Source organism: Labrus mixtus, chromosome 21, assembly GCF_963584025.1.
Source record: "Labrus mixtus chromosome 21, fLabMix1.1, whole genome shotgun sequence".
Classification (NCBI taxonomy): domain Eukaryota; kingdom Metazoa; phylum Chordata; class Actinopteri; order Labriformes; family Labridae; genus Labrus; species Labrus mixtus.
Genome location: NC_083632.1, coordinates 19,341,276 through 19,408,215, shown reverse-complemented (window position 1 = coordinate 19,408,215; position 66,940 = coordinate 19,341,276). Strand labels below are relative to the sequence as shown.

Below are 66,940 nucleotides of genomic sequence, written 5' to 3'. Positions count from 1 at the left end.
CTGACCCCTGCCCCACAGAATCTACACCATGGTGTTATGTGTTGTAGCATTATCAAACTGTTCAATGTATAGCAGGAGTTTAAAAAAAGTTGAATCAAATCTTTATGAATCAAATTTCCGATAATCCAGACACCAACGAAAGCTCTAAAAGTCAAAGAAATTGTATTGACAACTCTGTATGAAGAGTATTGACAATCTTTTGTCAAACTTCCTTTTGAGTTTGACATTATACCTAATTCTACTTTCTACTTACAGTTTTTATTCACTCACAGTGTTCCAGCTTTATCATTTAGGAGGTAGTTGCTATTTTTTCCGAATTTAAATTCTCGACAAATCAAAGAAGAAACATGACATTGGATGTTTGGTGGATTTTCCATTTCCAACTCTGCTTTGTTTCTTGGCAGCATTGAACACTTCGGAGGTGGAAACATTTCACTTGTTATCTTAATAACATTTTCACTGGGTAAAATACTTTTTTTTCTTCTCATTTATGGTTCCCATAGCAACCCCTGGAAAAGTGTCACGCTGGCTTGCTTTGTAACAAAACCCGGCATTAATTCTGCTGATCCCGTTTGGTTGTGTTGTGTACTGGATGTTAGTGAACCTACAGTAATCCTCTGCCATGATTTACAAAAAACTGGAGGTCATTCATGAGTCATCAGGATGTTTATGAAAGGAGTGTGTGTGTGTGCGTGTGTGTGCGTGTGTGTGTGTGTGTGTGTGTGTGTGTGTGTGTGTGTGTGTGTGTGCACTCTGTGGGATAAATACAGAGGATTGTTATGCAAAGCAGACTTTTGTCCAGAATAACAGAGGCCTTAACCAGAATAGATGAAGAAGTAAAATCCTCTCAGCACAGGGATAGTTGTCTGGACGGTGTGTACACGTGTGTGTTGGGGTGCATGTGTGTGTGTGTGCTCGTAGGGGCTAGTTATGGCGGCTTTAAAGCTAATCCATGGACTCCTGCTTTCACCAGACTCTCATCCACTTACCTAAAGCTCAACTGGAGCACACCTAAACCTCACCTAATGCTATGTTGTGTGTGTGTGTGTGTGTGTGTGTGTGTGTGTGTGTGTGTGTGTGTGTGTGTGTGTGTGTGTGTGTGTGTGTGTGTGTGTGTGTGTGTGCAGGACATGTAATACCTCCTACCGTAAACTGTAACTCTGAACCTAGTCACCCCATGGCCTGACCAACCACGTCACAGCACCAAGTGGGAGCATAGCCAATGACAGGTTACGAGACGTGGCAGGTGTCCAAGCTTTGTGTGGCGGGAAGGTGAGTGTGGGTGTGAGGGACAGGGACAGGTTAGAGGTCTGAGCGTTAATCTGAGACAACCTGTCTTCCTGTGGAAGACAAAGAGAAAATGTAATGGAGTTGGGATAGACGACCCTGACAGGACTGCTCTGTTGGTCTTTCCTGGATTTGTCAGCATGTCACATGCATCCACTTGACTGGACAGGATTATTAACACTGAGTCTGAAACCCAATTATAAGCACTTTATCCAGGAACAGTGCACTAACAAGACAGCCTCTCCCTCCCTAGACACAAACACACACACACTCACTTTCTTCTCTTGCAGGAGAGACATACAGTACTTGTTAAATCCAGCGGAGCCAAAGTAACAATCTCCTCATTTCCAGTCCCTTACCTGCAAGCAGTCAGGGGGCCCCCCAGCTGGTCTCTGGGCTTTTGCTGTACCAGACCGTGACTGAGAAGAATCTACCGGTCTTACAAGATATCAGACACTGATTTAGCTCTATCAAAGGCAGATTCTACCCCAGTGGGGGGAAAAGAAGGGAAGAAGAATTGGCCGAAGGTCAAAGAATTGACCAAAAACTGAAAGCATGCAGGCCTGAGTTCAAATTTAAATGCTTCTATTTTGGTCATTTAATAGTGAATATATGTTTTTCATGACACTAGGATTCTGACAGAGCTTTTGTACATTACAGCATACAGTGTACAGACTTTACATAATAAGTTGACATTGTCTCTTTTTGTAAAAAGTGAAGCTTATACAGATGCAATAGAAGTCAGAATACTGAATATGAAAGTCTACCAGACAGAAGTGGAGAGGAGTCACCTTAATGTAATACAAAGTCATAGAAGAGTCATGAATGGTGTGAGAAGAAGTCAAGTGTGATACATCTATATGAATATCAATAGTCCGTCCAGATTTGGGCATGTGGGGCTCCAAAACTTGAAGAAGGCAATGTGAAGGCATGCCAAACACAAAGATTCAACATGGTGGTCATACTCAAGTTGACTTCATCAACTTTTTATTTAGAACCAGCCAGTCACAAGATATCAATATTTTTTAAAATAAAACAAGCCTGGCATTTTCTTACCTAGAGTGGATTGCTAACCCCGTCCAATAAGTAAATAAGTAAATAAATAAATAAGTAAAAAGAATTAAACCTCTCTGCTTTAAAGCTACACTTTATTTATTTGATTTGACAGGAAGTCTCTCATTCCAGTGTGGTCGACATGCAGAGAACAGAAACATGCTGAAGAAAAGCAATCCATCATATTCAACATCAGATCTGGTTTTCCTTTTTTGTTTTTTAAACAGCTACAGTATAATTGAACGATATTACAGATGCAAGTATGGAAACAATCCCAGTGTGGTACATTTTTGTGCTTGGGGGGGGGGGGGGGGGGGGGGTTTGCAACTAGACTGAGACTCTGTTTGGCTTTAAAACAAGAATCTTTCAAATGTAAAAAAAGAACCAAACCATAACCCTGAGGATGTCAAATGTTTGTATCAGCTTTTTAAGAAAGTAAAGAAAAAAAAATCCACGGTGTGCTAATCACTGAAAATGAACTGTGTAAAAAGTCATTTAATTTAACTTTGATTTATTTGTTTATTTTCTACTTCCTCTCTTTTCTTTTCTTTAATACTTTGTTTGCTGTGCTCTCTTATTGTCTTATTGGTGGATTTTGTAATTCCAGTTCATAAAAGTGCCATATAAATAAGGCTTTTTATTGTTGTAGTGTAATGACATGGATAAAGTGTACTAAGTCAACCCGGCCTCCCTGTTGGTGAACCAGACAAAGATGACTACAGTCATTTTCTTCCTCATATGAATCACTTGCTTTTGACAGAAAAGGGGCAATTTCCTTCATTACCGCTGCACACACACACGCACACACACACACACACACACACAAATGCATAATTGCCGCTGGCCTACATAATGTGCTATCCAAACCGCATGACTTGTCAGGATAGTGGAAAAATGACAATTTATGTCACTAGCTTTTTTTTCCTATCAGGTTGCGCTGCTGTTTGTTTTCTCTCTGTGGTTGGTGATGACATCTGACATCTCTGAGGGGAAATTTGTGCTCATGAAGTTCAATTTACTTGGTTTCATGCTAAGTTATGATAGTTATACTAAAAGGGGAACGGTAAAATTGAGTTTGAGTGGGAATGCGTGCAGCGTTTGGTCATTGCCTGAGACTTTTCTAAATATTTAAATCAGGAGAGACGAGTGAATTAAGAAATATTATTTATTACAATGAATAACATTGAAATGTGTCTTGACAGAAATACTTTGGCGCTTGGACTCTATGGGGTGGGTGATGTGTTTGGAGAATTACAATTCTGAGCGTCAACAGAATAAATCCCCCCCACATGGAGTCCAGACCCTGGTGGTGGTGAAGCTGATGACATGATGAGACAGGATGGGTGAAGATTTGACTGATGATGATTCTGCGGTGTTGATGGGGAGGTGGAGGGGCGCACGAAACATCAGCATGAAGGAACAAAGGCAGAGAAAGAATCATATTTAAAAAGGGGAGCAGAAAAATAGGCTGACAATGAGGGAGGAACGCCATGATTGGTTAGATGAGTACCGCTGATGAGACAGCTGATTATCCAATGACAGCCCCAGAAAATGACAGCTCGAGAAAGTCAGCGGAAACCTGAGTGAGCGTGCAAAAAGGGATGAATGAGAAAGACCTGATCATGAAGGCAATTATATAGTGTTCCTGACTGAACTGACGCTAAAGCTTCAAATCAAAAACTTTTCACCCAGTGTGTGCTGTAAAAACATGACCTGTGTCCTGCACAAGCATACAGTATATCTCAAGTGTTTCACAAATCACCAGCCTGATTGGACATGGTGCAGACACAGCTGACAGATTGTCAGAACAAGGTATATGACTTAGCACCAGTGGAGTAAAAAAAGACAGGACACCACCATACATTTAAAGGAATACTTAGCATGCAAAGTTTGAATGCTTACTATTCACACTGTTCCTGAGAGTCGATAAAGTGAATCAATATTAGTGTCAGATCTGAACTGTTCATCTAAAACTACGGCAACTTGTAAGATAATATTGGCATTAATTATGTAACTGGTTGACTGTGAAAGTGAAAGTGGTAATAGGACTGAAAGAAGTCACTACAATACCACAATAAATAACCCAGCAAAAAACACAGAAGAAGCTAAATGTGTTGTTTCAAAGATTTGTTATTTTTCATGGATTCAGCTGGTATCCATACTGTATGAACAAAGCCTTTTCTTTATGCTAAAGTATACTAACAGGCTCGAGACAAATGAGAGAGTATCAATTGTCCTGTTATTACTTCATCAGCTCATGGGCGGCTGTGGTTCAGTTGGGCGTCTCTCAACCAGAGGGTCGAGGGTTCGATCCCCAGCTCCTGCAGCCGCACGTACGATGTGTCCTTGGGTAAGACACTTAACCCCAAGTAGCTCCGGCTGCTTCACCGTCGGTGTATGAATGAGATTAGATACTTCTGATGGTCACTTTATGTAGCGACCTCTGCCATCAGCGTGCAATGGGTCAAACCATTCAAACCAATCCTTTAATGATATGGCAAACAAACAGTTAACAGTGAGGCAGGAAAACATTACAGTACAGCACGGTGACAGACTCTAGCTGCGTGCCCTGTGAATATGCCCTCTATTTATTTCTACACATCTGACCTCATAGTATTTCACCAAACTGAAAGCACGAACAGCAAGTCAGATGAAGGTTTCTCCACCCATGAATAATAAGACATTTATTGTAAGTGTTTGAAAAACCTTCGTTTTATTACAATTTTCTTGGTGTTTTAAGATTTATGTCTGATGAAACATTATTATTATTATTCACAGTGCACTGGCTGATGTGGGATTTTACATCATTTGTCCTGCATGAGCCTGCTGTATTTTCCATGCAGTCATACCACACCTACATTTCTGCTTCAGTGTTTATTTTTTCTCACATTATAAATATGAACTCGGTCACAGCAATCTAGTGCTCTCTGTCACTCACTCTGCTCTCATTTTTATGACGGAGGATTAGGGCTAGGTTACATTTTTTTATTTTTTTTATTTCGAGATTAAAGTCGTAAATTTACGGGTTAAAAAATATATTTTTTTTAACCCGTAAATTTACGACTTTAATCTAATCCTCCTAATCCTCCGTCGTACATTTTTGCTAAGAAATTAACTAAAATGGGAATTAGATAAGACACTATTGTTTCCTTTAAGCATTACTTTGGCCCTGTCCAAAAAAATGCTGTGATGCTTTTTCAGCAGAACCTTTATACTTACATTTTTTCTCGACAACAAAAGAGGTGATTGAAACAAAAAAGAATGAGAAATGGCTGACGCACTCACATGAATCCTGGGTTTTAATTACGTCAGTGTGGGATAGAGCAGTTTAATGCCTGATGAAGCTTCATGAGGCATACAGTTCTCCTCCATTTAAATTCTATTAGAATTATATAAACCTGGTAATGGGATTCATTCAAAGCAAGTCAATACCTTCAGATTTGGGGAAATACATTTTGCACATGAGCAACTTTGGGGCACGGAAACCAGTCACAGTGTAGTGCTGCAGTCTGTGGGTGTCCTGGCTGCTCTGCTGGCTAATGTGCCCAACATGTAAATGTGAGACTGGTTTCCAGTCCTCTGGTTACATCATGCCCTCCATGACTCTGGTGGAGTCTCCTGTGTCTTTACTTAGGTCGACCATGTTTCCTTGTGAAAGTCTGGGTCTTTTTTCATGCAATGTGGAAAAGTCTATCAGCTTTTATTTGGGAGGGGGTGCAGGGCAGGAAACAGCAAAGGTTATCTGTAACTGACTGATTTTTATTCCTTAGCCTAGGTTTATGTAATATTTCAGCCTAAGCTTGCAAGGATTTCTGTAAGAAAAACTCAACCAACCCAACTGCATTAACATCAGCTGGCTGCAAATACATGTACAATGTGCTTGTGTGCTTGTAGGCAAATCCCTACTACTGTAGTCTCTAATACTGGAGGGTACCGGGTCCAGTTGCATCGCCCTCATGTGAGCCCCATAAGTCCAACATCCCGACAGTCGACTACAGGAGGATGGGTTAGCAATAGAGCTAAGATAGCCCTGCAGTGACAGTAGCGGTTGATCCATGCATCCCGGGTTTTCCCCGACAGAACCCCCAGAAGAATATATTTTTATTAGAAAAATTACACACTATTATTGCTTTTGATTTGAATGCATAGCTGTATCTCGATTTTCTGCTTGTTTTAAAAAATAGTCCTTTAAACATCACTTTTACCAGCCCATCCTTGTTTCTCTTGATAACCTCACAAATCAACTCCATATGTGTATGTGTGTGTGTGTGTGTGTGTGTGTGTGTGTGTGTGTGTGTGTGTCTTGGAACAAGCAGTGATCTGAGTGTATCTTTATTGTTCTTCCCACTCCCCACTCAGGGGGTTGCAGAGTAATAAAAGTTGAAGGTACATAAGTGCTGACTGGAGACAGTCTGGGTGGAGCTAAACATAACCTGGATGAACTTTAATGTTGCTTCTCAAAAGATTCTAGTAACTTACCATGTGGCAACACAGCTTGATCAAGAGCTCAGTGTTGTTTTCCCAGTTTTGTGCAGCGGGGGACCAATTTAGAAAATCTGCACAGTAACGTTATTGTCACATGAGCTGCACAGACATTATCAAATAAGATTAGAAAGTAAAGAGTTAAATGTGTCGGACTGTGCTTCACTGTGTAGGGGGGGGGAACAGGAAAAGAAGAGGTAGAGGAGGGGATTCTGTGCCACACAAGTTGCCCCTGAGGCCTGAGTGGTCGTGTTGGCTTTGGCAGGAAGAGGGAGTAAAGAGAGAGGAGGGGTGTGTGTGTGTGTGTGTGTGTGTGTGTGTGTGTGTATATGTGTGTATGTGATGTGTTGCGGGGTATGTATGAGTGCAGGGGGGCTGTTGAAGTCAGCTCCTGGTGCCACGTTTACATCACAGAACTGTAATTCCTTTCAGTGCTGAGCAAAGCAGAGCTGGCACTGTTGCTGCTTCACTTTTTTAACCCGTTTGACCTCCGTCTGTCTTTTCTGTTGATGCCCACAGAGTAACTTGATAACAGAAGTATTAAACCTATTTTTAGATCTTCTTTGAATTATCTTTTAATCCCCGACCTCCTGAGTTGTTCTTGCTTTGCTGGTCAAACTTCCTGTTCTCACATGACACTTTCAGTTTAAAGTAATTTAACTTTTTTAGGTTAAAAAGAACATTACATATGATCTTGGTGATAAATGATTCCCTGAAGTTTTTTTTTTTAAAGATTTTTTTTTTTTTTTCATGCCTCAATTTAGAGACAGGACAGTGGATAGAGTCAGAAATCAGGGAGCGAGAGAGAGAGAGTGAGGAATGACAAGCGGGAAAGGATCCACAGGTCAGATTTGAACCGCAGCCTCAGCACATGGGGCGAGCTCACCAACCACTGCTCCACCAGCACCCCAGGAATTTACCTTTTAAATACTTGGCTAGTTTGAAAGAAATGGTTCCCTGATTAACTAAGAAGTTGAATAAAGCTGACAACAGTTGATTGGTTTCTCTAATATGAGATATCTGAGCATTGTTAGTGACTGGTTTTTGACAACATTGATTGTTGCATTTTGACAACATTTCAGTATTTTCAAGTATTATATATATTGTACATATTGTACAAGTTTATTGTGACATACACTTGTCTAAACAACATACTCGCACACAAACATACTCATGTACTCACTCAAAACAAACAGACCACAAACTGAAGTTTACATCTCAGCTCTGTAATGACCCTCGTGGTGAATCCTTGTGAGATGAGGAAATTGCATGGCATTAAGTGTAACAGGCTCCTTGTGGACACATCTCACAAAATGTCTGTTATTGTCAAGTTTGAGTGACTGAGGAATGTTTCTGTGTTTTTCATCTTGTTTTTTTTACTGCCTTGTAAATAATGAAGGATTAACTGGAAGGTCAGAGCTTTAACATCCTTGCATGCAAAGAGAGTGTGATGTCACTGTACATAAAAGAAAATTAAAAGCAAACATAGATGGATTTAAGAAAGTGTAAATTAATGAAAATGCTTCATAATTAAGCCTTGTGCAAACTGCTACTTTGTGGCATGTTTAAATGACATAAATTATAAATCCAACGTCACATGAACGTACAAATATCATAAACACCACCATTCAAAGACACACACACACACACACACACACACACACACACACACACACACACACACTATCAGTGTTGGAGAAGAGCTGACAAGCAGCACATATTTTGGTTTAGTTGACAGCCAGGTGGTATCAGTTCTGTGGAAAGGCCTGTTTTCAACATGAGATGTGTTAACCTCAACTCCCATCTGACCAAAAGATAAACAAAAAAAAAACCCTGACATTGGTTTCTTCAGTGCATTAGATGACTGTTCAAAAAAACAACTTAAACGAGTGTTTTCTTATCTACCAGATCTGCAGTTAAAGCAAAGTTCCCTTTTTTAATGACAACATTATCTGGGTTTTAAATAGGGAAAGCGTTTTTGGGCCACTTAACCGTCTTATTTTCACCTTATAAATCTAATTTGGCAAACCTGTTAGCAAATGGTTTCCTATTTACACACAAAGTACACTCAGGGAAACGTAAAAAAATAATGTGAAGTTTGTGTTGTGTTCACCTGATTATGTCCAGCATTTATTCTCCCTCTTGTTTGAAAAAATAGAACAACAACATCTCATGAAGGTAATATTTAGCTATCCATTTACTTCACTCTGTTTGCTAGCTGTAGCTTTCATTAGCTGTAATTTGTTGCTGGACAGGAAGCTTAGTCAGTTTACTCAGACATTTCATGTCAAAAACACAAACCTGGTGCAGGTAACCCCTTATTATTTGTGAGACTGAACCAAAACCATAATTTCATAAACAGTGAACCTAGCTGAAAGATAGAAAAAGTAAGCTAAAGAAATACTGAATTAGCTAAATGTTGCTAATACTCCATTCAAACAACAGTGTTGTTCCAGTTCTGTTTTACCAGCCACTCCTACCACTCCTGAGGGTAACATTTCACTGTTAGCTGGCTTTTTTTTTTGCTAGCTATAGTCGCTGTTTTGTACACAGTTTGTTGCTGGACGTGTAGATTGTAGTAGGCTAATAAGACAACCTGGAGCTCTTACACACTGAAGACTGAAACCATCATGAGCACTGTGACAGTTGCCTTTGTTGGAAGAAAACACATTTTTTACAGTATTTTGAATGTGCAGAGTGAAAACAGCGTTACAAGGTTTCCCAGTGTAGCAGCGGATAGAGGACCAGAAATGACGAATATGGTCATATAAACTTTTTTTAACTGCCAAAAAAACCACCACGGCACTTACAGGATAGCTTTCCATCTTTCCATCCTGCTGTTTGCACTCATACCCGTAACCCTGGATACAAGGGGCATCAAAATACAGGCACAATGACAAATACCAGCATCTGTGTGTGTGTGTGTGTGTGTGTGTGTGTGTGTGTGTGTGTGTGTGTGTGTGTGTTATGTGTTGGGTCAGTGAGGTTCAGTCTGGGCGGTAATGTGAGACCAAGATGAAACACTCAGCCATCAGCACATTCCTATGGGCCTCGGTTTTCTTCACTTTGGAAGGAGCGCAAAAAAGTGAGAAAGGGGGTAAAAAAAGAAAAGAGGAGACATAGCTTAAGAAAACAGAAAAGAAAAGGGATCGTCGACAAAAAAGAAGCTTAAAAAAAGAAGAAGAAAGAAAGAAGGGGATATTACAGAGTAAGAAAACCAAGCAGCAGTAAACATGTCAGCTGTAATAAAGGATGCAGATTACCTCCTCAGCCCACTTAGTAACAGTCATAATCACACAGCCATAACTCATCTACCTCTCGTTACAACAGCTTGCATAAGCCTGTGTGTTGTTGTAGTCCTTATAGAATGATATGCTTCATGGAGGCTTTGCATAAATCCGCCTGCAGCCTCGCCTGCTTCACGACGGTGGTTGACGCAGGAATTTACTTCCCACAAATATTGTCTGGATATCTGTGAACCAGACTAGGAGCAGAGAGCTGGCTTAGTGTGATTGTTGTGATGTGGCTGCATAACCGTTTCATAATCCAGACTTTGGTTTGTTGAAACAAATTAGGCTAAAGACAACTTTAAAAATCCGCAGCCTGCCACTCTCGCCTGGACACAACTCTGGAAATGCATTCAAAACTTTTTTTCATTTTAAGTATTCTTTTAGTGCCGTAAAAATTCTATAGCATCATGTGGTAGTTTCTCCATACACAGTTTAATACATTTTGAGGGGCTTACTTACTATTACTGTTTTGGTGCTTCCAAAATAGATTGCACAGAGTTGTGATATTCTGTGATTCATTAAGCTAAATATACGTTTTGGCCCACATATGCCTTCTAAATGCATCAGAGTATTTATTTAGCTACTGAACAGCCTTAATGCCCTCATTTTGCAATAACAGAAATATTGCCAAATTTCTCAAGAACTTGCCATAGTCTTATAAGTCATCAGTATAAAAACAATGAGCTGTTCCCTATTCCACTTGGTTCCTCAATCATGTTTCCTTAGCCCTAAGTCAGTATTCCCTTAGCCCCATGTTCCCTAACCAAAGTTTCCTTAGCCCTTTATTCCCTCAACTCAAGTTTTCTCAGTTCTATAATACCTCTGCCCTTTGTTCCCTTAGCCTCTGGTTCCCTCAGCCCAATATTCCCTTAACCCTTTGTTCCAACCCAATGTTTACTCAGTCCAATATTCCCTCAACACAATGTCTCCTCAGCTTTATGTTCCCTTAGCATCATGTGTCCTTCGCCCCATGTTCCCTCATCCAATTATTCCATCAGCCCTGTGTTTCTTCAGCTATATGTTTGTAGATTTGCTGGAGGTCCATTCAGTTAAAGTTTGATTATCTCTCCATGCTGTGACATCCCCTAAATTGTTTTACATCCCTTCTTTTAAAACAGCAACGTTCTGAAAACTGTGAATAGATGATTGCATGCAAAGCCATTTTATAGACAATAGAGCCCAGAAAGAATGTGATGGGCAGTGAAAAATTAAATTAGTTCAATCTGTGGCCTGAATATACTGACAAATACAACTCTATGTTTGCAATAATAATAATTAAATGTTCTTTTAACAGTGTGGCGCATCGATTGTGAGTATTTCAACTGTGACCACAAGGCGAACACTTTAAATCATTTTGTCCCATGATGGACTTGGAAAACCCCTTCCCTCTTTGCTTGTGGTATTTCAACTTGTTGTACCTTGTTGTCCATTGGAAACCATTGGAAACCATTCAAACAATACTGGGACTTCCTTCCCTTTATCCACAATGTTATTTGTTCTTTTGGTGACACAATCCAAGAATGCCACTTTAGAGAACCACGATTATGAATGATCAGATGCATATGTTGTCCGGTAGCAAATAAACCGTTTGTCTTGAATCTCTTGAATATTCAACAGTTAAATATTCTTTGGACACATTATGTGCATTATGTCGTATATTCACACGACACTGAGGTTTGTTGAGAAGTCCTAGCTGCTGTTATTTTTGTGTTGTTCAGCTCTCCCTCCATCAGCATGTCTGTTTGGAGGACTCACTGCCTCATTTTCTCCATTTTTCTGATTCAGCCCATCCCTTTCAACATCCCACATCCTCCTCTCCTCTGCATGCAGAGGGGAAAAACGCAGACTCCACAGTAATTATCCAGCTGGAACTGCTCACCGGGCTTCTCTAGCTGTATTAAATTCATTACCAGCCACAGAAACACGCTTTGAATACTCTTTTGGCAGAGAGTGTGATTTTGAACCATTTGACAACTTGATTGTTGGATACACAATGGCGTCCTCCAAGCAGAAATGGGAAGCTCAGATACACTTAGGTAAACTTCAATCAGGGCCCAACAGTGACATTATCTCTCAACTATTTGCTGTGCTCTTAGACAGTGTGGGAGGTAGAGGTCGAAAGGTTAGCATTAAGCTTGTGACCGGAAGGTAGCCAGTGGTGAACCCAGTGGTGGAAAGAAGTATTTGGGGGAATTCAATGGAAAGCACCCTTTGCCTTCATCAGCAAAGAAGCCTCAGCAGGATTTAAGGATGAGAATACATGTCTCAAGCGAAACCACTTTCCCAGTTCTCTCTTCCAACTGGTTATGTAAACCTTGCTTAAGATGACTTTATATAGACGTACATATATTCCTATGCTGGTAAACCTGTAAATATATTTTCATTGGCCACTGTGGGCCAGTGGAAACAAACTTTGACTCATAAGAGCATCAAAAATCAAACATCATCATTTACAAGCTGGGCATATCAGTTACCACCGTGGCTGTTTTCATCTCCACCAACTCCTAATCGGCTGGTTGCTAGCTTTGTGTGTTTGCTGTTTGGTGCTGAGCAGGTAGTGTGTGATCCTTTATCAAAACATCTTATTTTTTTCCTGGTTATGAAACTGATGGAAACAATGAGACTGAGCTAACAGTAAGTTGTGTAACAGAAAACAAAGCGACCAGTTGAGAGTTTCTAAAACGCCAAGTGAAATTGAGAAGAACTGCAGAATTGGTTTTGGATTCTCTTTGGGTCTTTCCCTATCTAGGACAATTTTCACATTGCAGTTAGTCATCTAATTGTTTGTTCAGAATACAACATTTGAATACTGCAGCTTTAAGAACAGATGTGCCAGCTGTTCCCTGACACCCTTGATGATAACAATACCATGACCTCCAGGAGGTTATATGCATGTTTCTATATTTTCATAGTTGAATTAAAATCCAGTTGTAAGTAAACATTCTTGTGGCACAGAGGACCAGACTCATTGTTAACATTAACAATGGCTCTGTTATATTTAAGTGTCCCATAGCCCTGTGTACAGAGGTTCTGTTTCTGTAAGGAAGTTTGTTGTTTTGTTGGCTTTGTCTTTTCTTTTTTTCACTGAACAAAACAACAACACCATATTGTGCCCTAATGTAATTTTAGGCAGCTTGCTGGCAATCTGGATGCAAACGTGGCTCGATGTTTAAAGAAAGCAGACATAACACTTTCCTGTCTGGCTGGTGTGTGTCAGAGTGGCAGTGGGCCGTGCTCAATACCACACTCTGACAATGAAGCAGTGGAATGAAATCCAGCCATAATTGACTTTAATTTTCACGCCTGATGTGCCCTCCCATTGTTCCTGTCTTAATGTGTCCCATAAAGAAAGCCGGTTAGTGCCGGAATTCTCACAGCAGATCATTTGAATAGTCAAACCCAGTTGTAAGTGATCACATTGTTTATGGCTGCTTTACATTAAACTGTTCCACTCCACAGGGATCTATTAAACATTTAAAGGGGACATATGAAAAATCCACTTTCACAGTGTTTTTGAACATATATTTGGGTAACCTGAGTGTCTACTGACCCACAAAATGTGATATAAACCCATCCAGTCCTTTGTTTGTAGTCTGCATAAGTCTTACAACACAGAGAAAAATGCTCCGTTTCAAATGTGCTCTCCTTGTGATGTCACAGTGCGATTCTGGTAAAAAAAAAAAAACCTCCCCTGGTATCTCCACCCATGAACTCCACCCCCAGCCTAGAACAAAACTTTTGCGCAGGTCCACCATTTTCATTCTAGCTACAGAGGAGTGATGTCTACCAGGAAAACTCAGGGGGGGCTCATTGCATTTAAAGAGACACACACACCAAAACGGAGCGTTCTGAGAGAGCTGGTTTATACAGGGTCACAAACCTCCTCTGGTGCTTGATTCATGTTATATTTTGACCAAAGCACAGCACAGATGTTTCATTTAGACCACAGGGGACTGTTTGAAAAGGTGGAGAAGATGGGATGATATGTCCTCTTTAAGAGTATGCTAGTTTAGTTGTTAGCGTTGGTGAAACCTAATGTTAAACATTGTTACTGTTATACGTTACACCTTTGCTTTCATGTTATGTGTTAATGTTGCACTGGGCTTATTTTAAGGACCTGAATGAGAAGGCTTTCTCATCATCAGTGACTGCAATGGTTCCCAAACTCTTTCTACATAGCACCCCTTTGGCAGATGAAAATATTTTCAAGCCCTCCCCCCACCCTCACCATTCACATTGACACATAAACATACGCTAATCACACTGTCAGTCATGCTCTATGCTAACTAAGTCCTATATTTTAGAATTGATCTCAAACATTGTCTTTAAAAATGAGAGAATTGAAACTTTAGAGTGACAAGTAAAAAAAAAAATAAAAAAATAAACCTGACTGATGAACCTCCTGCAGTGATTTCAATAACTAGTTTTTGCTTGTTCTGTGCTACAGCTCTTCTCATGTCCTGGGTACAGCTGTGAGTTTGCCTCTCTCACTTCATTGTCAATGTCCAGCTTTGATCACTATTTTGTGTTGGTTGAGGCAACTTTAGACAAACGTTCGCACAGGAGGAATGTGGCAAAAGGACAAAACTACCCAATCGTTGTACAGGTGAAGCCTAGGGCAGGACATGACTTGTCATATTTTCTTGTCTTTGTTTTCGTAGTTCGTAGATTCATTGTCAGCCTTACATTTACCTGGAAGTCCTCTAAAATGTGCCATGCTATGCTAACAGTGCTCAAACATTGTTTTTTTAGCCTTGCAGGCCCCACTTTGGGAATCACTGAGTTAAAGAATCATTTTCATATGAATATGTTAACATAAAAAGAACCTAACTTGCCTAAAGCCAGGTATGCTGTACTTCTGACGTAGCCAAATGTGCATGTGAGCAGTACACAGGGCTAACTGTGAAAGGTACAGTTATTCACTGTCCAAACCTGCAGGGGTGGAGCTGCAGGGAGGAAATTAGACAAGCGAAACACTGAGGTCTGTATTCCACATGGGTCAAACAGAAATCACACACTCTCCGGTAGAAGCTTTGAAGTCAACCTTTATTGATACTGTTAAAAAGATCATGTCAACCAACAAGTGAAAATCATATGTCTGTGATATCTGCTTCAGCACTGCTGGTGATTTGTGTCAAAACACTGATTAACATAACGTAGCTCATCTGATAGCTATAGAAACTTGGGAATGTCACTGACCATGCATCCATAATGCCTTTATTCTGAAACTCTGTGGTACACTCATAGGCCAACAATGTCAAAATCAGAACCATACATGTCTCTCCAATTATTATTCTTACAAACCTATAGGGTAAGCAAAGGTTAAGTAGTAATATCTTGTATGTAATGTGGTGATCAATAATGCTACACTGAGGTGCGAAATCTGTTTCGGCTACTTTTTTTCCACATGACAAGAGGAGATAAAAAGAAAGTCTAACACAGGTGCAGTAACCTAAAACTGCAAATTACAACCAAAAGAAACGTACTGTGTTTCTGTGTATTGTAATTGGAAAACAGTTTTCTGGCTGTTTCCTATTTAAAGGTCAAAAACAAACAAACAGATATTCTGCCTGGATTTAAAAAACGTTATCTATTACTCACTCAACAGAGCTGTTTAAGGTCTCATGGGTCATTTTTTTTGTGAAAAATACAAAGTTAAAGGCAGGGTTGGTAATTTTTGAAAACTTGCATGATTTTGAAAGTAGCATTCCCTCAGTGCTCCGTCTACACCATAGGTCTACACCCACCCCCTTCCCTCTGTGTTCCCTCATAAGCCACGCCCCTCGATTACATGCACGAGCGCCGTTGCTCCAGAAGCCGACCTCATCTCATCGCTTGCATTGTGTAGGAACTACGTCGTCTCATGTCTCATTCAGCGGTAAATAAACACTAAACTTTATCATAATTCATGTTAAAACTCCACAAACTCACAGAATAAACACCATTATCTGTGACGCGCTTTGAGTGTGGGCTAGTGCACGCCAGGTTTAGAGAACGAGCAGAGAGACAGGGAGGTTCATGATTGGTTCATCAGACTGGTACCTCGTGGCAGACATTGGTCAAAGTTTTTACAGGCTTAAAACTGCTACAGATGACGGATTTTCTTCATTCCTTTTTCAGAGCACATTAATTACTAATTTCTGTCACGACCTAAAGATAATTTCAAACAAAATCTTAAAAAGTGTATCTGGAGAAAATGACCCACCCTGCCTTTAATGTGGAGTATTTAACAGTGAGTGAAGCAACCTTTCCACCTTCATTTGCCCTGCTTTAAGGCATTGAGATATGCACAAGGCAACACAAAGGTACATGACACAGTTAAAAAAAAAGATGTAAAAAAAATCACACAAGAATAAAATACCAGAAGGCACAGGATATAAATGGAGTACCAGCATTTTTCAACCTGATTTATACAACCCCCCACGAAAAAAATCTCATTGATCCAATCAATTCACCTCCTTGTTAGAAAGTGTAGAAAGCAAAATGCACAGCAGCTTTTGCAATATTTAGGATTTTTGTTTCGATACACACAGCATCGATTCTTTGTAAGTGTAGCTGAGCGCTTTAAAGAAGCTGGTGTCCTTGACTTGTAACTGACTAGCTGTTGTTTCTAAATTCTGCGCACAGTGTCCGTCTTTGTGGTTGGACACCTTGTCGATATTCAAGTACTCTCCTCTGTTTCTCTCGGGGAGTCAAATAAATTAGATGCTCTTTGAACTGCCCTGCAGTTGCAATGTGACCGGTGATGATAAAACTGAAGACATAAAACACACACACATTGGTATCAAAGTACAGTATCATATCATATAGAGTATAAAGGTCTTAAACGAGGAGTTAACCTGATTACTTGTTGCTTGATTTCATGACTTTCATTGTCCAAATGCTAATAAAATACATACTGTAGTTGCCCAGCAGTCTATGTGCGCAAAAACAAATGACACAAAAATATATATATTGCTGTATTCTAAATACAACTACATGTAAAAGTTGGTAAGGACAACATCCAAAGCCTCAAAGACATCAACCACTGTAACATTCAAAAGCTCATCTCAAACACTTCCATAAAACATCTGTACACGTCCCCGTCACTTAAAGCTACAAACCACCACAACATTAGGTAACTGTAAATGTTTTGTATTTAAGGCTGGAATTTGTTGCTAGATAAAAGAAATATCACAAAAAGGGATGAAAAAAAACACTTTGGCAAAGAGAACAAATGGAACAATATAAGAAATAACACATTATCATGTCCTGTTTAGTAACACCATCTCATTGAAATCTGATTCCCCAAATCTCTCATTCAGCGTCGTCACAGCAACGGAGGAATAAGCCAATCCATTCTGCTCAACGTCTGAACTCAGATTTCTCTTTTAAAACCTCATTTTCACCCCATATCTTGTCACCTTACGCCTAACTCAGTAGTTGATAAAGACAACAAAGACATTTCATCCACTGCACTATTTTTTCTATGGACTCCATGTCCCAACATGCTTTGCTGTCCAGCAACAATCCTCCCTGATCTTACAACACCAACACTTTGTAAAAAATATTTCCCCGGATCCCCTCATTCTCCATCTGTTTGGGCCTGAACGTCAAGTCAAACTGCTTCTCAAAGTAACTTCTGTTGCTCATCAGTAAGTACTCAAACCTTTAAGAAACATATTCTCTCCCATGTGCATTGAGATCAGAAAAAAAAAGCTTTATTGTGTGTTTTTGTAGTATTCCTACTTCCCCCCCTAGAATTGATCATGCTACGTAGTGGCATAATTGAAACATCGGAAAACCTTCCAAGCTACAGTTTGATTTGACTTTTCCCCAAACAAGAGACAAGAAATTAGAAGGACAGGTCGAATACTGCTGATCTTTGGCTTTAAGAGTTTCTTTGGCAGTGAGGACCAAAACCTTCCAACTGAAAGACCTGGTCTGAGCGCTGAGTCTTTGGTATCAAAGCTGGTGCATTGGGGGTGGGAGGGGCTTGTCTGTATGATTCAGGGTCGTAGGGTGGGTGGGGGACGTGATGGCGGTGGACAGGGTAGTCCCGGAGGTGTGCGGGCTGGTGGCGGTCCTGGGAGTGGCTGTCCTGACGGGGGGGATCTAGGAGGAGGGCTGGAGGAGGTGGGAGAAGAGGCGGGGGTAATGGAGGGGTAGTCGGGAGGCGGGGTCGAAGGGGTGTGGATCGGGCTGCGAGGTTTGGCCTTGGCTGCTGCTGATTCGTCGTTCACTCTCGTGAAGTTGATGCATCGACCCTGAAGGGAAGTGAAGAGACCAAACATTAAAATAAGTTTAACATTGTTATTGTGACTTTATTGTCATGATGACGTCACCACTTAGCTTAGAGATCCAATACGTCAAATAGTTGTCAGTGTGGACTCTTGCAAAAAAAACCAAGACCATCCAAACAAACAAATCCATTTTTACAGTTTGACACCCTGTTGTTGAACATGCTACACACACATAGACTGAAATACACAGACATGTACAAACAGGAGAGATGTCAGAGTGAGGGGGCCGCTCGCACAGGCGCTCTCCTGACCAGGGGGGAGTTCAGACCCTTGCTTGGCACAGTGCTCAGGAAATGTATCTGGCACCTCTCCAGGTACCAGATACATTTCCAGACTTGGTCCACACCGGGACTTGAACCGGCAACCCAATTCCCTACAGACTGAGCTACTGCGGCCCCGATCATTCAACAGAGTCTCTTTAACAGAGCAGAAGAAAAAACATCAGAAAGGATACACTTTGTGCATGGCATGAAACTTCACTGAAAATAAACAAATATCATTACATAGAAAATGTCAGGAAGTATGTGGTCTGAGAGGGACAACATAAACAACATAAAATGAGTTTTGTTGTATTGATGTTGAACCGGGTTGGTTGGACGTGCAAGCAAAGATGTGCACACCTCAACACACTTTCAGGTCCAGACACACACTGGTTTCTAACCTAAAGCACATCTGGGCTAAGATGGTATCAGATGACAATGTTAGATACAGAATGTTTCAGTGCCTGTATCTTTCTTTTTGTTTGAGTGTGTTTTTTGTGTGTATGACCTCCTCCACCCTCATCAAACCATTGAACGTTACCTCATGTAGGAAAAAAAGAGGGAAGGTTTTGGCTTCAGAGGGATTCTAGTGTGTGTAGAAGGCGTAAGTGTGTTTAAGTAGATGGGGTGTGTTGGGGGGGGGGGGGGGGGGTTAAAGGTTGTAGTATATTTGAAAAATGTTCCATTTTACAGCTAACTTATCAGACTGTTAAATAAATGAATTTGTTCCGGCAGAAATCGAATTTCACTCCTGAACTTCTCGTAAAAGTTTATACAGCCCACAAGCTTCGCTGGAGTTCACCGTGGTCACTGTTACCATAGTAACGTGACCTGCCTCTATAACTGCATGTGGTTGGCAGCCAGATTGAAGTGAAGTAATGTTAATCTGCTGATGATGGTATCAGTGTTTGGAGCCGTGGGACCTTACAGAGTGAATTAGAGAACAGTGTTGTTGAATGAGCTTCAACACAGACTACGGACAAACTCTCAGACCTGTGTTTAATAAAAAGAAGCTGTTGTCTTAAAAGCTTTTTACTAACGATAACCTCGGATAAAATGTTGAATGTACGTAAACGAAAAGCTACTTGTCAAGTAAACCAGACCCCATTTTGTTTTGATTGATTTATAGTCACACTTGTGCAAATAAAGCTCTTTAGGTTTAAAGATAATCCAGATGGGGAGAGAATAATTAAAGACCAAAGAGCAAACAATACCATAAAGAAAAGAATAATGATACACCTCACAGAGCAATTCTCCAATGCCACTCTTTCTCAAATTTGTCTCTTTTTCTGCAAGCTTCTTGTCTGTCTCCATTTAGCCGAATATCTTTACATCTACCACAGACAGACAGTCACAACCTATGACACAACATCAAAACATGACAGTAACAATGGACACATTCCAGTCATCTGGACTAGTACATAAACTGCTACAAGCCAAAACACAGCTTGAATCAACAGCTTAGAGAAGGCCAAGAATCTAGCAGCAACTACTAGCTTGTGGTCTGTCGACACTTTTCAAGTCTGGCATTCCTAGACATCACTTACAAAAATGCTAGGAGGAGGATCTTTAAAAAGTTGGAAAAACAAGCAGAGAGGAGATGTGTTGAAGCTTCTTCCTTTGGACAGAAAACACAAATACTCTAAACTAACGCAGCACTTTGGCTCCATCCAAAATAGACTCATGGAGAAACACAAGAATAAACCACTTCTTACTTTCCAGCTATCAGAGATTACAGCTGGTCGAGTAGTCATACCAAAGTTTGAGTTTAATGTTCTCTCTTTTTTTAAATTATCAGTAATAACAATAATATAAAGAGACAATTCTTCTTGTTAATATTGACGACCTCAAATATTTATGTATGAGTTTGCATCTGTCATCCTCTAAAAACGAATGAAAGAAAATGCTTAAAAAAGAGAGGACACAATTTGGACTGCAGATTGTCTCATCCCTTTAGTGGTAAAATATTTTAATGTAAAAGTCTGAGGCGTCTCAAACAGCTACAATGGTTTTACATCAAAATCATTTGAAAAGCGAGGTGCGTCACTTTCTGACGTGAACGCGTACCGTCTGAGTCGCAGAGGGGTGATGACAAATGGTCGGTATGTGATGAGGTGGAAATGAGTTGGGCTGGTTTGTAGAGGTGACTGTGACAAACAGCACAACACAGGAGTGTGAAGTCATTTAGAGGATTTGAAGAAGCAGAAACCTCTTTGACTGAACATCTGCTTCTGATGCAGTTAAAAAGTAACTAATACTCTGAGTAGTTTTTGAGAAGAATACTTTCTGCTTTTACTTTAGTATTTTCTTACACTAATAATTTGACTTGTAATTGAATAAGATTTGAGTAATGTAACAGTACTTGTCCTTGAGTATAGATTTTCAGTATTATTGGTGTCACAGTGTGTGATTTCACAGTGTTTGGAGTTGTGGAAGCGCAAGATGCAAACGGGGTGTAAACACAGAGTGGGAGCTTCACATACACACACACACACTCAGATATGCACACACACAGCACTGTTCCTCCCTGCTAGATGTTATATGACACATTACCAACATCCCTTCCCATCATGCCTCTGTTACTTCCTCTGATGGTGCATTGAGGTGTATGACTTTGACCTGCTAATCCCCCTTTGTCTATTCCACATTGCTGACATGTCGTGACGGGGGCGTAAATATTCGTCTATTCAGCAACATGTGAGCACCATACGTTAGATAAGTACAACAGCTGGAAACAGAGGCACCAGTTAACCCTTTAAGCTCTCATCAACCTAACAAATCATATCTGTAGCATTAAAGAGCTTTATGAAAAAATTAAGAAAAGCTAGATTTTTATTGTGTTTTGATCACTGTGCTAAGCTTAGCAAACTAGCTTTACGCCCTTTAGTGTATAATTATGTGAGTGGTATGAATCTTGTTATCTGATTCCTTAAGAAAAGGTGAAATTAGAATTTGTCAAACTTGTCCTGTAAAAGTGCAGGCAGTGTTGCTCTTAGCTTGTACACGTTTATTAAAGAATGATATATGGTGCCCTTTTAAAGACAAAACCTCAGCAGGGACTCAAAACCAACCAGAAGGCATGACATGTTTGTCAGCTTTGTGCACTTTGGACTGTTAGCACCCAGCCGTAGTTTGAACCTCTGAACATTTTCTTGGGACTAAAAAAAGCAAAAACGGAAGTTCTCTACCGCTGACCTCCTTCATGTCTGCAGTCTCACCAAGGTCATAAAATTGTCTCAGCCTGGCGTAACGTGTGTGTGAGACAAGGTCGGTCAGTCGGTGGAGACAGAGCTGGCAGTCATGTGCTTAGGTATTACCTCATGTCCTTTAGCCTGCTAAACGCTTCCCTTGGGAGGTTTGTGTTTATGTGAATGTGTGTGTGTGTGTGTGTGTGTGTGTGTGTGTGTGTGAGAGAGAGAGAGAGAGAGAGAGAGAGAGAGAGAGAGAGAGAGCTCTGACGTCAGTATAATTGGATGTGGTTTGGTGACACACTCCTATAATGGATAACTGCTGTATCAAATGTAGATAGCTTCATCCTTGTGAGGCTAACTGTGGTCAGTCACTGGTGAATTATATGGTTATACATACATGCAATGTGCACACACACGCACGCACGCACGCACGCACACACACACACACACACACACACACACACACACTCAGCTCTGCATCATACCAAATGGAGCCTATGTTACGCAAACATGATGAAGGGTTACTGGGTTCACTGAAAGGAGAAAGAAGAAGTGTGTGTGTGTGTGTGTGTGTGTGTGTGTGTGTGTGTGTGTGTGTGTGTGTGTGTGTGTGTGTGTGTGTGTGTGTCGTCAGTACAGTATATAAACATTTCAGGAGAGGCAATCAGAAATCAGGGCGATCATGACTACACTGTACAGGATTGTGGCCAAGTTGGTCTCGAGGGTGAAATCTGTCTGAAAGCCCAATGGAGAATCCAGATTAAACGGGACAAACTCTGCGTCAAGTAAAGTAAAGAGTGAGATTTCTATACGTTTGAAAGTCTAGCAGCCTTTGGGTATGAGACTTTTCTTGACACACTTTGTTATGGTTGGGTTTGTGACAACAGATCTTTTTTCAGGTAACCCTCCTGAGAGGTGTTCAGAACATTACACCACATGGAAATGAGCTTCCCTGTTGACCTGCCGCTTCATTACTAACCACTAATGGTTTGAGGAGGCGACATTATTCCAGCAGAAAGACAGACATGATTTCTTCTTAACTTTAGGATTTGCGTCATGATGAGCTGATGTATGCAGACATCACTAAAAGCTTCACTGGAGAACACTAATGTGAGGAAATAGAACAGAAAACTTTTTTTTTTTCAGACTTTGGTAAAGATTGAATCTAAAGCTGATGGTGTCTTTTTTTTTGGGTCTCATTTATCCAAAGGAAAGCTGTAAGCGCAAACTTGTCTCTGTTCCTGTGTTGGTGCCAAGACACAGTCTTAAATGTGGAATTCCTGTTAAAAGACATCATTGGAAATTTTCTGCTAATAGGGCATGGTTTTAACTAGAGCTTGGGACGGGTCTGATCAGCGGGACAGTTAGACGTGCAAAGAACAGGAATAGGAAAGCAGAGGAAACTGCCGCTAACAAAAGAAACATAAATTGAGGGAGGGCGGGGAAAAGAGGCGAGGTAGAAGGTGATGAAGAGCAGATGAAAAAGTGGATGATAAGGAAGAAAAGATGGTCAAGATGAATGTGTTGTTTGATTGTTTATCGACTACCTCTGCAAGGTTTTACTTGCTAAACGCTAAGGTCAGCATGCTAACCTGCTTACAGTGAGGACTCTCACATGCTGATGAGTATAATGTCTACTACTGTATAATCGTGTTATTTGAATGTTTCAGAGTGCTCACTAGTGCTAACAGCAAAGTGCCAGTTGATGAGAGAAGAGTGGGAATAAATCACAAGAGCAAATTCAAACATTAAACTGACTTTGCTAAATGTTACAGAGGGAGTTTGAAACATCACTGGGGATCTGTTTGTACTCGATGAACTCCCAATCCTCACCCCACATTTAACTCTCATCGGTGGTTTATTGCTAAAAAGGCTCTGAGCATTAAAACTAAACCATGTGGCTGATCTGAGATGAAGAGAGATTTTTTTACCAGCTCACACGACGAAAAGAAAACCCTCCTATCGAGCTAAAAGGATGTGTCCGGGGGTGAGCTGTGGTTCTGCTTTCTATCCGATTTATGGCGTCTAATCTGAAGCAGGTGTGAGCGCGAGGCTGGCTCACAGGGATGGACAGCGGCCAGCGGAGGTGTTAGCCAGCCCAGAAACACCAGGAGTGAACGAGATGGAAAGACAGGCGGAGGAAAGGAAGATGGGATGAGTAATGGGTTGAGATGACTGAAGCATTTTCAGACTGTAGACGTACAGGAAGTCTTTTAAATCTGAGACAGTTAGGAACATAGTGTTGGGTTTCTGAGGCCCTTTTAATTTTCACCAAAGGATTTGGACTATCAAATAAAACAGGGAAGGAATTTGACAGAGGCATGGCAGTCATGGTTTCAGTTTGGCTGTTTGCCCCCCCCTGCAGCCACAGTGGCCCTGATGCCCTGTCTGCACTAACCCAGCTGATGTCGTCATTTTCTCTTCTGCTTTGTTTCTCTTAATTCAAGCTGAGACACCAGACTCAGCTGTGCAGATTCTAAATTCTTTTCAGGCAGCATCAAGTGAAATGTGTGGCACATCGCTCAAACAGCAGGAGTTAAAGCCTGGCATGAGCAACATGAAAAACACAAGTATAGTCTTCTACAAATCCCTGTACCCTTGTTCCTGTACCCCAGTTTAATTCAGTCTGTGGATTGTCTTACAGTCTTGGGACTTTGGATGCACCAAAGGCCAACCGTGCCTTCTATGCAAGGCTCTTAAGGGTGGTGTCTTATTTTTCTCTAAATCCCAAAAGCCTAACACAATTTCAAACTCTCTTTTAAGAAATCCTTTTAACCAGTGTGTGTATGTCAGACTAAGCGTTTAAACTAACCCACTGTTTACAGCAGACTCTTGTAAATGAGATTCTTAATCTCAATGAGATCTTCCTTGTTAAATATATGTTTTTTTCTTTAAGGCCAATGAATATTCTTCTGACAGGCTACAGGTGAAGAAAAAAGAAAAAAAAACAAATCTTCATGATGGCTCAAGATGTGTAAGCAGGTCCCAAATCCAGCTACAGTGTGGTGTAAAGGGTAACAAAGGAAGCTCAGAGAGTCAAAAATCAAACAAAGTTACCAATTAAAGTAACAAGATGGTTTAAAGAAAGAGAGGAGAAAGAGAGAAGACACCTGAGGGTCATCACAAACATAAAACCCTGCAGGAGGGATGACGTGGATCCATGAACATGTGGAGCAGTGAATGAGAAAGGGTGTGGATAAAAGATCAAATTAAATTCTATATTTTCATGATGCACTGCTAAGGAACTCACATGATCGCCAGGCTGGGGTCTCATCAGGGAGACCTGGTCGTACCCTCTGCGAAACAGAGCCCAGATAGCATCCAGTTTACCCTGAACACAAGAGAGGAGGGAGAGGGAGAGGGAGGGGTTAAACAGCTGGACACCAGACTCCTCAGCACCCGCTGTCCATAACTTAATAAAATCCTATTAATACTGATTCTACTGTATCAGCAGACTTTTGGCCTGTGGTCCTTCAAAGCCGAGAGTCTGCAGGTGTGAATCCCAGACTAACACTGCAGCAGCTGATCCTCTGATTAGTTCCTTCCTCTCTGGTTGAGTCTGATTAGACACTCTAGGTCGTGTTTTTGGTTGAAGTGAGATTAATTTAAGACATGCAAAGTTTCAAAAGTGTCTGCCGCCAAGAGCAAAGCAATGTGCTTTTACGAAGAAAAACAACCTGCAATCGAAGATGATCAAACTTTTTACAGGAACCGAGCAGCAGACTACTTCACTGGAAAGTAATCATCCCGTCATTATCTGATGTCATGTACATGTATTACGAGAAACTGTTTGAAAAACATACGGAAATCATTATGTATAGACATGGTTACCCAAGAAGAGGAGAATTCTACTGAAATGTATCAGTCTTGAGTCTTTGTGACACATCATTTAGCGTTGAGGTATTTAATCAAAACTCAAAAGGGTCCAGTTATAGAAGATGTCGTCATGATGTGAGGGTCCGGAGCAACTTAAAGCAACTTAATGTCTAACTCGTGATCGGATTCAGTGCCGTATACGAGTCGTCCAGTTGAGTCAAAAACTGAAGTTTGATTCAGTGGTGTCACAATGTTTATTAGGTTTAGTTTGATGTTCAAATGTTAAGTTGTTAACATGTTTACGCAATGTGAAGGTTTGTATTATGCACTGAGCCATCGTGAATATCACATCTGAGTTGGAGTGTTAATAACATGAGGCGGGCTAATGATGCCACTTCCCCACTAAATGAATCAGACGAAGTAGGAACAAATATCGGCCTACTGAACAGTAGGTCCTAACAGTATACAGCACGGAGAGAATGGACTACTGTCAGCTTGTGAAGGCACTTTGTAATTAGGAAGCACCCCCAGGTCTGCCATTTGGTGATGGGCGATTTAGAGGGAGACATCTCAAACTAACCAAATAACTAAAGGACGTGTGTTGATAGAAGACAGAACTTCAGAGGGATTAACAACTAACTAAACACATAGAGAGCAGCCAGAGTATGAAATCAACTTCTTCTATACTCACTAGTCTCAAACTTCACTTTGAATCACTGCACTTCTGTTTGCAGGCCTTCCTTCGCCTTATTTAAAATACAGCATTTTGGTCGTAGTGCCTGAAGATAACAGTAAGTCCTGCTACTGTATGAAAGGCCAGTGCTGCTGCACAGAACTGTATTGTAGTGTACACTAAAAGCACAAACAGTCCTGACGCCAGGTTGAATACTGACTCTCTGTCTGGAGAAAATGTAATATTTCTTTGGTAGTTGGGAGTATTTTTTACTTTTAAAAACTAATGATACACAAACGTTGCCAGATCAGGCGTTATCCGTCCCCGCTGTCTTGTGAAAACTTTGAAAATCCACTTTGTGATTGCTTTTATTTTTGAACCTCACTTGGAGGAGTGTGGGCCTCTCTGCGGGTTGAGAAAAGTCTGCAGACCACAGTTATTTGAAACTCTCTGTGCAAGAGCTCAAAAAATGCACAGCGGTCAAACTGTAAATAGGGAAGATTTTAGAGTTCCTCAAAAGCAGATATTTTGTTACGGGACAGCACTTCTGCGGTCTGCTGTAGCTTCTCGACGTGTACAAAGTCAACTGAAAGCCAGCATTTTAAAGCCCAGCTGTCTGTGAGTCCTGAGAGGAAAAAAATGAGTGTGTGTTTACCCGGATGGGTGTGTACCACTTCCGGTTCTGAGGAGCTTTCTTGTTGTGAGATTTCTTAGGTTTGGGCTCGAAGGGCTCGTACTCCTGCTCGGGCATCTTCACCACGGCGTTCTTTGGCTTCTCCAGCTTGGCCCCCTCCTCTGTGGAGCCCTTCCCTCCCCAACGCACCTACAGACGACATGGACATGCATCAATGAACAACTGAGTATAAGCAGTGAAAGTCATCTGAATTGCTCTTTTTGTTTGTTTGTTTCTTGTAGATTCAATCATATAAGTCAGGTTTCTGTCTTCTTGTCACCTCCATCCTCTTGATCCCTCCGATTCCTCGTCCTCCGTAATAAGAAGCATCCACAGTGGGCCACTTCTTCTTGGGCAGGCCGTCTTCATCATCTGACTCCTGAAGCACAAATAATGATGCATAAAGGACTCATTTTGACAAACTACTTCAGAGGCTGCTATCTGATACTGAGTACAAGCCACGTCAAATTGTCTACATTTGGTAAGTCCTAATGAAAGCTGTTATGGGCTGTGTTGTGTGTACATGCTGATGATAATTACAAAAAAGTTGCTTTAATGAGTTGAAACACTCAACAGGTAGCTCATTATTGTGATACTGATGGTGTTTTGGATTTTATACCACAAAGAACTTTTATTCGATCTTAAAGACAACATTTTAATCTAATTTATAGATTTTATTTTGTGTTTTTTAAAGTTTGATATCGTATAAATATCAGGCTAACATCTCCATCAGATTGTGTTTAAGTTATATTTTGACTCACAGGCTCAGGAGGCGGTGGAGGAGGGGGTTCTTTGATCACCTGTAGAAGAAAAGGAGATTCAGATTGTTATGTTTTCAAAAAAGACATAAATCACATCAGCGCTGCATGTCTCAGAGGACCCTCTTGAGGGCTGCTGTGTTTTTCTTCAGTTAAGACCCATTAGGTGCTTACTGGTCCTTTTGGAGTTTAGACAAACCCACTTGAACTCTGAACAATTGTAATTCAAGTGTTGTTTTTTTAAATTGCCCACTTCCTGAATGTAGTTGGAGTTTCTTACCACAGTGCAGCAGAGAGGCCAGAACCACCACATGAAGAGCATGGCCAACAGGAGGAACAACACCAGCAGGGTGATCAGGAGGATGGTGCCATCGAACTGGAGAGAACACACCGAGGACAACACGGTTATTTCATGGCACATGCACGATAATATGTAACTAACAAGTGATGCCTGAGAGCACAAGCACTCACTTCCTTCAACCTCACTTAGACCCTGTGTCCACCTAGCATTTTTTTTACTGATCCCCAGCTTCTTTTTTCAATTGTTATTAATTAATTAGCGCCTAACGTCTTTTATACGAGAAAATCTTTCAACTTTTCAGAAAGGTGATGTTGACGTCACCGGCGCTCTTTTCTAAATGTATGATATTCCCTGTAGTTTTGCCGTGTACGCATTGTGTCTTTTACCCACATCCTCTTTGCGCCGAGTCTGACCGGGTAAAAAAATAATTATATCATACAGCGGCCGATGTCAACAGACTATTGTCATAGAGACAGGCAGGAAGTGCAGCGCTTCTTCTCAGAGTACAAATGCTTCATGCAGGGACTCCCGAACGCAAAGTCAGCGCTTTTTCTGCCCGGAAATTATGCTAGGTAGAAAAGAGGCCTTTCTCAAATTTTGACAATAAGTGTATTGAAAACTAGTTTCTCTATGTTGTCCCCTGAGCGCGATTAATGAAAGTAACAGAAGTAGTAAAACACTAAAAAAGAACTAGTATAAGAAACAGAAGAGGAAACAAAATGACAATAAAAGTAGCAATAAAAGTATAATCATACTTGTATGAGTGATTTTTCAGGGACTTATTTCCTTTCCTTTTTTCATACTGTCACTATAAAAATTCATGTTTTGTTTTTCTCGATGACAGAGGTTAGTGTGATGTATAACTGATGATTCTTGAATGAATCCATCAATTGCTCTGCCCACTTTAATCCAGGCAGTCCTCCATGAGCCAAACATGGTTCCCATTACAGACCACAGAGGAGGATCACATGTGGCCAGACTTTCCCTGATCTATCTTGCGGTAAAGACAAGGGGGGGTGGGTTTATCTGATCCCAGCAGCAGGGTCCGTCAGAGAGAGAACCAAATGACCCAATCAGCAATTTTTTATTTTTAACTTCAACCAGCTGACGAGCAAACAATGACAAAAATACCAACACTGACCACATCTGCGTTTTGTTGAATATATAATGCGTGTTGTTTTCTCATGCTATATGTGCACATTTTGTACACGGACCACAAAGGCTAAAACGTTCTCAAGAGGCACTTTGGGAGGATTTGGGGAGGGGGCTCAGGGGTTTGTGGATTTTGCATCATTTTTTTAATGGTTGCACGTTGTTTATAGCTCCACGCCTTCCCATCACTTGTTGTGCCTCCTTAATCTTGAGATGACTTCAGCCTATATGTTTCAGTTTAGTGGCAAGAAAGCATCTAATTGCAATGGTTGAGCTCTGTACATCACGGACCACAACACAGCCGTTAGAATCCACAGTGTTACCGTGGAAATGAAGTCACATGGACTGAGGCAGAGCAGCTTCAAAGAGCATGTTTTCTTTGGGCTGGGTGGGGGTCTGCTGTGGCTTCGGTCCATACGTTCCAACATACGTGTTTTATTTTGTTATAAATTGACTTAAATTGTGTCTTCAATCTCGGTTTGGAGGGAACGACGCTCCACCCTGCTTCACACTGACACACTGTCTACATTTACACACTTGGGAGCTACAAAGCAGCTCCAACCGGACGATTCTCTTTCCCTTTTCACATCCAACATGTTGAGATTGAACCATCAGCTTCAGGGTCATGAACCTGCTTCTTTAACCTCTCATCTCCTGCCACCCATGGGGGGGTTCAGAGGATCTTTTTTTTGGGTGGATTGCTACTACACACTCCTGTGGTTTTGCTCTCAATAGAGGGGGGAAATAACAAAATTGAGAAAGGGAAGATGAAAGGTAGTCGGGAAACTTACTGCAGAGAACAAAACAACAGACTTTTAGGAAAAGTGTGAAAGAGACGAGGTGGGAGAAGACGGAAGAAGAAGCTGGAAGGGAGGAACCATGCAATTCAAGAAGGAATGGAAAACCTCTTCTATTAAATTACAAACCGGCAAATCTCTCGAGAAAATCGATCATTCTGTTTTTTAAGTTGAGAAGCTTGAAGATATTCACTTCTAACATAAACAGTCTTCATCAGATGTACAATCCGCTCCGGTCCTTAAGAGTTTATGTTTGAATAGTTTATACTGAAGTACTGCTGCAGGTTAACTACATGAAGGAGGGCTTCTACTTACACACTCTGTAGTTGTGATGTGCACGTTGCTGCTGATGAAGGACAAGCCGTCGTTCATGCTCACCTGGAGATAGATAACCCTGAAAAAAAACAACACAGACACAGAGGAAAAGTAAGATCATACTGAGATGAAACATTAAAGCATTGAGCGTATCAGGAGCATTTGATTTAGTCTGAGCATTTCCTCCTTTAGCTCTTTTTGTTTGATCAGAATGATGTCATTTGAACTTCAGTTAACTCCAAACAACGTCATTGAACCGCCTGCAAACTGTGGGTTTGTTAGAAGCGGATATATAATTTAAACCAACAGGCAACAACCACAGAACACAAGGGAGTATGAGCTGGAGGAGGTTTATTCAAGCTAAGAATAAAGTGATGCCTTAAACCGATGCTCACAATCAGTTTTTTTTCCCTTTCTAAAGTAACATTTTCCTGACTTTTAGCAGCTACCTAACCAGTAAAGGAGCTGATGAACCACATACAAAAGTTTTCCACTGTGGTTAGAAAAGAAGAAGAAGAAGAAGAAGAAGAAGAAGAAGAGAAAAACAAACAGTAGGTGTGATCTTGTTACCGACTGAGCTGCACAGCATCAAGGAGGTCAACTTGGGATAAATCAACGGATGGAAACAAAAAAGAAAAGGAAAGGAAATTTGTTTTTATGATTCTAGGCAAGTTGTGTATTTTTCCAAGACATGACAGCATACTAATGGCACTCTCAGGAATGAGAACAATCTTCAACATGAGCCCATTTTGAAAGCGGTCTATGATCGGTACTGGGAGCTACTAAGTTCTAATTTCCTTTAACAAACGCATAATGCAACAAATGAAAACGTCTGTGTTCTCTCTTCAGTGAATAATCTCTGTGAAAGCATGCTTTTGCCAATCCTCCGGTCATCCATGACAGAACTCTCAGGAGCTCTTAGCCCTTTAGGATTTTTGGAACTGCCGAGACGGTCTTGATGGTCTGAATAGTTTCCTCCTCGGAGTGTGGAAAAACAATTCTGAGAATTTCATGTGACCTCCAGTGGCCTCCTTGGAGCCAGTTCTCATCCAGATCTTCAAAACATGTTGATGACAGGTATTCACTTAGCAAAAAAACACTCAAGTTCTTTTTAGGTAAAGGGCCATGACCTTCAGGTCTGGAAGATGAAAAGCAGACTGATGAAGCTGGCTTCACTCTGACTCAGAGAGCTGTCTGTCTGGTTTTTAGGAATACGAGCTCGGGATGGGGGGGGGGGGGGGGGGGGGAGTTCATTAACAACAACATACGAACCTTACAGACAACCAGAGATGTAGACAAAGGGACTGCACGTCCAAACAAGCTTAAGGCTTCAGAGGGGGCAGCTTATGTCTATATCATTTTAATGTGTGTTAGTTGCTTTATATGTTTTTTATGCGATCTGTGTGTAATGTTGCTGTTTGTTTCTATCTATACTATGCTGTTTTGATCTTTTACCTATGTACAGTATCGTTGAGAACCTGAAAAGCGCTTTATACATTCAGAGCATTATTATAATTATTGAATGAATCTATCTCTGTGTGGTTAAACGCAGACGTTTGAGTATGTACAGTACAGCTACACAAATCCCAGTAGGCCCATAATGACTGGTTTTAAACTTCTCTGACTAACAGGAAGGAACAGACCATCTTCATATAAAAGCCATAAATACAGCAACAGTGAAATAACAAGAGAGGAACCACAATGCATGTAAATATTGTTGAAGAATTTTCTGATCTCTACGTGGCTGCTGTTTTAAGCCAAAACCAACAAAATGTTATTATGTCTGTTATGTTAAAGCGAACGTTACACACAAGAGGAGAAGGGTTGTTTTTGAGTGAGGTCACAAATATAGTTGAGTTTTATTTATTAAGTGATTTTCTAAAACAGTAGAGCACTTTATTTTAGAGTAACTGAACAGAAGTAAATATAGTTTCTCTGATGATGATATTCTTGTGCAATTTATAGATATAAAGTAACATCCCTGTGACAATGAGCTGCACACTGTAAGGCTTCAGGAATAATAAGTCAAATCACTTCTTTGTTGGGTTTTTATTTATTTATTTATTTTATATATATATATATATATACTTTTAGGCCTTTTTTGTAGAGATAGGACAGTGGATAGAGTCAGAAATCAAAAAAGGAACCACAGGTGTGATTGGAACTCGGGCTGCCCACCCCGAGGACCACAGCCTCTGTACATGGGGCGCACGCAACAACCGCTATGCTAACGGCACCACACAAGACAAGCCTTTACTAAATATTTCTATCAGAAGAAAGATGAGATTTGTGGACCGTCATTTCAGTTTGCTTTAATACGAACACTGAAAAGCATATGACTGAAAATTCAACGAGGAGATTCCTATGAGTCCACCTGTTGAATTGGTCTGATGTCTTGGGTTCGAATCCCTGAATTTAAGTGATGATTACAAAGTGGAAGAGTTTGATACTGGTAGGGAAAATTGTAAGAAGAGATTAAATAACCTCAGTGAACTGACCAGTGTGAATTTGAGGATGTGGGGAGGAAATACTGGTTTGTAGAGCAAGCCTGTCTGACAAATGTTAATAAAGGAAATAAACCAGACAGACGCTCCGAGCATGAGCACACATACGCACTTGAACTGGACACGCACTAGAGTTAGTCTGCTGCTCACTAGGTGGTGTGGGTCAGTCTGCCTTCAAAGAGAATGCTACATTAAAAACTTGAACAGGAAGTGTGACATAACCTGCTTTACTTCTTCCTCTATATAACTGGCTAAACTTAGACGACATGATGTAACGTCTAGATTGACAGATAAACCGAGTGAGTCCTAACGGAAAATAGACCAGAATGCAATGCAGCAGTGATGACAGTTGGGTGGTGAATTTTGCATTGAAATGTTTCCACAAGCTACTCAAGTAGAATGAGTTTGAAGATATGAACATCGGCCAATTAATCAAAAAGTGAGTCCAATGGTGGGGGGCTTCTACCGAGTAGTTTAAGCACCTTCAGTCTGAAGGTTTTCCACCCTGCTGAGAATCAAGCTGCATGCAAACACGTGGCCACACAGTTGAAAGACCAGGCTGGCTGCAGCATGGCTTTGATCAGCCGAAAGCTGGACAAGAAGATTGTTGAAAGAAAATAGAAGACTGACAGGGGATGAAATATGGAGTTTGTGTGTGACAGAGACAAATACAGATACAGAGAAAAGGTGAACAGATGGGCAGACGGAGGAGGTTGGGTGGGTTTGAAAACAACCATGAAGGCAGAACAGTGGGGGGAAAAAAGAGCCACCGTGGCACAGAAAGTCAAGGCAGAGGTGGAGAGAGTGGACGGGGGGGGGGGGGGGGGGGGGGGATAAGATAAGTGAGGGATCGGGGAGTCAGGGGTTTGCGGGGATGGGATGGAAAGTTTTGGGAGCTAAGGCAAAGAGCAGAACAAATATACACAGGCAGAGTTGACCTGGCTTAATGGGAATTTTAAGAGAGGCAGCAGGACAGCATGTACCCTCAGTTATACGACCCTTCTGTCAAACGATCGATTAAAGTGTCTAATCAACAACCCAGAATGTTTAAATCTTTCCTCAAAGTAGCTAAACTCAAATCCTCTCTTTCCACCCCACTGCCAGGGTAAATATGAACTGTCAAGTAGATTTATAACTTCAGTGGATTTTTAAAGCGAGGGAATCCATCAGTACATTTCAAAAGAAAGCCCTCACCAACACAGTTATCATTAAAGGTGAGGACATTGTGTTAACATGGTCATCCCCTCCCTTCTTTTGTCTCCATACAGTACAGTAAGTTGAAAACCACTGTCCACTGAACCTCCTCCTCTTGTGGCCTGTTGTACTTTTCTCCTCATAAAGACTCTGGTCAGAGAGGTTTGTGGATTGTTGATTTTGGAACCTGGTGTGGCTCTAAAAAGAGAACCCAGCTTATACAGAGGGACCCCGGCCAGAGCCAGAAAGTGAATGTTTGAATAAAATCACCTCAGAAGTTTTCTTGTTCTCATCCTGTCACCACCCTCTTCCCCTCCAGTGAGCCGGAGAACAAAGAACAGACTGCTTCATTTCTAATGTGTATGTCAATAAACCTGATCCTGAACAAGCAAATACTATTCAACATATTCCCATCTTCATCTTACGGGTATATAATGAAGAACAACAGCTGGTTTTGCTCTCAACAGATACGACCTGACCATTTTATCTAAGTGTGGAAAAATCAAAAACCTGATTAGAGCTTTCACATGGATGCAGATTCTCCAGAAGTATGCAGCCTCATCTTTCCAACATGAAACACAGAGTTCAAGCGACTCAACACAGGGGCTTGTTACTTGTAATTGGCACTTTTTAATTTGATTTTAATTTAACATACTTATTGGTTCTGTTTTTTCTACTCTGTTATTAAGACAACAAAGGCCTGAATCACACACATGCACAAACAAGTGGACATGCATTAGTGAAGAGATGTCAGAGTGGGGCTGCTACACAGGGAGCATGCCAGAGCTGTTGGGGGTTCGGTGTCTTGCTCAAGGGCATCTCAGCAGTACTCAGTAAGTGACCTGACACCTCTCCAGCAACCAAACCAATTTCCATACTTTGGTCCCCACCAGGACTTGAATGGGACACACTCTGGTTTCCAACCCAAATCCTTACAGACTGAGCTAATGCATGTATTAAACGATGGTTTAAAACCATTAAAGATGCTTAATTTAAAGTTACTAGGACAACAGTCACCATCAATTAATGCTTAAACAACTTATTATTTCAAAGTGTATATAGTAACATGCTGGCTCACAGTTTTCTATGCACACACTGCAGATGTTGTTTCAAATAACCTGACAAATGTCATGCAATGCTCACTCGCTTTTTGACACAAACTCCTGGCTGATGTACAGCACAGGGGCTGTTTAGCTTCTAAATGTTTCATTTTATTCACCAGCCAGCCGTTCACTTTGTCTGCCATTTGGTGCTGGCAGCTATTTCTGTGTTTAGACCTGCATGCTTTGGCTGCAATTTAAAAAAACAAAACTGAACCCATAAGTCATTATGGGTTAGTTCCCAACCAATGGGGAGGGGTCTGAGACTTCAGTGGGGAGCGTGAGGCTCTGTCTGCTCTGAGGTTGTCAAAATTCGATTGTGCACACATTAAATATAATCATTTGAAAAGAAAAGTGGGAAATGTAAACAAAGGTGTATTGATTTGAGATATTTTGTTAGATACAAGACCAAGTAAAAATGGTTAGCACTACCCCTGAACATTAGAGATACAATTATATCCATTATTAAAACAGAACACTTTGATAAGTGCAGCTCTTCTGAATGTATGGTCTACTTTTGCTCAACAGCTCTAAGATAGAGGAGTCAATGAAAAACAAAACAACAAAACATTTACTCTCTTTTGTAATGAGCATTAAAAAAAAAGGGAACAATCGGATGAGTCCCTTTAGATTTGTGAGTTTCTTCTCTTGGCCCGCTGGTGTCTATAAATGTCAAAACCCAATTGCTTCCAGTTGTTTTCACTGCTCTGCTTTAATTCAGGACAGAAGTAGGACAAATGCATTAACGGTGTACCACTGCATGTGCTGGCACAGCTTTAGAGCCCCTTATATTTGGCTAAGCTGTACTGGGATGTAGAAAAGAGGAATGTGGCCTCCGATAGGGATCATAAAAAGAGCTAATGTATGGCAGGCTTCTTATGGTCTGGGCCTTTTCACACGTGTATGCAAACATGTGTTCCTCCAGGTTTGAAGTAAAGAATATGATTAAAGATGCACACGGACACCAGAGGATGTCAAATACATGTGCGGCTCTTCGGCAAAACCTAAATACAAATGAATCATAAAGTTGTAAACTAGAGGCACTTACTTCCCCACTTCATCGATGACAGGAGCTGGACACAGTAAAAATGTGTCCTCTACTTTGGCTGGCTTCTGATCTACGAGGGGAAAAGAAAACATTCTGGTAAACGTTCCTTCCTCCAAAGTAGGCTCATCAGTTAGAGCCTTAATATGTGATTGTCAGAGTATCATTGTAAACAGACACTCAATAGAAAGTTTTGTATACATATACATTTCACTACATTTGAATTTATCTGCCATACATGAAAATAACAAGAAAATGTTCTTCTTAAAAGAGATGGACTCTAAAGGATTGAAAATAAACAACATTCCTGTATATTTTAACTCTCATGTTACACACTGAAAACAAGACAAAAAATGACTTAAACAGAGACTGGTGTAAACTTTGTTACAGAACACATGAGCTGCATTAAAGAGACAGAAACAAGCAGAGTATAGATGCACTCACTGATTGTTATGGTGTCGTTGACCTTGAAGCTGCAGAGCACCTGGTTGATGTTCCTGGCATGGAGGAAACCGTTTCCTCTCACTACGACTTGGAAAGACTCTGGTTTCACAAAATGACAATTTGACGATGTAAATAGTCTGTGTTAAACTAAAATAATGATTTATTAGCTTTGTATCGTCAAGGAGACTTATTTCCAAGATGAAGATCATTACATTTCATACTATAATGAAACTCTAGAGGACATAGATGGATGGATGGATAGAGATGAAATGAAACATCTGTCTGCCCAGGATATACAATTTAACCCCTACAAAAATAACATACAATATTGTTTAGTCACACTTCACACAAAAACCAGAGACGTGAAGAGAAGTCTTTGGGTTTATCTTCTCTGGAGTGGAAAAACATTTTTCGGTTTGAGCCCACTAGCCATTCAAACAACTTAGTCATATGACTTTAATTTATGAATCCTAATTTGCTTGAAATTTAGCTCGAGGAATATGTACAAACAAAATACAACTTAGTGAACTCTTCCTTCCGACTAACTCAGAGTTACTATGCTGACTGTAAATCAGGGAGAATACTCATCTGTTAACGTATGAAAATGAGACTGAACCTGCAGGACTGAGCTGAATCGTACATCTCTCACTGCAGCTCTTACAGGAGACATCTTCTGTTTCAAGTGAAATATTTTTCCTCCTGAAGAGTGAAAGTAATTTACTGCTTAATAAAAGGCAAACGCAGATGTGAAGAGCTGTAAAAGTTCCCTCTGCTTTTGCCAAAAGTATTCAATCAAGCCCTGCTTTTATCTGTTCATTTAGTCTTTTTTTAATGTCCTTTTAATGCTGCTATAACTGTAATCATCTTTCTCTTGGCAGGACACTAAAGAGTGTTGTCCACTTGACTTTTCAGCTGTCGCCAAATTCCACCACTGCCAATCTCTCACAGCCAATCCCTTTAATGGCGCCCTAAAATATGATTCCCACTGCTGTTCCCTGTCCCAGAAGATTTCCTGTAAATGACCTGGATGCCCATATAAGGTCGTTCTTCAACCTGGGATTGTCATTACTGAAGTGAGAGACGGGGAAACTGGGCACCCAGTAATAAAATGAACACAGCTGAGGAATTGATGGGTGGCAGATCCTCCTGGATGAGTCAGGAGAGACCCACTTCATTGTTTATGTGATAGTGTGTGTGTGTGTGTGTGTGTGTGTGTGTGTGTGTGTGTGTGTGTGTGTGTGTGTGTGTGTGTGTGTGTGTGTGTGTGTGTGTGTGTGTGTGTGTGTGTGTGTGTGTGTGTGTGTGCGTGCGTGCGTGCGTGCGTGTGTGTGTGTGTGTGTGTGTATGTGTGTGTCTTTAGTTCTGCACCTCCTGCACACACACTGGAAGGCTCCGCTGCCAATATTTCAATGCAGGATTTCTTGATGATCTGGAGGGGAAATAAAGACAAAAGACAGGGGTCAGACAGGGTTTGTTTTTTTAAATTGATAGGGACGGGATTGTAAAAAATTAAGGTTTTAATAAAGAAGGTCTAAAAGCTCTGTAACATAAATACATTTAGTTGTATAATCTGCACATTTCTAAACTCCCCTCATGAAATGTCTACTTGGAACACACCAACATCCCACCAGTAAACTTTCAACTATACTTCATCAGACCTGCTGAAGACAGTTCTGCCTGGTTTGTATTAAACAAATCTGTGTAGGTTTGTTTTAGCTGATCCTTTCCTTTCCTTTGAATTCTTACATAGTGAAAACCAAAACAGCGACTGGATTCAACGACTGATGAAGGCTTGGGAGGTACTTCTTAAATTCACTTTCATTACAGTCACTTTTCTGTGTTTATTTTGTCTTTTTCTTCCTAAGTCATTGCTGGCGTCCAATGTAGAAATAAAGGGTATTTGTACTAATGCAGAACAGATTGTCGGTATATGTTCTGACATCTGTATTGCCTGCTTGTGTCCTTAAACTACAGAAAGGCTTGACTGCCCAGAAAAGAGTTTATTTACCGAATCAATGACTCCTCTGAGGGCGTGGAAGCCACCCAACACAGGAAACACGTGCTCGAGGGTGTCTGCAATAGTGGCCAGCTACAGGGAGAGAGGTAGAGACAAAGCACAATGAATGTATAATGAATTTATTGAATAATTATTTGGTGACAATTTCAGTGAAACCTTTCTACAGTAATGACCTCATGGCATCCACCATTGGGCAATGGGCCCATTTACAATCAGTCAAATGAGGCATTAACTTAGCTTCCATCCTGGTTTCAAACAGCCCTAACCAGAGGAAAACACTGAGCGCTCAAATATCTTTCATGCGGAACCTGAATCAACCTCCTCATCCTGTTGTAGCCAATTGTTGAGTTTTATTCGAGTTTTAGACGTTTCTCCAGTCCAGACTTGTGTGTTGGCCTTGGAGGAATTCAGGTCTAACAATCACTTCTTGCAGGAAATTTCAAATTAGGAGTCAAACAAATTGCACAAAGCACACACTGTAACACATGGAGGGAAAGCATTCTGGATATTTCCCCAACTCTGGATTTCCTCAGCTCATGTGGTATGCATGTTAAATGTAACATGTCGATTATAAAGAGAGTTGATCTTTAGAGAATTGTCGAGTCAGTTACCTGTGTCTCGTTGAAATCTTTCACACCAACACAGTACACAATAGCTCCAAGAGTCCTGGCTCTCTCTGCCTGTTGGAAGAAGAGAACATAAATGCGCTATTTCCTGAGAACTTGTACTCAAGCAATGCGAGTACATTTGCCTTTAAATGAGCCGTGTTGCTATAGAGCTAAATCAGTGCAGCAGTTTCCAGGAAATCAGCCTCAGTGTGAGTGTACCTCTTGCTGTGCAGTGATGAGCTGATGTTCCTGCAGCTCTCCATCTGTCAGCGCGATAATCACGCTGGCCGTGCCTGGAAGAAACCAACCCATACAGACATGCTTTACCCTTGACATGATTCAACTCTGGCATGAAGTAAGGTTTTAATTCAAATGAGTTTTTTTTATGCTTACCCAAGTTCTCCTGGTTAATCTGCTCATTTGCCTTTAAATGAAAAGACACATTGTAAGGTAACAGTTTTCATTGATATAACTCTGCAAAAAAACAACAACCAAAAAACTGGTCAATTTCTCACCCGCTGCAATCCAAGATGCATGAATGTGTCTCCACCAGGAATCTCTCTTTTCAGAGCATTGAGCCCTTTTCTAATGTCCACTCTGCAGACAAGAGAGGCAGAGGTGTTTGTTTGGCACTGTTGTATTGTTTGTCATATCTGCTATTGAAGAAACTCACCCATCTCCCCTCTTTTCAACTTTATAGATTATTAATTATTAATCCTTTACAGCTGTGTTTAAATTATTTATTTAAAACATCTCGATTGAAAATGCAAACTAACTTTTAAAGGAAGAATGTGCGACATTTTACACATAAATACAGCAGAAATTAAATCCTGTGTAAATGTCTCTCTGAGTCATGACTGTCTACAATGAGAGAGAAGCGTGAGGCCCGCTGGCTGTGTTGTTGTCTAAGCTGTGTTTACATCATGTTTACATGGAAGGGACGGCCTTGTGCATTAATCTGTTTAGTCAGGGACTAGAGAAAAGAAGAATAACTCGGAGTACTCACTGCTTATTTTAATGTCAAGTAAGCGTTTTAAGATCACAGTCGTTCAGTGCCAATTTACATGCAATGTGAAGCTAAGTGCTAACTAAAGCGTGCTAACATTAGCATGCTAACACAACAATGCAGACCACAGGCAATTGCAGCTCAAGCAAAGGACAATTTTGTCTATGGTGTTTAATTATGGTGCATTCTAATGGATAGCTCCTTCGTGTGAATGTGAGGAGAGAGGGGCTGGTGGTGTGTCACTGGATGAGAGCGGAGGCTTCAGAATAGCGGACGTGTTGCCAACAGCAGTTTGTGTTTCATGCTGGCGCTCAAGGGCGACATCTACTGGATCAAAAAGTCGCACATTCTTCCTTTAACATTACTGGTCAATGGTGGGCTTTACCTTTCATAAACAAAACTTACACAAAAAATTGAGAATTATTCAAGGACAGAGAAGGAAGCAAGAACATCTGCTTTCACTCTGGTTCAAGTGTTTAAGTTTATTTCACAACAGATTGTTTCTTTGGTTTCAGAGTTTCCATGCTAGAATAACACTTGCTGAGTTGAGTTCAGGTCAGACAGTCATTTAGAGTACATGTTATTCATTTAGTTTCATCAGCAGACGGTTTCAGTCAGGACATTTGTTTACCTGTTCTCTGTCAGTTTCATGATGGTGGAGGCTCTGGAGGAGAATGTTATAAAGGACATCCTCAGCATGGGACTGGAACAGAAAATAAAACTCTGTCATTCAGCGGACCAGATTTTGGCCAGTTTGGTTTAAATAGTGTGCAGCAATAAGATCCCAACAGATGGACCCAAAAACTGATGCTACCCTGCCAAACAATGATTCACAACGTGTATCAGAACAAATATGGTGTGTGTATCTGAAGTTTCAATGAAACTGCAACATGTTGTTCTCCTCAGAAACATTAAAATGTTGGCAGTCTCCATCATGAGCTTTAGTGTAATGCCAGAATTTAAATGGACATAATTTATTAAACGACAAATAGCTCATTGTGAACAAACTTTTTCACGTTCTTTCAGTTCACTCCAAATTACTTTACTTCTTGGAATAAGCAGCACAACACAGAAAGACAACAGCAGAGGACATCATGCATGAATTTATGCTGGTATGCAGGCTTTGAGCTCTGTTTGCGTGACAATGACCCAAATGTTGACACTCAAACTACGTCAACAATCCACAGATGTGGGAAACTTTGTTATCTCTGTTTACTGGTGAAAATTTATATTTAGGAAGGAATTAAATGCATGTAAACATACAGCTATCCAAGGAGAATGTGTTGAACTGTTTACGAGACAAGTAAGTAAACGCAGATTTACACTGCTCAAGACTTTCTCATGTTTGTTGAAAACAGAGAGAATACAGAGGATACGTTTTCTGTTATGACTGAACCACAAAGATCCAGGTGTTGTTGTGGCCTTTAAGCAGTATGAAAAAAAAATGAAACCACCCACGAGCAGAAGGCCATTTTTGTATTTGTTTAATTATAAACTGCACTCTTACTTCTCTAAAGCTGCATTGTATTAAAACTCAGTGGATATTTAAGCGTGCAGAAGATGCATATTGAAATCATATAATATGACACTACATTTTTCAGTTTTCACAAACATTTATAACTCTGTAACATCCACATAAAGCTTCAATAACACAAATAGGGTCATGTTACACATAAACCACAACTACTTGGATTAAGATTGAGGTATTAAAGTATTCCTCGTGTTTCTGGAAACACTGGTGCGAACGTCTCTTGTGTATTTCAATTACTGACAAATTGTGAACTGTAGTGATTTTATCCCTTTGTTGATGTCCTGTTTTTATATTTATTGTGCTTTTTCATGATGAATGTGTGTGCGTGTGTTTGGGGGATGGGGGTAAATGTCCTTTTAGTAGAGGAGATCAGTGCCTAGAGAAAGAAACAAAGAAACTGGGATGAGAGAGTGGGCGGAGTCTGCTCCGAGGACTATGGCATCTTTACATGAGGTGCGTTCTAAAGGCTATGCTATCTTTTGCCTCGTTACTGTGATTTTGTCTACCTCCTCTACTGATAGCATCAGCAAACTCTTTCCTTTTTTAAAGTCATAGGAGGCTTTGAAAATTCAGACTACTAAAGAAACTTCAGCCTGGAGTTTGTGCTGGTAACCACATAGCGATCAGACATCCGCTAAGCTACTAGAGACAGAGGGAAAATCCGCCTGGATGTTGAATGACTTAGCACATGGCCAGTTGTATCTGTAGGGACATATTTGACTTTACTTTACCAGGGTGACTGCTGCCTGAAGTGTGTGTTTCTCTTTAGTGATCTACAACCCGGGGCTCCAGGAAGTCGAGTACAGAAGCAACGAGGCTGTTTAGTGTCTAAAGGGTTTCAAATGTTACAGTGTCCACTTCCATGTTTTTCTTTCATATCTGATGGCTTAACTGTGTTAACATGTTTGTTACTGGTGCCTCTTACCTTTTGAATTTCTCTGCTAAATTCTCCACAAAGTAGTAGATTTCTTCCCAGTGATTTTTCACACTTCCAGACCTAAAGACAAGGATAAGAGAAACATTAAAACAAACATCACTAATGTAAGAAATGCTTAGTTAATACGATTAAAAATAACCCAACATCCCAGAGACAACATGGAGGAATTCCCATAGAGTAATTTAAAAAATGTCTTTGAAAAACATAACTCTGAATGCAATAAAAACAAAAAGCCAAAGGTTCAGTACTTTGTGATACTGCTATTTAAGAAATGCTTAAATAACTGTCGACGGTTATTCTACAGAACAAGAACACAAAACACCAAGACATAAACTATGATCAGACACAGACTAACTTCCATATGGTGGAACAGTCCAATAAGGACAAACAACAGCTGTGTTAGCCAGAAACAACAGGGGGTAAAATCATTAGCTATACAACATAAAAAACAAGCTGTTCTTGGCAAAACACAAATGTTCAGCCTGTAAGAGTTACTTAATTATCTGCCACAACAAAAGGTATTGTTTGTATTTAACAGAACAAACGTGGCTTTAATTTCAGAGTTTATATCATAGCTAACAGGCAATTTAGATAAATATTTATATGGATAGACGAATAAAACACAGGCTAATGGATGGATGAATGGATTCCAAACTGCTGAATTATGGCGCATCAGGTTATCAAACCAATACAGCACCAGTGAAATAAAAACACAATAAATATACCCTACAAGAAGATGACAACATCTTTAATACTACTAAACTGTCAAAAAATGACAGCGTCAACGTACTTACTATAAATAAAATATAAAACTATAATATATCTAAGATGTAAACATATTTTTCAGGGAGGCACCACTCTCTATACGCTGCTAAACCTTGTATATTAAAGGATTTAAACGTTCATTTCACTAAGAATATGTACCATTCTGTTAATGTATCACAAACACCATTTGGGGTATCACTTTATATAATTAGTTTCAAACGTACTTTAGGGGTGAGTAAGCAAGCATGCTGAGATTAGATTTTATAGAGCCAGGGGCATGGCCTGGTGTGCAATTTAGCACCCTGAAGGATGAGGAAAGAGGTCCTGCTCTCCCCAGGGGAATTCATAAAACAGGCCCAACTCCCCATGGAGTTACATTCATTTCATCAAGGCAGACTGTTTATGTTTTTGTGTGTGTGCCTCTGTGCGCGTTTGTGGTCATTTTAAAGTGTGACCATTAGAGGAGGGGGTTTCCGGCAAGATGTTGCCAGTCAGCAGGTCAACAATTAGCTAACGAGTGGGCCAGAAAGATGACGCATTGGACGTGAGCTAATTGACTGTGGTAAAATTGAAAACCTGAAGCTTACTCAGAATAAAGTCCAAGGCTGACTGAATGTTATTCTAGGTGCTAACTAACTGTTGCATCAGTATTAGACACACATGAATTGGCTAGCACTTCTGAGTTGCAGATTTTCTGTTCAAGGCAGAAGGTCCCATTACATTTTTATCCACAGAAATTACACAGATTTTAATTTATTGAACAATTTTAATTTAAATTAAGTTCCTTGTTTCTGTTAGATCTTAAAGCAGGAGCTAGGTTGAATAATATTATGATCTGACAGTAGCAAAAAGCACTGAATGTGGAGGGGAAGCATGTCAGGCTCTGAAACCAGTTTGAAAAACTGCCCAAACTATGAAATTACAACTAACATGTGGTTAAATGATGCACACTGGCTCCAAAGGACAGTTTCCAACTTTAAAGTTTCACAGTTGTCCAATTCACAAAGCTGAATGTAGAGTTATTTTCTTTGGCATTTTATGACAGAGAAAGGCAGATAAACAAGACAAAGATTTTTGGCTTGATGTGGCATTGATAGGAATGAAAAGACATGGCCGATGGGGTTCTCCCCAAACAAAAGTTTTCCCCGGATGAAAATAACTACAGGGAACATTTCGGCCCCAGAACCAAACCTTGTGGAACTCCTTTGCTTAGCATTCATAGATATTGTTGTCTATCAACTTAGATTGATCTTATAAATCTGGCTTGATCATCTTTCTTTATTAATCTCTTACTTTATCCCACTTTCTTGAAACAGCTAACTGAGGCAGATGGCTGTTTACCTATGGGTCTGGTTCTGCTTGAGGTTGTTGGCTGTTAAAAGGACATTTTCCACTGTTGTCAAGGGCATGCTCTTGTACATAAACTTTTGTATTACCATGGCGCTTTAACAGGTTCATTTAATAATTTGTATTCATACACAGATAGGAAGTAGATTATGTGTTTGAAGTGGAAAAAACATAAAAAGGAAGTAAAAAGGGATTAACTGGATATAAGTTGGTGTATAACCCTGGGTGCAGGATGAGACTTAAACTGTGTCTCAATTTGGGGTTGAAATTATAAGCCTTTGATGCAGTGCTGTGTGACGTAATCAGACTTCATATGCACACATCCAATGATGCAACCCTTTATTTGGGACAAAGCCGTAGTTTTTTATGTTTTCCAGGTAATGGCAAACACAAAAAACACCAATACCTACAAAAAAATGTTGTTTATAGGTGACTGTGACAGTCAGCACAGGACATGAAGAAATAACTTAAACATGAAATTTAATGTAATAAGGGCTTTAACAACACACCTTGAAATCAGTTAGGAACAGGCTGTATGGGAGTCACTGGGAACCAGACTAAACATTGACTCTGTTTTCCTAGCTTACCTTTCAGTTGTATTAGTGTCTAGAACACTCTCAAATCTTTTTGAGTGAAGTTTAGAAATAGCAAACAGAAATAACAAATTACACTCTCATGGGATTTTCTTTCCCTGACCGGATAAGAAAACATTTGTTCAGTAAGTAAAGAACAAAACTTTGAATAGAAAGGAATTGTGACTAATGCTTAATGCATACAACTGTCTGCCAGAGGGGTTAAACCCCACTGTGTTTTGTCTTCTTGCCTGGCAGTGGAGCGGTAACGATTTGGCCAAGCTAAGGGGAAAACATAGCCAGGGAATACCCAGGACTTCCCCATCATGCATCAGACACTTAAAACTCTTTATCCTAACAAAACAGAAATCTTCATTTTCTGTTTGGTAGACTGGACAATGCATGATTAATACCGATGATTTGTATTCTCCTTTTTATGGAGAAGCATTGATATAGCTGTTGACCAGAACCAGCCATTTTTTTGGCAATTACAACTCAAAACAAACAAATCTTTGCTGTCGGAAGCATGTTTTAGGAGAATCAGCACCAAGAACAGTAGCTGTCATAGCAAAAATGAGAGCCAGCTCACACTCAAACTTCATCAACCCTAAATCCAAGGAAAACAAACACACTGATTGCTCAAAAGGAAGGTAACTTCCTAAGGAAAAACAAGAGTCTTGTACAGCATCTCTGCCAAAGCTACAGATTCACATTGGACTCCCTCTGGCCACATGTCCTGGTAATATACAAACCTTCTCTAAATACAAAAGCATCAAAATAACATACACGTTATGTAAGCTTCAATGTTTTGGGCAGCTAAACACCCTACCTAAGCGATTTCTCTGTGTTTTTTAAATCTGACGACATGACTTGTTCTCCCACATCAAGGCTGTACATTCCTGTGAGGCTGACTATGCAAAAAACAAAAGCGGACAAGATCTTACAAGCAATACAAAATTTCCCCAAAATATAAAAGCATGAGGTGGAAGATGAGAGATTTTTTGTATATTCAACAAAATGTGCAGCGCAAACAGAAATAGTCACACACACACACACACACACACACACACACACACACACACACACACACAGTCTGACCTGAAGGAACAGCAGGAGCCAATTTCTTTTGCAAATGGTTCCATTAAGGCAACAGAGGAGGGGGAAAATACTTTTTCAGCTTTCCATCAGCTAAAAGTCCTCTAGAGTTGTTGGGATAATTCTTGAGTATTTATTTAACATCAGGGTGAATCTGAGGACTCCCACCTTTGGTTTTAAGCTGCTTATCTTAATAACCGAACCACAATGGCTCTTGTTTGCCTTGGACAGGTTCAGTTGTCTGAGGTGGCTGCAGTCGTGGGATCGAGGCCTAGCTTGCAGTTTCACTCACCTGTCCAAACAGCGTTGGGAAAGGAAGTGGTCGATTTCTTTCTATGATCCTTGGTGAAACTATTTTATGGGGTGCCTTGACCTCCTCTAAATCCTTTGATCTATTTTTAATGATCTGCGTTGATCGCTGAGGTTAAGTGGTTTTGGGTTTGGACTCAGAAAATACAGTTATTTGACAGATGAGGGATGTTGAGTTTGCGACAAAGTGACTAAGCCAAACAGAAGTTTGAAGTTAAGCCATAACAAAAACTCTGAAGCCAATGACAGTGTTTTCCTCGATTGGACCAGTTCTTAGCAAGATGAAGTGCATGTGTCTGGCTGAAAGCCATTTGAGGGCAGAGAGTACAAGAAGAAATAAAAGAGAAGAGCAAGGGAAAGGGAAAGAAAAAGGAAAAGAAGAAAAAGCCTTATCATCAAGATTTCATTAAATTCTGCTGACTGGGAGTGAGATCTTGTAAAAAAATCAGTTGGCTCAAGTGCTAGCTTATCTTCCAAGAGGAAACATGTCAATGGTTTGATGACAACTCCAAGAGTAAGGCCAAGTTTCTCTCCTCCAACTTGCTTCAGTTTTCTTCAGCCATCACAGCTAGCAAATATGAAAAAAAAAACAGTAAAACACCATCACCAACACCAGCAGACCACCAAAGCAAGAGGTTAACAACGGATACAATCACTGACTAGAACATTTAGGGTTTGTTGACCAGGGTCACAATGTTTATAGTTTGTTTTTATCTGTTTCATCAACTAATTGGTTAAAAACCAGGTAGAGTCCCTGACAGCAAGGACAGGAAATGAATAGCCTAAAGAATGGTTTGCATGTATCCTCCATAGGCTGAGTCTAAAACCTTAAAAGATACCCACTACAGTGATATCTGAAAAACAGATGTGCCAATGCAGTTGAGGGGATTATGAAACCGATTATTTCCCTTCCTAACATCTTTAATCTTTAATCATTTTTTAAAATGTTTTTTCTGTCTGCATGGTGAGATTTCAATGGACGGATCTGTTGAAAATGACTCAGTGTGTAAGTGTGTTCAGAGAGAGAGAGAGAGAGAGAGAGAGAGAGAGAGAGAGAGAGAGAGAGAGAGAGAGAGAGAGAGAGAAAGTGATACATGAATGTGTGTGCGCTGAGGAGACAATAAAGTTCAGCTGAAGGAACAGAAGAGTTTACACAGAGACACAGAATACAAACAAACAGAGAAGAAATACCCAGTACAGAACAAAGTATAAAATAAAGTGGAGACACTCCAATAGACCACAATAAATCATCATTCTGCTGTGGAGGCTGGACAGCACTGAAGCAGAACGGGTCTTTTAAGGATTATTAAAGTTGACTTTGAGGTCACAAACTAAAAGTGTTGAGATTGCAAAAATCTAAAGACAACACTGACAGTGCACAGCCACGGCTTTGGCTGCTTTAAGAAAATGCTAATGTCATGTTGCAATAAGAAATCACAATAAATGAATGCAAACATTCTGATAATCATTAATAATTTAAGCCTCTTTGACTGCCAACATGTCAAGTGTTTGTTAAGATATTGTTGAGATTTGAAAGGCGGGCCGACATGCCGTCCCTCCAGACTGGCAGTTAAAATCAGGCTCGGGCAACACTTCTGTAATGGTCCTTTCTCCTTCTACTTTAAAGCAGCTTTGGTCCATATTTTATATGAACAGTAGTTCAGAGGCATATGTGAAAATAATGATCAAAGAATCAAAACTTCTTAATGTTCGACCTCAACTGCTTAAACCCCTTTGTCATATGTCAGCTCATTGTTTAGGTTGAATTATTTCAGTTAGGTCGAGTCTCATCACTCAATAATATCCTTTGACAAACCTCACAGTAAGCTAATGAACCATTATGCAGCATTTTTTACAGGAGATAGTGTAAACCTAAAAGAGCACAACCAAAAATGTATTTATTCTTGTTGGTATTTCATACAACAGAGACACCACTGCAAAAGAACACTGTCAGGTGTGTGTTATGAAGACTCATATAAATGTGTGAGGATTGAACCAAAGTGTATCCCTGTTGTGTTTTATAGCCAGTTGTGTTGCCCCCATACGACCAAGGATTTAAATAACAAGTAAAAAGTATCTTCAAATGAGTTTAAACAGTCAAAGTTAAAAACAAAAGTGGTTGTAAAAAGGGACCTCTACGTTGACTTTCTTTTTTGCAATCCTGTAACATCAGCAAAGGTATTACAGCTGAAGCATATGTTTTTCATATTAAGCCTTTTCAAAATATTCTCTAAAACAAATGTTTTTTTTAAAGTTATGTCTCATACAAGTCAACTCTAAAATTCCCAGCAAGCACTTCTGCCTCAGAGGTTGATGGTATGACGCCATGTGGGAAAAAGCTCCGTTGGTCTGAGGGCTTAGCGGCTCTCAGCTTCATTCTCACGGTTCAAAGTGTCGAAGAAGGAACACAAAAGGAGAAGAAAAAAAATCCCAAACTCTGCTAAGGAGGGTGTCTGCAATTCCAGCTGGAGCAACCCACACCACCCCAGCCTGCAGCCAATGATGGTGCTCCAATTTAACTGACTGGGCACAAGGATCTGTTTGTTTAAAACCACTAACCTACTTTTACAGCCTTTGCAGAAGTCAAAGTCTTTACTGGGTGATTGCTGAGCTAATGCTGTACACCTATTCCAAAACCAAGAGGAATTCTTTGGAAAAGAAATAGATAAATTGATAGCTGGAAGACAGGCACTCAGGATTTATGTCACAAGACAAGAGGTTTTCCTTTCCACACTTTTTCTGAACAGCTTCAATATATTTTTCTCTGTGCAATCAATCGATCAATCAATCAATCAATCAATCAATCAATCAATCAATCAATCAATCAATCAATCAATCAATCAATCAGATAGACCAAGTCCTTACTGTGCACTTTGTTATAGTATGTACAAAGACCCAACATTCATCAATCTGCCATTAGCAAAGAACTTGGTAACATTTAGCAGACTCATGTTGAACAGTCATCTGCCGCAACTGTGTACAGACAAAGTAAGAGTTTCATTCATGACCAGAAGGTTGGATTAGAGTAGGAGCAGAATTCATCAACTTCAAAACCGCTGGTATTGTTTTATTCCTGAGGGACTTAGGACAGCATGATGTCATTTAAAAACACATTTCTTCCTGTTGAAAACACTAAAGCAGCACGCTGTAAAAGACAAAATGACAAGAGCAAGTGCCATTCCAAAGCAACAACGTATTCCCAAAGCCAGCAAATCTAAAATATTTATGGACTGCAGCTGCAGTGAAGTTTTTCTGCTGAGTGGCAAGGATTCAAGCAGCATGACCCAACAACGCCCAACCGGTGTGCCAATTTGTGACTTCATCAGCAACAACAAAAACATTTTGCAGCTGTGATTAGTGTTTTAAATTGTGAAGACAAGACAGAAATGGCTCGCTTTGACCAGAGAAAGAGTATGATTCAAAGAAGGAGTGTGGAGAGAATTGTTTCTTCATGTTACAGCTTTGATATGCTGTAACACAAAGTACAGGAATGAGAAGAAGTCTGTGGAAAGAGGAGGCAATGGAAGTCTGTTGAAACAACACACAGAGAGAAGTTGAAGAATGAAAGATCTTGTAGACTTTGTCACAGAAGAGAGGAAGAGGAAGACAGCTTTTCGAAGTATTCTTGTCCTTTCCAGCTGCTTCATTTGTATTTCAAAAACACTACAAGGCTTTTTTATTGCAAACAATTTCCTTGATAAAAGAAAAAAAAATGCCCCATGTCAACCTCAAAAACAGATTGTTTCATTCTGTCTAAATAAAGAGTTTAACATCTGCATTTGGCCTACACAGAAGGTGAATTCCTCTCTGCCATATGAACACACCCAAATCCCTCCTCCAGCACTGTGTTCCATATAAAACAACAAGCTGCAGCCCGCCTGCTCTGAATCAGCAAAAATACATCCTTTTTGTGAACATAAGTAGCTATAGGGCTGAAAAGAATACATCAAATGATCACAGTAAGGCTGATAGCTTCACAACTCGAAAGCTAAATCAACCAACAAGACAATCTCCTCAAAACATGGCTGCCCAAAAGTCCTTTATTCATTCAGACCTCATGCGTCTGGATTTCGGGTCGGAAAACTACGTCAGCTACTGGTCATCCGCGTTTGGTTTTATATATATCTTCTGCCAAGCAAGCTATGTTACTCTGGAGACTGAAGTGTTGATCTCTCTCTCTGAAAGTTGGTTGGTAAAGCCTTGGTCCAGACCGATTTTTAAGAAAAATAATTGCTATAACATGTTGCACAGACAATTATGGTTCCCAAACGCTGAATTTGAACAACTTTGATAATCTTTGGATTTGTTATACGAGGTCAAATGTTTAAACTGGCCGGTCAAACACATCATCGAACATGCCTGGAAAACAAACGACATTCCACTGCACATTTTGTGTTCTTCAGCAAGTGTTAGCATGCTAACACGCTAAACTCAAATAGCATTCATAGTAAAAATGATAAACTTTACAGGGTAAATACTTCACTCTATAAGGCTGAGGGGTGTACATTTTTCCTGACTATTGGAAAAGTAATTCTGCTTAAACAGTCTTTTTATTGTTCAACATGAATGCCTGTGCTACTTTTCTGTATCTAAAATAATTAAATATAGAAACAGTGATGAATTTAAAGCCTCTGGTTAGATTTATCCAACTTGCTAAATTGTAAAACAATGAGTGAAGTGCTACTCTGAGCAGAATATGATGATGCCTGTAACACACAAGCTGCGAGAATACACGACCCCTCTGAATTTGACTGATACTGTGAATCTCCCTGAGCTGAGCACAGACTTGAAATATCTCCTGTTGACAAGAGGTAGCCAAGATCTGTATATTTAATAGAGCAGTTATGTTTCCATTGCAGTTAATGATGGTTAGAATATTTGGGAGCATTAGTCAATTTGTCAGACATTACCAGAGACACAGAGTTGCAGCTTTTTGAAAAAGTTTGATTTTGATGGCAACACGCGTGAAAACTGACAATGGTGAATGTAGTACAATTCTCTGAGGGTGTCCATTATCAGGAATTATTGCATTGTGAATGTGAAAACCTGATCATGCTGCAGCTTGTGATTTTAAGTACAACCTCACTTTGTCCCTAACACAGTTATAGAGTTGTCATATCATTTCTGTGTTGATTTATTTAGGTAACAGTGGTGGAGAAATCTTTCTATGTCTTTCAGAGAACCACATACCAATACACAAGGACATGATGTCACATAGGTCAATGTGGGTGAGGTGGTGAAGTGAGGAGCTCTTTGTTTTTTTCCCCATTTCTTTCAGTTTCATTTGGTGACACTAGTTGGTTTAGTCATCTTTCCTGTTTCCTGTGTACGTGTGTATTAAAGACAGAGGTCAACATATTTATTTAGCTGATTAACCTTTTAGTTCTGTAACTGGAAGTGTTGTTGTTGTTTCTCACCCCTTTAACACCATATGGGTCAACCATACTTTCCTTTAGGTAATCACATGTAGACCTGCAAGGCACTGGGGCTAGTGTGTATCGCAACAGCCCAAATTTTCCAAACCCAGTCCCAGATGTCCCAGATAGAAACTGGCAACCATTCAGTCATTAGCCTGCTCAACCCTACAGACTGGAGCCACCCTTATGTCTCACTGTCCTACATGTGAGAGCCATGACGTGACATCACAAGTTATTTTCCTCATTACTGTGAAACTCCTGACTCTCTGCTCCTAAAGGTTTCTCATTCTCAATCAAACAGACCAATTCCAGCCCCATCAGGTTAACCATGAGTTTATAGTTTCTTTCCAGCTAAACACTGTTTTTTATCATGTTCAGTGCCAATGTTTTCAGCAACGCTAGCACCATGACTCAAGGGGACGGTAATATCAGTCGTTTGGTCTAACACTTCGGTTCATGCTGAAACACCTCATATAAACTAATGACATTCCCATCAGCCTCAGCTGTACTTTCAGTTAAGTGCTAATAAGCAATGTTATAAACCAACAAGCTAAATTCAGATGGTAAACATTGAACACAACACTATGCCTGCTAAACACTCCAGATTCTTTCCTCATGGAGTTCATGTTCTCCTAAAACTTTGAGAGTGCATCAAGAAATTATGAAAAAAAGTTACAGTTTAACCATTGACCTACCAATTTAGAAATACCCAAACCAGAGACATGCTATTTTATCATTAATTAAAAGTGCTTTATCCTATCATAGTTTTTCCCGACTTCCCAAACAATCAATCTGTTATTAATCCTGTCAGAATTATTTATTTTTCTGTTGAAATGATTGTTTTTTGAAAATGCCAACGAACTGCAGTGAAAACTGTCAAATATTTTTTTATTTCTAGGTTAAATTAAACACATAACAAGTGATGTTTGAAGAAAAATCAGTCATCAAATTTCTATAATGGTTGGTCCTTCAAGTAGCCTATATCATGGTTGGTGTTATCAGGGACCCCAGTTGGTAGTTCATGCATGCTGGAGTATGTTGGACGGCTTGATGGTTAAGAATTTATGAAAATATTTTATATTATTCAACGTTGGACCTCTTTGTGAATGAACCCTTGGGAGATTTTCTTGTTCAACACGGTCACACTTCCTGCATGTCTCTGCATTGCTTAAACTAAAAGGCTTCTTTTTTACTCCAGTAAGACTAGTGAACCAATACCAATTGTCTGTGTGGTTTAAACACACCTGTGTCCCCACAGAAACTTTCAGTATTGTCATCTGTTTCTAATGAAGCTATTTTAGATGCTGAACGCTAACACGCCTTGACATTGTGAGCATGCTGACGGTAGAATTCAAACCATTCTGTTTCTACTATCTCACATACTGTAGCTGCCACTGTGTTAATTATTGCTTCATTTTTATCACACAACTGGTATTGCCTGAATGGGTTAGAAAAGCTGACACTGGATTGAATTTGTATGTTAATACAGAGTCTAATATCGATGTAATAGAAAGACTGGGATGACATAAAAGCAGCTATTTCTGATAACCACAGCTTTGTATCCCCCTCTGCTCAAAAATAGTGCTCAATCCAGTCTGCTGCCACTCGCGCTGAATTCAAATCAATTCAAAGTGTGGTCCTTTGTACCCTCAAATTTTTCCAAACAACTTGACTGAAATCTAAATCACCATGTTGTGCACCATTTGTCCGTTTGGGGGGGATGGGAGAATAGAAGCAGTAGGTTTATGTCTGGATTTTTCCAACAACACAACAATGGAGAATTGGAGTCTAGAGAACAAGCAATGATGTAAACTAAGAAAAATGTATTATTGTCTCACAATGATGAAGGAATGAGTGTCAGCATTCAAGTATCCTGTCCCTTCTGCTGTTGTTTGTACTAAAAAACCCCCTTCTTCTCACACACTTTACGTCTTCCATATGGACCAACCCGGGCAGAGTTCAGACCATTCTCATAAAACCAGTTCAGGCCTGAGGGATGGGGCCGCGGGTAGGCTTAGAGAGCTCTCTAACGAGCTTCTTCTTCTTGTTTGAAGTCCACAACCAATGGCTAAACCTTGTTAGTCACCCAGAGAGTGGGCACCAAAAGCACGCAGACAAGCTAACAATAGAATCTGACATTGGAGGAAAAAAAAAAGATGTTGTTGCCTAATTTACAGCATGTGTCGGTGTTTACCTCGTAGCACAAGCCAAACGCAGCCCTCCACATCTGTGAAGCAGTCTCATGTTTTGTCTCCACTTCAGCCAATGTTGAAGTCCAGTGTTTACATCAAAGCAGCAAGCACTGATCCCCGCTGCGGGCCATCAGTGTGAAAAATGTAAGCCCTTTGGTTAAAGCCATCCACACAGTGTGAGATGTTCATCAGTGATGCTAATTTGCATTATAGACTTCCTATTCCTCTATCTTACAACCTCATATAAAATGTGGCAAAAGGCCTTTAAAGGTGATGCGTGCAACATCTCGTTTGCCAAATTAAGACCACATTTTCCATAAATGTTGCTGCTTCCTGTCCTCCCTTGCTTCCCCTCCCCATTCCTGGCATTGCTCCATCAGTGCAAGATGAAGGATAAAAAGGCTGAAACAGCGACACGCTTTAAATCCAGGTTATTTCAGATACACTTTGTAGATATAGTTGAACTTCAAAAAAAGGTTCTTTGTTCTCACAATGAATGTTCTTTATTCATTTAGTGGCCGTTGAGTCACAACATGGGAGTGTGATGTGCATTGAAATGTGTCTATAAATGTACAGCACTGACACTGTAAGTGAAGCAGTCACTCTGAAAGTTTCTCCTGCTTCTTTCTGACTTTTTTTTCTTCTCTCTCTCCGGCTTAAGTCCAGCGCCAAGATGTCACATAACCACATCATTTTTCCTATGTGGGCGTATGGAGAGTGGAAATGTAAGAGGGAACGGTGAGCAGTCACTAAGCAAAAAAAGCAAAAAAAAAAAAAAAAAAAAAGCCCCTTCAGCATGGCTCTGAAGACAAGAAAAGCTTTATTTGCTTTAGGGATTTTATATGTATTATTTTTATTTTAAGGAGAAAAACTTATTGATGAGTTGAAAGAAGCAAATTGTGTTTTACTTGTCGAGAAGAGATAGAAAGGTAACATATTTGTAACATCAATGTGGTCTGCCCTCTTTCTGCTTATTCAGCACACTGTAACTCTGCAAGTCAGCCTCCTTCACAGCGTCATCAGACGGATGCAGCTTCGCTAATTAGCAACCCCGACAGCCACAATGTCTTTTAACATTTTTTTTTATAAAACAATTATTTTAAAAGCTATAATTTCGGTGTCACTCGTGTCATGTTCTAAAAATAGGGTTCACATTTTGTCCCGCATTACATTATGACAAAACGAAGGAAAATTACCCACAATGAAACCTTAAAAGTAACGAATAGTAGCTAAAATGCAGATGTTGAGCTACATTGTTTAGCTATTTTTTTCTCCAGGGAAACTGCTGCAAATTAGCATCAAAAAGTTATTCCCGTTATGTCTTTATGAATAGATAACGGTGTTTCCACTTACTTATCAAGCACAAAGTACAGGTCAAACGCCCCCTGACAGGAACTTTCCTCTTCCTCTTCGTCCTGCAGCTCCGGCTCTGGTTCGGGTTCGGCTCTTGTTGATGGAGAAGACACCAAAAATAATCCGAATAAAACCAGGACAACATGCAAGTTCAACCAGAACATCGCCATAATTTTCCTCGGTGAAAAAAATTAAAGTCCTTCAGTGGAAAAGTAGAAAACATAAAGCAAAACGTTGTCGTGTCTCTTTACAGTCCAGAGACAGAGTATTGTTCAGGGGATGCAACTGAGACAAAGGAAAGGATGCAGGCGATGCGTTCACTTCTGTATCTGGAGCTCACTTTGTAATCATGACCACCCGCATCCCAGTCAAAACAGACAACTGGGGGAGAAGCTTTCTCTCACCGGGAATGTTTGGAAAAGAGAATCGGATATTTTGAAAATACAGTTGCAGGTAGCTGAGGAAAATGGTTTACAAAAAAATATATATTTGCAGACACGATTCGCAAAAGGCTGAAACTGTTAAAATGATGGAATGGAGGTCGCAAAAAGCCAAGTGAAGCTGGGTAATGCAGAGCAGCGTTGGCGCTGGAGGAGCTGGGAGCCAGGGGGACAGACTTGGCTGAGATTGACCAGGTTTCATATTACAAACTGAGGAGAGAGAAAGAGGGAAAATGGGTCAAGATCCCATTTTGCGCCTCCCTCACGCGGAAGACTGGAGCATTTATTGGAGACCCAGCGCAGAGGAGGATATGGGATGATGAATGTGACATAAGCATCTGCCCCTAACCACTTTAACAAATTTGTCTTTTTTTAAAATTGTCTCCTTATTAATTAGTACAAGTTTGTTTGCTTACTCTGTGCTGTAAACACAAGTTAATGACAAGGGGCATGAGCAGTGCAATCCTCTGTAATTACACCATCATTAATGCAAAGGAGTCATGCAATCATTAATTAAAGGAGAGTGTGACAAATATATGCTTATTAACACTTTAACAGGATTCAGTAAATACACAGTTACACAAAATGTGTTTTGTTTTCATCAAACATATGGAGTTGATCCACATACTATCATTTGTAATGCACATAATTTATTATTGAGAGGCTGGAGGGGAAGTATTACATAGGAAGTTTAGTTTGACTGTTTATTTAACCTGCTTCCTATACATGAACTTATCTTAGGCTATTGGTCCCAGCTGCGGCACATAGGGATGAACAGAGGGGGAAAGGGGGTTGACATATGATTTATGAGTTAGGTTGATAATATTTTTTGTTTGTTTGATTGTTTTGTTTGGATAGTCTGCTCTGTATTTGTCCTTTTAAAAGTAGTTTACTCTTTTATTTGCCACATTGGTGTTTCACATTTGGAAAAATGACAAAGATAAAGCTTTTTAGAAAGTTCACTTTATAGAGGGAACTGTTGGTGTTATAGCAGTGAGAAGGGCTTAGTAGCACTTGCTAAGGAGTTTTGGGTTGTTGTCAAAGAAATGTTAAGCTTTATGAAAGGCATATTTTTTGACACTGAGGGTGTTAGTTTAGAACTCAAGGTTTAGAATAATATAAATGTGGACATTTGATTGTTTGCATGTTTTTCTTTTGAATACCTCTGTGTAGTGGGGTAAAATTGCCAAATGGGCCTTAACTCTGTGATACATTTTCTTTTATAATATCATGGTGAAATGGACTACTACATGAAATGGGTTCAAGTCTGTTGTTTTCACAATATTGTGATGTGTTTTTGAAATGTGTACTAATGTATCCGTGTTATGGAATGTATTGTTCACTTACTAAAACCGGTTTCTGATCTGAGCTTAGAGCTGCATCAACAAAGCTTTTTTTTTTCTACAGTGGATCAAACAGGGAATTCATTGTTTTCTCTATATATGACAAATATTTGCGGTAACAAAACTTGTATGTATTATTTAGCCTCTATTATGCTAAGTAACAAACATGGGCTTAGGTTATTCTACTGTAACTGTCTGCTGTCAAAGACAAACATGATCCTCCAGTAATTGATATAATTGCTGTTAAAGGCAGAGTGTGCAACATATTACACATATAAAGCAAAAATCAAGTATATCCTGTGTAAATGTCTCTCTGAGTCATGACTGTCCACAATGAGTGAGAAGCGTGAGGCCCGCTGGCTGTGTTGTTGTCTGAGCCGTGTTTACATCATGTTTACATGGACGGGACGGCCTTATGTATAAAGCTGTTTTAGTCAAGGACTAGAGAAAAGAAGAGTATAATATCGCCTACTCACTGCTTATTAGGATGTCACATAAGTGTCTTTAGATCACAGTCATTCCATGTCAATTTATGTGCAATATGAAGCTATGAGTTTACCAAAGTGTGCTAACATTAGCCTACTAACACAACAATGCAGGCCACAGGCAGCTCGAGTAAAGGACAATTTTGCGCTTAATGGTGCTTTATTATGGTGCAGTCTAATTGATAACTCCTTCATGCGAACAGGAGTGGAGAGGGGGTGGAGGTGTGTCGCAGGAGGAGAGCGGAGGCTTCAGAATAGAGGAGGTGTCGCCAAACAGCAGTTTGTTTTGGTTTCTCGATGGTGCTCAAGGGCGACATCTACTGCATCAAAAAGTCGCACATTCTTCCTTTAAACATAGTGCGATCTTTACTTTTGTACTGTCATTGTACAGAACAAGTTCTGGAAGCTGCATAGCATTGCATTGTCAAATGGATTGAGCATACTGTATATATTACTTACCTTTACTCTATTAAAGTCTCTTACAGTACATTTGTGTTGCTTGACTGATGGATTTTCCCCCCAGCTGTTTGGAACCCATTCTAGGTTGAATCTGTTTCAGATGAAAGAGGAACTGTCTGCACAAATTATTATAGAAAAGCGACAATCACACTTCTTGTTTTTGATTTGTCTTTTTTATTGTGTATCACCACTGAAATAGCCTGGGTAATCCCACATGGCGTAGTGGACACACAATGTTTCCAATTTACACAACGTCATCATGTGCCAACAAGTGGATTACATCAAAAAGGTCCCAATCAAAAAAATCTAATCATATATTTGTGACTTCTCAAAAATTACTCTTTTGATGTTACTGATTTTAACATTGCACGAAACTTCCTTAAAGAGACAGCTCCTTAGTAGCACTCATATTAAAAACCTTTAACATTTTGTGTTAGATTCAACAGCATTTTAAAACTTGAAGTAAATCCTCCTGGTGAACCTTTGCTCTACATTATTAGCAGGCTTAAAAGGCCTAGGTTCTGAGATGATGAATAGCAGATTAAACTTTGTACGTAATCTACATTCCTCTCTCCATCAACGTTTCTAAATTCTAAATCTTGTAACCATTTGGCTGCCAGAGCAAAATTGACTGTTTAAAAGACCCCTGACTTTGTTCAGGTAGTGGTTTTTACTTCTGGCCTGCAAAGTGCTTGTTGAAAATGGCCTTGGCTGTGCCGAGAGCAGCGTCAGCTGCCACGGGTATGTGCGGTGTGATTCCAACTCCCTCCCATGCTGGCCCGGTCGAAGTGTCGGAGTGGATCGTGGGGATGGTGAGGAAGACGCCGGTCTCGCCAACACTAAAGGTCAGGGGTGGGTGGGAGGACCCGGCGGTGGTCTCTCCAACAATCATTGCACGACCGAGCTTCTTCAGAATGTAAACAAACTCTTCTGCAGCTCCAGCAGTCGTTCCACTGGTCAGGATGATCAGGCTCTTCTTTGAGCCGTACCTTATGCCTGAGGAAGAGAATGAAGGATGTGGGGTTGAAAATGTAAGACAAACCAAACACTATAAACCTGAGTGATGGATACAGAAAGATGAAGTATACACAGAAGACAGGAACCCAAATATATGATGTTTTATTCAAGAACCTTCTTTTCATTAATTCATTTAAGAACCTGTATGTAAGTCTTGTAAGTAATTAAGTTTACATGTAAGTCAAAACAAGCCACTGGGAGCAGTGGAACCAAGCTGTTATATTGACATTATTAAAATTTTAAGATGCCGTAGCATCATTTTACAAATTTGCAGTAAAGTCAGCAATGAGTGAAATGCTTAGATTTTTCTTTATTTACCAGTGAGCTCAGGCAGACTCAGGAGCTCTGATGTGGTGCCGGATGGTCTGTCGTACAGCTTGTCAAGCACAATCTGCTTGTCAGCATCAAAGAAGTAAGAGCAGAACCCTGAGATGGCTGTAGTGGGGCCTCCAACATTGTTCCTGCAAAATCAGTTAAATAACAAAAATGAAATTCAGTGATAACATGTTTACTTTTTATTTATGCAGGCTATAAGGTTAAAAATAGCCAGATCCTTAAAATACAACACTAAACTTATCCGGACTAAGTCAGACAGTCTAAGTCCTTTATTTAAAGATGTGGATTGACAAGCTTGAGAAGCTTTAGCGGATGATTTGTTTCCAAAACTGGACACACTGAATTTGCACCGTGAGCAGGATTACCCACCTGAGGTCAATGATCATGGCATCAGTGTTGACCACTTTGTTCCAGACATGCTCAACAATAATCTGGGCGATGGCCTTGACCTCCTCAAAGTCTCCGAACATGTCGAAACGCAGGTAGCCAATGTTGTTTTCAAAAACGTCAGTTTGAAAGGAGACTTTGATCAGCTCAATGTACATCTCTGGAGAATAATCCTGTGGGATAGCAACAAACAGGCCAACAATTTTTTTTTACAGCAAATTCACATGACTCAAATATATGCTATAATGCTTTTGATTTCATACATACTAAACATGTTTTTGGATTTACAATTTTGTGCCATATCTGCCTTTGACTACTCATTTTTATCAAGTTCATTGCAAGCATTTGACATAAATATGTATATGTATATCCATCCAACATACCCAGATAAGTGTAGACAAAAACTTTGGGACAGCTTAACATTTTAAGTTCTATTAGTGAAATATAAGTGTGAAACTCCTCAACACTAACTTTTATTCCTCAATAAGAACTCTATTTGAAAAACAACAATCAATGAAACAGCTGTGTTGATATTTTCACGGACAAAAGGCAATTCTGAAATGTACAAGTGTCTCACCATGGGGGGCAGGGCTGGGATGTTGCTGGTAGTCTTCAGGCTCTTGTCCCCAGACAGGGTCTTCAGGTCAGCAGACAGCTTGGCCTCCAGAGCGGCCTTGGAGAGAACCATGCTGTACTCGCCGTTTGCAAGGAGCCCTTTCAATTTTTCTGCCACTTCAGCCCCGACATCTTCAAAGGCGTAGTTGTCAGCAATCAGGGCTGCCGATCCCTCGACGATTGCTGGAACACTGGCACGGAGGTTGACGATTTTAATGGCAGTTGCAAGGGCATCCTCAGCATTGACCGCCACGTCCGGAGTCACACCTGAAACCTCCCAGCTGGAGCCAGTGATGGGGTTGATGGACTTTGCGGTTGGAATGGTAACATAGAAGTCAGTGTCGCCTACTTTGAATTTGTCTACTTTCACAGAGCCCCCGGCGGTCTTCTCACCCACAATGGTGGCCCTCTTCAGATTCTGAAGGCAGTAGGCGACATCCTCAGCAATGCCCTTGGTGTTTTTGCTGGTGAGTATAATAAGGGGTTTGATGACACCATATCTCTCCCCCAGCAGTGTGGTCATAGAAAGCATCTTAGTGGTGGTGTCTGAGGGACGGTCATACACGCTGTCAATGTGAATCTGAGGCTCGGCTTCGGTAAAGTAAGACACAATATAGGGGATCCCTGAGATGTCCCCACTGCCAGTGTAGCGCAAGTCAAAAATAAGAGCTGAGGTTGGCAAGATTTTATTCCATACCAGGTCTAGGAGCAAAGGGCCAACCTTTTCAGCGACCTCCTCTCCAAGAATATTATCGATTCTTAAGTAGCCGATATTCCCCTCCAGGATGTCAAGCTTGATTGAGGTCTGGAGGACGGCAATGAGCTGCTCAGGGGGCAAAGGAGGCATCTGAGGGTGCACAGCTGGGATGTAGTTCGGCTCATAGGAGACCATCAAGCGTGGGTCACTGATTGTTAGCTGAAATCCAGCACTGAGGACATTAGCCAAGGATTCACCATCTGGGATGTTGAGAACCTCTGTGTTGCTGCCAGCTGCTGCAATTGCCTCCTTCATGCCCGCCAGCTTCTCTGGTGAGCAGTAATTGTCCATGACAATCTTAGCCATATCGACGATGACGTTGGGAGGAAACGCAGCATGGATAAAGATGGCATTTCCCAACAATAACAAAGATGCTACCAAAAAGACAGCCTTTGCCATGTTTGTCACTTCAGTCAGAAAAAAGTGAGTTGATGGAAAGTGGAGGATGTTGAGCCAAGCCTCCTGCTCCGAGGAGGTTCTTTGTCAAGTGGCTCTGTTTTGTCTGGAAGGATTCTGTTAACACACAGTTAAGAGGATTTAACCCACAATAAACCTCTAATCGTATTATCCTGAGTGCCTCTGTATGGCAATAATAACCTAGCCAAGTGGGTGTAACAACAAGACGTTCTTGCCAAAGATACTTTCCTTAAATTAACACAAAGTGTTTTAAACACCTATTTAGATCGACCCTTGTCATGAATGTTTTCTCACTTACAAATAACTATTTAATTATTTTGCTCTTTGGTGTTGGTATTTAAATTGCAAGTAATTTGACTGTGTATTTTTTTAAGGTAGAAAATACAAGAACAGTTTAAGTATAGCATGTGGTTTCTTACAAATACTTGTCCAATGGTCAGACACAAAACTTAAATTGATGTTTTATTTACTCATTATTCTTGATGGTGAAGGAGAAACATTTTGGTTAATATCTGAAGGATAAATCAGAGATAATATAAAACATGACATGTTATTGATTCACAAATGGTACACATTAAAAAGCAGTTGCTCAGTTGTTGGTGGATGTCCCCCCCCCCCCCTCTTTAGTTAAGGATTACAATGTACTTGCTCCCTCTGCTGTAAGGTTTCTAGAAAAGGAGAGTTGAAGAAAACCCACAGTCAGAATACTTACAGAAACAAAGTTTATTAAACAAGAAAATCTAAAAATGAGGAAAGAAAATACAAAATGTTCTTCAGAAATAAAAACATTAACATTCATATGTATACATTTTTTATTCATGCATTCATTTAGTTCAGTATTATATTTACTTAAGAAATACTTTAAATTGAATCAACTGAAATTATTAAACAGAGGAGGAAAAATCTGTTTTAAATGATGGAAAAATAAAACATACAGGTTGGGATATATAAGGTAATTGATAAATACAAAGAGTGTATTATAGCTTACTTAACAGAGCATAATAATTAGTTTACAATACATATATACAACTATGTCTATAATGTTTTAATGTCGATGTGTTGTTTAACATTGAAATCTCTTTTAACAGTTTGCAGAGTGGATATTGGTGGATTTGAGATTTGATCCACAGCTTATAAATTCCCCACTGTAATGACATGTGTCATTATTAAATATTCAGTACAATTCTGTGTGGATGAAAACATCATACAATCGGCATTGTTAAGGAACTCTTGTATTTATGTATTCAATGTTGTTCACGGTGTATGTTGTTTCTGTTGTCATGTGCCTGGGTTTCTAAATGTTTTTTTATATTGTTTTCACCTGGCTGCATACCAACATTTCCCCTCTGGGACAATAAAGTTGAAAGTTGGAAAACTGTAGGAAAATATGAGCAAACAACAATGCCTTAAATAGCATTACTAGATAACTAGATGACAGGGCAAGACAGCTTTATGAACATTAGCCGTTTGAAGAGAACAGCTTGACCAGTTCATTAACTACGAGGACGCAAATACTGCCACACATGAAACAATGATCCGACATTACTGTACATCGGCTAAATAATCGTTCTACATAAAATCATAACACAAAATAAGGAACTACTTTCTCTGCTCTCTGCTCTGCAGTCTTGCTGCTATCATTCTTTGAGCTGCAGGAAGGGCGTCTTTGGCTTGGACAATGACATGAGGCTCAACCCCTGAAGTACTCCACATTTTACCAGTAATCGCACTTAGCACAACCTGATTAGGGATGGAAGCGTATAGGACGCTGTCTCCGATCTGATAGGTTCCACTTGATAAAGACCCTCCAATCGTTGGCTCCCCAACGACTGTGGCCCTATTAAGATCCTTCATTGCTTGCATGAACACTTCTGCTGCTGACCCTGTCATATGACTGGTGAGAATGTAGACATCCTTGGACGGTGGATACCTTTGGCCCATCACTTGTGGCAATGTCATTACCTCTGTCATGGTGTTTGTGGTGCGGTCGAAGACTGTGTAAATATGCTGCAAAGGTTCAACATCAAAGAAATAGGTGCACAAGAGAGGAATTGCTGTTGAATATCCACCAGTGTTGTACCTCATGTCAATAATGAGGGCGTCTGTGTTTACTATCTTGCTCCAAACTAGTTTTATCAGCTGAGGCCCGATGGCTTTCACCACCTCTACATCTGCCATCATGTCAAACCTTAGAAAGCCAACATTACCTGGTAGGAGATCAAGTTTTAACAAAGCATCAATCATGTAACCCACTTCTTCAGCAGTAGGGATCTTTGGGACATTATGAGGCGCCTCGGGCTCGACATTGCAGTGAAAAACATGAATGCGGTGATCACCTGAAGTCTCTTGGATGTCGACCGACAACTGAGAGGCCAAAGATTCAAAGTCGACCACAGACCAGTATAATCCCTCATCCCATTTGCTCAACAGTTCCTTGCCGACAGTAAGTGCAACCTCATGGATTGCATAATATTTTTCAAACATTTCTCCAGTTCTCTCTAGGAGGAACCTGAGTCCTTGGTGAAAATCAGCAATCTCATAAACATTGGCCACAGCTTCCTCAGCTAGCACAATGGCATCTGGGACAACACCACCTCCAAGCCAACATTCACCATTGTTGTCTAAAAAGTTAATGAAAGGGATAGTGATGGCTATATCTGTGCCATCTATTGGGAATGTCTTTGAGTGCATCAGGTTACCAGATGTAATTTCCCCAACAACTGTGCCACGATGTAGGGACTGTATCAGGTAGGCAAACTCTTCGCCAACACCTGCTGTGTGGTAGCTGGTCAAAACATAAACCCCACGTGTGGAGCCATAGGTTGGGCCTGTTATTAGAGGCAAAGAGTCATATTCTGTGGATATGTTCTGAATTCTGTCATATATCGTGAAAAAGTGATGTTTCTTAGATCTGTCTTGCAAGTAGGACAGTATTAGGGACAAAGAGGTTGAGGACCCACCTGTGTTAAAGCGAAGGTCAATAATCAGATTGTTAGTGTCCTTGAGGGGTTCCCATACCTTTTTAGCCATGAGCTCTTCTAGTTCACCCGAAGAAGACGACTTGACAAACTTGTCAAAGCAAAGATAGCCAGTGTTATGTGAGAGAATTTCCACTTTGAAAGTTGTGTCTACCAGCTCTGTCAATAACGCCACATGACTGAGTCCATTGTAGAGTTCAGGGTCCTCCTCTTCTGTAGGAGCATCGTCTTGGTTGTATTTGATGTTGAGTCTTGGATCTTCACACACCGTCTGGAGCTCCTCGTTGAGTCGGGCAGCTAGGTCCTCTTTGGATACCACAGAAAATAAGTCTGTTAATTGAAGACGTTGCTGAAGACTCGGAACCCTATCAGTGAAAGCGTAGAACCTCCCGATTACATCTGAGATATTCTGCACAACTTTTGGAATGGCTTTCCTTATAGCTAGAAGGGACTTTGCTTTTACCACAGCTTCCTTGGCGTTGACTTTGACAGTTGGGGAAACTCCATGAACTTCCCAGCTCTGGCCTGTGATTGGACTTATTGATCTGGCCACAGGAACTGTTATGTAGAACTCTGTCTGAGCGATTCTTATCTTTTGGACACTTACTGACCCCCCAGCAGTCCTCTCCCCGACAACAATGGCCCTCTTGAGATTTTTTAACGCATATGCCACTGCCTCAGCAGCACCGATTGTGCGTTTACTGGTCAAAAGGATTACATCTTTCTTCCTGTCATACCTTTTACCCATTACTGATGGCATTGTCCATAGTTCCCTGGTGGTATTTGAGGGCCTGTCATACACAGTGTCAATATGAATGAGGATGTCAGGGTCTGAGAAATAGGAGATTATAATGGGAACCCCAGACGATTCTCCAGCTGTGCAATACCTGAGGTCGAAGATCAATGAGGATGTTTCAGCAACTCTGTCCCAGATGTTGTCCCTCAGCCGAGAGCCAAGCTTTGCTATTGTCTCTTTTCCAATGATCCAATCCATCCGCAAATATCCAACATTGTTGTCAAGAGTGTCCAGCTTGACAGAGTTTCTCATCAGCCGGGACAGCTGTTCTTTTGGTAGAGATGGTAGCATTGGTGGCATGAAATTTGGCTCGTATGAGACAACCAACCTTTGATCGTTCAGTGCCCCTTGTACTCCAACTGTAAGCACAGCGGCTAGAGTCTTCCTGTCTGAAATCCTCAGGATTTCTCCGCTGTTTATGGCTTGTTGAATGGCCTCGTGCATCCCAACCAGGTTCTCAGGAAAGCAATAGTTATCCAGTAGAATCTTTGCCAATTCTAACACCAGGGCAGGCTGGAAAGTTGAGCTCACAGGCCATAGAAGGAGCATCAATAGCAGGGGAGGTGCGTACTGTGTCATTTTCAATGTCTAAAATCATTAACCCTGGAAAGAGAAATACTCTGTCTTCTTTCTCACTGAGCTGTGTTAGTCCATTTATCTCTGTCGAGAGGTTCTGTTTTATTGTGGGAGGGAACGATGTCATTGTCAGTTTTTTTGGTAAAATCAAACTAAGAGGCTTTTGTCCCAAATAAACCTTTAATCGTATTATCTGCTATGCTTCAACGTGCAGACAATAACAGACAATAACAAATGTTCAACAAGAGCCTACGCAGTCACTTGCTTTTTTCTCACATATACATCACTTCTGTTTAGGTTCTCATTGTTTTATACTTATGCAGTTCTTTTGTCTTATTCTAAGGGGTATAATTTACATACCTCGTTTTACATAAACTTGTAATATTTAGGCAAAAATTTCCATACCTCAGTTTTTTGGGAGCCAACCACATGTTATCTAATTTATAGTGGACCCACTTAATGTTTCTTTTAAATAATAAGATGGTTCAAGGAAGAGGCAAAACTTGTTTGGACACTGACTGATGTGAAAGAGGGATCACACACTCTCTCTCTTTCTCTCTCTCTCTCT

The 66,940-nt window shown here is 40.4% G+C and overlaps 3 protein-coding genes across 3 annotated transcripts; all 3 read right to left on the bottom strand.

The window, feature by feature from the left end:
- Nucleotides 1-15,139: 15,139 nt before the first annotated feature.
- Nucleotides 15,140-56,392, bottom strand: antxr1c (ANTXR cell adhesion molecule 1c). Its single transcript, XM_061027542.1, has 18 exons — nucleotides 55,767-56,392; nucleotides 42,705-42,776; nucleotides 40,880-40,951; nucleotides 39,758-39,839; nucleotides 39,636-39,666; nucleotides 39,462-39,535; nucleotides 39,246-39,314; nucleotides 38,626-38,706; nucleotides 37,986-38,046; nucleotides 36,618-36,716; nucleotides 36,177-36,246; nucleotides 30,331-30,409; nucleotides 28,046-28,141; nucleotides 27,769-27,807; nucleotides 27,288-27,386; nucleotides 26,990-27,157; nucleotides 25,096-25,176; nucleotides 15,140-18,358 (listed from the first exon to the last, which is right to left on the bottom strand). Exons 1-18 carry the CDS (start codon nucleotides 55,934-55,936, stop codon nucleotides 18,101-18,103), a joined length of 1,701 nt encoding a protein of 566 aa, XP_060883525.1. The 5' UTR covers nucleotides 55,937-56,392; the 3' UTR covers nucleotides 15,140-18,100.
- Nucleotides 56,393-58,644: 2,252 nt separating this feature from the next.
- On the bottom strand, nucleotides 58,645-62,100 carry rbp3 (retinol binding protein 3). Its single transcript, XM_061028595.1, has 4 exons — nucleotides 60,811-62,100; nucleotides 60,216-60,406; nucleotides 59,829-59,971; nucleotides 58,645-59,489 (listed from the first exon to the last, which is right to left on the bottom strand). Exons 1-4 carry the CDS (start codon nucleotides 62,002-62,004, stop codon nucleotides 59,164-59,166), a joined length of 1,854 nt encoding a protein of 617 aa, XP_060884578.1. The 5' UTR covers nucleotides 62,005-62,100; the 3' UTR covers nucleotides 58,645-59,163.
- A 776-nt stretch (nucleotides 62,101-62,876) lies between these two features.
- LOC132955656 (retinol-binding protein 3-like) lies at nucleotides 62,877-66,472 on the bottom strand. The gene has a single exon (XM_061028594.1). The coding sequence runs from the start codon at nucleotides 66,373-66,375 to the stop codon at nucleotides 63,622-63,624; it is 2,754 nt and encodes a 917-aa protein (XP_060884577.1). The 5' UTR covers nucleotides 66,376-66,472; the 3' UTR covers nucleotides 62,877-63,621.
- Between the last annotated feature and the right edge of the window lie 468 nt (nucleotides 66,473-66,940).

Bases quoted from the DNA above. Each gene is read 5' to 3' on its own strand.
- antxr1c (XM_061027542.1), bottom strand. From the start codon at position 55,936: ATGGCGATGTTCTGGTTGAACTTGCATGTTGTCCTGGTTTTATTCGGA. The intron at 36,717-37,985 runs GTGCAGAACTAA...TTGTGAAACCAG, and splicing joins TTCCAGTGTGTGTGCAGGAG to AGTCTTTCCAAGTCGTAGTG. The intron at 36,247-36,617 runs GTGAGTGCATCT...TTCCCCTCGTAG, and splicing joins CAACGACACCATAACAATCA to ATCAGAAGCCAGCCAAAGTA.
- rbp3 (XM_061028595.1), bottom strand. From the start codon at position 62,004: ATGGCAAAGGCTGTCTTTTTGGTAGCATCTTTGTTATTGTTGGGAAAT. The intron at 60,407-60,810 runs GTGAGACACTTG...GCTATCCCACAG, and splicing joins TCCCAGCCCTGCCCCCCATG to GATTATTCTCCAGAGATGTA. The intron at 59,490-59,828 runs GTAAATAAAGAA...TCTCTTCCTCAG, and splicing joins GAGTCTGCCTGAGCTCACTG to GCATAAGGTACGGCTCAAAG.
- LOC132955656 (XM_061028594.1), bottom strand. From the start codon at position 66,375: ATGACACAGTACGCACCTCCCCTGCTATTGATGCTCCTTCTATGGCCT.